Raw genomic sequence first — 55,747 nt, 5'->3', positions numbered from 1 at the left:
TTTCTCATCAAAAGCGACTAATTTCATATTATGCATTGGAGAAAAAAAAAATGAAGGAGATCTGGAGTAACTATGTCCCTATGGAGAAGTTCAGTGAAAAGCAGTAAAAAATTCCAAAACAAGTCACTGTTTGAAACCTCTAGTTGCACACATACAAAAGGCAACAAAATAATGAAGAATAAAATTGTACTTGATGCCAGAAAGAGAAAGAAATAAAACTAGGTAATAAAATACTTGGAGAACATAAAAATCAATAAACTGAGAAAACTAGTGCATGAAAAGATTGGGGAGGAAAAAGAGGAAAGAAGGTACTTGCTTAAAGAAGCATCATTAAGAGCACAAGTACAAACTACAGCAGGACTGAGAAGTGATAGGAAATGTAGAAAAAATCCCACTTGGTTAATTCCTGAGCTCTTCACTGCCTCCAGCACATGACAGGTGTATACAGACTGTGGACACAAAATCAAGGAGCTGACAAGTTATCATTAACAGCAAAGACTTCACAAAGTCAGAAAGAGCAGTTCACAAAGGCATCACAGGTGTCACAGGTACGAGAGGAGAACCAAGGAAAGCATTGTTTTCTCATCAGAGAGGAAAAATTGTGGCAAATTGATGCCAGGAAGGTTAGGCAAAACTTATAGCTGCAACTTCAAACTTAGTAAAATCTAGCTCTTCACTGAACTGGCAAATGCCCTTTGGACATCTGCTCCATTTCCAGAGTCTGTAGGAAAATTGTTCACCTTCATTTCAACCCTGGTGTTGAAATTTGTGATTTTAAACAAATATTGTTCATAATCTAAAGTCATATTCAAATTTATGAAGCTCTAAACATAATGCTTTGTCACCATTTTTTCCATATTCAGTGAAGAGAAAGAGGCATCACAACACCTGCTATTTCCAGAAGACAAATTGTTCATAGATTAATCAGAAAGCAGACATCATCATGATTACAAAGAGTGTCCTATGAACAATGTGAGTGAAAATCCACACAATAAACAGGAGCATTTTCATCTATAATCACATCTGGTGCTAAAAAGCTCAAGTGACATTCGGTCAACTGTGCATTTGACTAAATAGTCAATCTGAAACAGCAGTGTCACGCTCCCAGGCTTTTTTAAAAATGTTTTTCTTGTGACAATGTGCAAATAGTTGATGCCAATTCCCATCACTTTTTAGTAGCCCTCTCAGAATGATTATTCAACAAACAGTCAGCATTTTCCTACACGTTTTGGCAGTCTAAAATACCTGCCTTGATTAAATTTTCTTTCAGTGCAAATAAAAAGAGTATGGTCACCAAAAATGTACTCATAATTAACAGGGAGGTGAGAGAAATCATGATAAATATAAAAACATTTCAAGTTGCTTCTTTTTAAGACCAAATTGTTACAAGACACCAAACACACATTTTGAGTTGTTCCTTGGGTTACAGCAAGCTGCCTATCCCACACAAAAGCAGCATGACAGAAAATATTTAAGTGATTTATTTCTGATTTTCAAATACTCAACAGACCAACTCATGAGCCCAAGAAGCATGGCACACATGGCTCTGGTCATGGCAGGCAGAGAGGAAGCCACCAAAGCCCACACCAGGAGCTTCACATATGACAAAACCCTGCCATTTACCAGTCATAACCAACAGTGAAAGTACCTGTAAAAGCTTTATTGATGTCCCAGCCTTTCTTACAACCAGCCCCATAGCCACATTATTCTCTCTGGCCTGATAACTTCTATTAATCATACACAACAAGCCTAAAAAGCATAAGGGCAGTTTTATTCCAGGATAGCCCATGTCATTGCCAGAGCACCTCATTTCAGATCTAAGTCTGCTCAGAATTTCTACATTGACAAAAGGGCTGACACATTGCAGGTGAGTGGGCCAATTCCACCAAATACAAATTAAAGGTGAAAATAAAGATATGAGTGTGAAAACCATAGTTTTCAGCCAGGACAAATTATCACAGCTTCAGAGAGCTTTCTCCCCACACACCATCATCTCCCCGTCTAGCTCTATCTTTTCTGTCTCTATTAGATCTCACCCTTCAACATCTCACTTGGGGCAAAGGAATTGAGGAAAAATTACATTACATCCTAATGATCACAGCACACATGCACTGTGATTCCCAGAACCAGGCTGCTCCACAGCCTAACTCTCTTAATTTTAACAGCCTTGTCATCCTTGGATATGGCTGCAGTGATCCAGCTTCTGAAAAAGGCACAGATTGCTGTAGCTGTCCACAAAGCCAATCCATGCTCATTTACCACACTGAGAAAACACCAGGTTTTAAGGACTGGGCAGTTCCTTAAGCAACAAGAGACCTTCCCTCTATTTCAGAAGCTTCAGGTCACAAATGATCCCTCGACATCACCTTGGACTGAGGCACTGCTGCGGATTTCACTAGAGCTACAAAACACTTTTCCTCCCTAGCATCATTTCAAACCTATTTGCACTATTTCCAAGCTGTCACTTACTTCTCCCAGAGGTTTTACACATGAAAAAGGCCTCTCCCTTCCTACAGAAGGCATGATGATGCTGCACACAGCTCTGAGACCAACCCATCACTGACATCCAACACCACAGGAAAGGCTTCGCTTGTCCACCAAGCCTGGAAACCAGCATGGCCTCTGTAGGTCCTTTTCCTTAAGGCAGAGAGCCATTCTTCATGCCTTTCTGACTAAAATGAAAGGCTGGAGTGATGTCAGCAGACATCCACGTCTATTTAGAAGTGATAAAGTGCAATTAAAAGGCACTGGGAGATGCTCATGCCTAAGAATGCTTATGGAGCAGAGATAACCCTGCAGAAAGAAGCAGGAAAAGGCTCCTCAAAACACACATTTCAGTTCAGTTACTTCTGCATTAGTGTTTGGAAGCTCTGACAGACCTGACCAATGAAAACTGAAATTAACAGCCACTCTGTGGAGGTTTTTTTAGCTTAGGGACAGAAGATGAAAAGAAACAAATGGTGTGATTAGGGTTGTCTTTTTTTCCTTTGTTTTAAACAAGCATACCACCTGCACCTTATACAACTTAACATTTCTGTTCTCAGTAAAACCATGATGTGATCTCAGCTTCTCAGAAACTGGTCAAAAAACATTTTCCCAAATAACCACAAAAATCCTTCTGGTAAATATTTGCATGTTTACATTAAAGAGTGTCCAAAAATTGTCCATTGCTGTTTCTTATTTCCATATCCAGTATAATGTAAAATTGGTTTTATTTTCCATCAATTAGTAATGCAAACAGAAAGATTAATTGAAAAAGAAATATGTTAAAAATACGAAGATGTCAAATATGACGTCATCATCTGTCACTGCAACCAGAAAACAAAACAAGCAAAACCCCTAAAACTCTCTCAATTTGGGCATTTCTGTTAGATGTATTGCTTTGACCTTCTGTGCTTTGAGGTCTCCCATGCCACTTTCAAGTTTCCAACACAGAACTTTACAGTGAATCCAGTTGTAAAAATTGAAAGCAAAGTGCTACATTTTCACCAGCAGTCTTTTACTCTGGCATAGAAATATGTCCATCATTGTTTTGAGGAAAGTCAGCACATACATCAGAGTCCATTTTCTAACAAAATTAAGGTATTTCCCTAATTCAATCTTTAAAATTTCCAACTTTCTCTAGAGCTGTACTGATATTTAGAGAAAGAGAAAAGAACTTACTAAAGTAAGTAAGTTGTCCACCATCATCAGGTCACTAAAGACAAAGTTTTTTGGGGGTAAGGTCTGAGGCTTAAGGGTTGAAGTACAAGTTTGAGTACCTGGGTATCATTAGTAGCTGAGCTGGCTACTTGTGCCTACACTCTCCTAATCTTACATAAATAGATCTTGGGTTGTAATTCACATAGATGCTCTCTGGAAAGTCAGGAGGATTGACTGCTGCTCTTCTTGCATGTGGAGGTGGGAACTTCGAGGCTCTAGCCTGCAACAGGAAGAAAAACATGTGCCATTGTATTACATTGTAGAATTTTGTGGGACTGTCATTCCTATAGATCCCAAACTAAAAGCAAAGAGCAGAAGAGACCTGGTAGGTAACATTACTGTTGCAAAAGAAATGTGAAGTGATTTCTCTGAGCAAAAGGGTAGAGCACAGAGGGTGAAACATGAACTGGCAGACAGATGCAAGAGCAGCCTTCACAAAGCCTCAACAGGACAGCCTCTGAAATTTTTTTCTTAATATTGTTTTTTTCTTAATATTGTCTTTTCAAAAACAAATTTTGAAAGTTGGTATCTACAGCAAAATAGATGAAAATGAACAATGATAGCTTCTCCAAAGACAAAACAGACAGACCACAAACAATCCAATTTAGGCACCGAAAATCACTGGAAGCCTTTGATCTCTGCAACTCCCCCTCTCATCAATTAAATTGTCCTGAATGCCACACAAGAGCATATCAGGAAATGAATCATTTTAACTTCAGAGCACTCTGGTTTGCAACCAACAGGGCATACGACCATTAATTAAATCATGAGCAGAAAACAAAATAGGAAATAATTGGTCTTTCCACGTGCATTAAGTGAGGCAGAAGCCCTGTGGAAAAGCAGCACATTTTCATTTTTGTTATATATATATATCACAACACACTGGAATTAGAGAGTGAGTAAAAGTTGTGGTGGCAGATTTATCCCTGGTGTTTCCTGGCTTACAAGTATATGAACTGCCACACAAAAATAAAAGTTTCATAAAGGCATGTCTAGTTCTATCCAATCTTTAATCAGGCAAGCTTCTTCCATTAAGAATACACATTCTTAAACATCTGAGTAAAGACTACTCTGTGAAGCAGAAATATGAAAATATTACATTTTGGGAGAAATAAAACTCAGCATTGTAAATGTAACTTATAGACAGGAAATGCACCACACCCCTCTCAATCCAGTGCTCAAACAATTGCTCAGATACTCTGATTGTAAATGAAGATAGGGCCATCCAAACAACAGACATTCTCACAGATGACGTGTTCCCCGTCCCCCCCCTCCAAGTGCTCACAGAGGGGTATGGGGGGTTTGTCAGAGCAGACACATTGCAAAGAAATTCCAAGTTTTAGTGAAGAAAACACCAAAACCTGCAAAGCACACACACACAAAAAGCCCACTTACTGTAGAGTGTTCTGCTGGGCCCTGTGCCCATTTTCGTAAGCAGTAAGCTGAAAGGAGGATGTCAGGAAGTTAGAGTGGTTTGATGGTGCAGCTATTATAGCTGGGGTTCTTCTCTAGCTGCCCCCAGCTCTTGAAAGACTTTCTTCAAAATACAGTTACTTTCATATGTTAATTTTTTTTTTTACACCCTGCTCTTTAACGCACTCTTATTTTATTTTCCCCTTCATTGAAACTTTTGGTCATGCTGGGTGCCCTGGTTTCTACTGGGGTAGAGTTGATTTTCTTCTTAGTAGCTGTGTTTTGCATTTAGTATGAGAAATTAAACAAATCAGCTATCTAATATGCCCAATACAAAATTATCTGAAAGATATCAAACTATTTGGCCTATTCTTACACTTGCTCAAGGGAAAAATTATCACTGCTCATGGAAACAAACATAGTTTGTGTTTAGTCATTAGTTTATGAACTGTCATTATTAAATACAGAATTCTGTGCCAGTAAATGCAGAACAAACAAAATTATTCTAAAAACTCAAAGTCTGCCCTATTATCAGAGAGAACCCTTTTCATCCTGAATGAATCTCTGACTGGTCTGTAATGCATTAATACTACAATACCTATGGCTGTTTCAAAACTCCAGACTTATTTTAAATTGCTACCCCTTATTTTATTACGACTCCTCCAAAAGGACAGTGCATATATGAACATTTTCCTCAACCCTTGCCTCCCACCTCAGTCTCAGCAATAAAGTGCATGTCCTTGTACCTGCACATGGTCAGCAATGGGATTGCAATATATTTCAGATTCAAAAGACTCACCTCTGCACTTGAAAATCAAGCATAAAGTCAGACCAGTGACAGCAATGGCACCTGCAGCTGCTCCTGCCATCAGGGTGTAGAGAAGCATATGGGAGGTGTCTGAGCAATGAGAAAAGAGAGCAGGTTACAGAGCTAGGTGTCAGTACCTATGAGTTTGTGACATAACTGCCTACCTTATCTGGAAGGAAAAGCTAATCCTCTGCTTCCACACAAAGCAGAGAGAAACAGATGAGATGTCTGGATGCCAACCAGCAATAAGAAGCTGCCTCACACTCCCAGTCATTTGTGTGCACAAACACATTTTCATTTTCAACTCATCTGCCTCTACATTCTCATTTTCTTCAAGTACTCCTAGCCCTGAACAACTGAGCAGCCATCCCTGCAAAATGCTCTTATTAATGAATGGTTTATGCTGATTTCTGTTCTTCATGCCTCTACTAGCAGAGATACTTTGCTGATATGAGCACATCTTTAGCTGCTCTTATAAATCCTTACTGCAGTAGCCTTCCAACAGGTTCAGCACAGCCAGAGAAGCTGAATTTTGGCCTTTACTACCTTTGGAACACTTGCAAGTCACAGACAGACACGCTCCAAGGAAATTTTCTCCACGCTATCACTACAGTGGAAAAGGTGGACAAAATGTTGCGAGGAAGTTGCTTTTAAATTCTTTCTTGTTTCTTGCTATCCTCCTCTGATTTAAGTGGCAAGAAATTACTTTCTCTCAAGTCTCTTTTGCCTGTAACAGTAATTGGTGAATGATCTCTCCCTGTCTTCACCTTGACCCACGAGCTGGCCATTGTATTTTTCTCCCTGTCATGTTGAAGAGGAGGGAGCAATAGAGCAGCTTGGAGAGCACCTGGCAGCCAGCCAAGGTGAACCCACTGAAAGCAGAATAAGGAATTCTTGTAAAACAGAACAGGAATTGAAAGAAAAACACACTGAGAGCTTCTCCATAGAGTGCCACAAAGCATTTGGTGTCAAAATCATTAATTTGTCTCTCAGCATGCACTAGGACTTCACCTTTAACCATGCTACCCTAGCTCCAGAGCCCTGGCATTTAGTGAGAACAGCTGCACAAAACAGCAGAGAGGAGCCCAAGTCATGATGAAAAGCAATCACAAAACAGCATTATTTACATCTCAGGTCCATGACCAGAGTCTGGTTCATGGCTGCGTGGGTGACCAGGCAGGTGGCAGAGGGAAATGAGCTGTTGGCCCAGCCAAAGTAGCTCACTCTGGTCACTGTTCCATTGGGGTGATGGAATTCCTCCTCAGAGCTGTGGTTGCTTGCAGGGATCCAGGAGATGTCAGCAGCTGGCTTTCCTGCAGATGCCTGGCACACAGCCACCCTGCTCTTGTCATGGGTCAGAGTCACTGTAGGAGGCACTGCAAAAGAAATTTTTAAGAGCCACAACCATTATTTCTATTCATATGTTTTATTTCTATTCCATTTTTTAGTATAAAGTCACCAGCTAAGAAACTGAAAAACAGGTGGTATTTTTTACATTGTATGACCAATTTGTAAGAGTTTAAAATAATTTGAAATATTAGCACATCTTAAAGGAAAAACAATACATCAAAAAGTCCAAGGTGGACACCTCAAAAACTAGCTGGCAGCATCCAAAGTGCTACTTCTTCCTGTTTGCCAAAAGGTGATGACAGATTAACAGGAGATGGGATGACAGAGAGGGGTGGATTCAACAAAGATTTACAACCTCACTGATGAAAAGGCAAATTGCTGAAGCTTCAGGTAGAATATTTAGGAGTTTCAATATGTAGAATCAAAAATCTGATAGCAGGGAAATAAAAGAGGAATTGGGCAAAACTGTTCTGCTTGAAGTCCAACAACTCATATTCTGCATTTGGCAAAACAGAGAAAGGCTCACACAACACCTAAACATTTATCAGAAAGGTAGGATTCTGCAGGGAAGAACCAAAAGTACTCCAAAACCCAAATCCAAAACAAATCAATGACCAAAAAATAGCAATTACAGAGTTGAAAAATTAATTTTTTATGATTTTTAGTTATATTGAGATGGCTTAAGTAATATAGCCAGAACAAAAAAAAAATCTTCCCTTTTTGTTTTATGGAAACCTAGATATAATTTACCTGACTATATAAAAAAAAGATCATTTGATGTATTCATTATGCTTCCTAATATTCTTTTGTTCCTGCCTATGTTGCAAATAGACTAATTTAATTTTTATTTTAGTGATGCAGTCTTACCTATCACAGTCAGAGAAGAGACAAAATGAAAATTCCCTTCAGCGTTGGCAAACTCACAGGTGTAAATTCCCTCATCCTCGAGGTCCACAGGGTAAATACGAAGTGCAGGGTCACTGCCAGGTGAATATTTCCATGTGATCCTCTCACTGCAGTTCAGGCTGCTTGTCTTATTGTGATCCCTTCTATAGGACAAGCACCTTGTGCAATTCCTCTTCCAAATCACCAGCAAAGGCGCCTCGGAGATGTTGGGGCAACTCAGCACAGCTTCACGGCCAATCTCCACACTCACCCAGTTTTGAGCTGTGTAAGATGAAAAAAAAAACATTAAAAAGGTGCTTCAGCCATTGTAAAAGCACAGGAAACCCTTGCCTTCATCACCCTTAAAAATATACTTCCTGACTGTACTGGCAGCTTTGGGGCACTTATTAGTATTCAACTTGCAGATCCACCTTCCTGAAGTCTGGAAGTGCAGCAGAGATGGTGCCTTTTTGCTGTGGACACTGATGCTGACAAGCTGCAAGTCCTCCACCTTTATTTTAGGCAATACATTTCTATCACTTTAATATAGGGTTTGAAAAATTGATGGGGAGGGCAAAATTCATTCTTAAGGGAAAGGAAACTACTTTCAAAAATGTATTGTGCTCAAGTGCCAGTAAAACTCAGTATAGCTGTGGAACACACACCTGTGGCACCAACATCACTTGGACCAGAAGTTTAGTAGGAAACATGTGGATCCCTTTTATTCCAGAAATCATAGCTCTCCTGCCATTGTCCCAGCTGAACAGGTGTGTCTTTAGATGACCAGTTTTGGATTCCTATCACATTTATCATTCTGTGCCACTCTGCAAGGCACTCAATTATTTTGCCAGCCAAGGTGACATTACTCTTTCCATTCCCACAAAACAATAGGCAAAATTTGCTCTGCTGTACTATGAACTTTCAATGTCCTGGAAATACAGAGTACCAAACAGTGCTACATGCAGTTTTGGATCTTTCTCACTTACCTTCAACCAGATTGATTGGCAAGAAAAGGAGCACAGCCAGAACTGCCCATTTCTGAGCCATCTTTAGCAGAAGGAATCAGCACTGCAGAAAACGAAGGCAAAGAAAATGGCATGTAGTCACAAATAGTTGTGCTCATCCCTTCAAAGAGAGCATGTAGTAAAACCCATTTCCTTTGAAAGCAGGAGTTCTAAACAAGACCCCATGTCAATTGTCATTCTTGTACTGAAGAAAGTAAGGAAAAACAAGGTTGAAAATTAAAAAAAAATAAAATTAAAACAAAGGCAAAAAAAAAAAAATAAAACAACCAAAACAACAAAAAAATAACAAAAAAAAAATCTCAAGCAGATTTTTAAAATCCTGGATCTCTGGTACCACTCAGGATCTAGACTTCATCAACTGTTTGGCAAAGAAATTATTCCTAGTCTTTGGATGCTATTAATTTCTTGAAGAGTAACTCCTCTTTTGGAGCAGAACAAAAAGAGCAACCCTCCTACTGTAAGGGATCAAAACCATAGGAGTTTGTTTCTTGCTTTCATAGGCAGGGTGAAAACTGAAGAGGCATCTAGTAACTCCTGCTGCTCTACAACTATCTAAAGCTTTTAACAAACCATGCCTTATAAATGCTGCCATTTCTATCTCTTTAATAATTTACTTTCTGAATCAGGTACCCACAGCTAGAGACGATTGGAAAATTGTGCTCCCACCCCATGGGAAATATTGACACGATGATGTTTTCATTCCCAAGTCAAAGATTTCACTTCAAATGTGAAACAAACCACGAGAGGATGCCTGGTGCAGAGGAGAGAAGCCACAAGGCTGCCACATGTGTGGCATAGAAAGAACAAAAGCTGCCACAGGCACGAGCCAGATGCAAGAGGTGGTGTTTTCCTTCACACAGGGTGATGCAAGTGCATGTTCAAGTCTCCGAATCACAGAATGGTTTGGGCTGGGAGGCACCTGAAGGATCTTCCAGTTCCTGCCATGGGCACTTCCACCAGACCAGGTTGCTCAGAGCCCCATCCAACCTGGCCCTGAACACTTCCAGGGATGGGGCATCCACAGCTTCTCTGGGCAACCTGTTCCAGCGCCTGACCACCCTCAACAGAATTGTTTTCCTCACAGAATTGTTTTGCTCACAACTCTACCAAAGAATTGTCACGCATCTGGATGAAAATCTAACGCTACCAAGTGGTAAAAAACACCAACACAACCACATTGATCTATATTCTGTTTCTAATGTGTAACAAGCAATGTAATTCTTACATTAAAAACATCTCAAATTTCACTTTCATTCACATAAAATCTTTGCCATAAAGGAAATATTTTGTTTTGTTTCATTTTATTCAGCACTGTCACAAGTTTAGGGATTTTTTTTCTTTGCAATTTGGATGCATTATGCATGCAGAAGTTTCTTTCAATCAAAACTGTTTCAATCTTTAAAAACTGATTTTTTTTAACCAAAAAATATTAAAATATACATTTTGACCAGACTTATGTACTGAACTTGACCCAATTTGCAAAGAATTTCTCGGTCTCTTTCAAAAGGAAAGTAAAAGAAAAAATAACAAACCTTCCACAATTTCTATCAGCAAATTCAGTCTTCACCAATTTTGATGAGTCCATAAATATTCATAACAGAATATTTTCATATTGGAACTTGTCCCAGAGAAGTATCTTTTTTTTTAAATGCATTGAAATCTCATATATGCGGTTTATTTGCTCAAAAGAACAGGCATTAATGATTAAAAATGGGACCTTACAGAAAGGAGAGAGTATATGACTCTCTTTAAATATTCATGGGTGAAACACAGAATTTAATCTCCAATTTTTAAAATTCACAGCCCTTGAACAGTTGTGCCTCTGAGCGAGAAGGAACTCTCAAAATCCATAAAGGCACAACCAAGCAGAGATGAATCAAACCCATTTAAAAGTAGCAAACGAACACTTGGTGGCTCGCCTTGTGTTATTGCCTTTGATGGAATTAAAATGCCTCAACAGCTGCATTAAAATAAATTAAATTTTTTACCTTAAAAATAAATTAAATTTTTTACTCAGCCTCGGTGGCGGCGGCTGGCACAAGACCGTGCGATACGTGTGCCACTCTTCCTGCTCGGATTCATCCCAAGGAGAGCTGAGGCTGGGGGAGATCCGCTCCCTGCAGGGGCTCCAGAGGAGCCCTCCTCACCCCAGGGCCTGGGAGGGGAGCAGCAGCAGCTCCAGCGTGCCCTGGTCTTCCAATTCTCCTCCTGAAGGGAGACTTCGGCCCTGGCAGCTGCTCCCACGGGGACCCCAGTCCTGAGGGCTGACTCCAAGGCAGCTCCTGCACACAGGGAACTGCAGGGATGTACCTGGAGCTCCCCTCCCTCTCTGTCCCTTCCAAGAGCCCAAATATAAGTGCAAAGTGGGAACTATCTCAGTTTAGGAGAGTCCATCCCTGCGTTCAGCTGTACGGTTCATTAGTTTCTTTTTGTTGTTGCTTCTGAGACCTTCACATGCAGCTGATTTTTCTTTCAGACAGATAAAGCTTCCAGCCCCCTCCCCCCTTGAAAGAGATGAGTCAAAAAAACCCTCTGCCCTGAAGAGGATGTGGCGGAGTTAAATTGAGAGAAACAAACTGCTTTGTGACACGGCAAACAAGTCACAACCTTAGCTGTCTGTTGTTACACATCACACACCAGCCACGAGCCTTGAGCTATGAAAGCATCAACCTAAAATCAGGCAAGTACATGCGATGTCCAACATGATTTAAATATTTGCTAACACAGCCTGAAAAGGGAAAAGGTCAGGTATCCATCAGTGCATCAGTTGTCACCACAAGTTTTTAAAGGATAATCATTCTGTCACAGAGCCATTCTCGTTTTTACCTCAGCAAAGTATGGTTTTGTTTTGAAGTGAAAGCACATTTTAAAGGGTATAAAAGACTCTGCCTTAGAAGGCACTCTGTTCTGTGTAAGACGTGTGTCTTTGGGAAAGGAAGGGCTGGAAGGGATGGCAAGAAGAGAAAACAGTGGCACACATCTGCATCAATTCTCTTATAAGGGTAAAGTAACTGCTCTGCAAATAAAGGCTGTGTTATTTAAAATCCAAATCCACAATTTTGGCAGTGAGAGCAGCATCAGCATCTTCTTTGCAGTATTTGATGTTTCTACCTCATCACCAAGACCACACAGCACCCAACTCAAAAGCCTGCAGCTTTTCTGAAGTGAGAGAAGCTGGTAATGCTGTATTTTCAACATCCCCAGGTCAGCCTCTTCTGCTCCCGTTTCTCCCTACCAACGGTTCCTCTGCTGGGAATTCCTCAAGTCCCTCCACTGAAAATGAAACAACAAAATATAGCAAGACTTTGAATGCCCTGGGTGGAAGACAAAACATATCAAAAGGGGCAGCAGGTAGACACTCCCAAAGCTGAAATGGAAAGCTCTGGGGGGAGAGGAGAGGCTCTGCTCTTTCTCTGTTCTCAGCCATCTGTGGCTGGCCCCTGACAGTGCTGCTGGGTAATGGACCTCTGCCTTGACCTCAGAGCCTCCTGGTATTTTTATTATCTTAGATATCCTGACCCTGAAAACTGCCCTCTGTATTCCTGTACTAGCAGAGCAGAACACTCTTAGCTCTGTCAGAACCTCCATGGATCAGAACCTCCATGGTGCATTTTCTTCTCACACTCTCTGTCTCACAGCTGCTGGCATCAGTTGAAACCAGAGATTATTTGAAATTTAGTCCCTCCAGTTTGTGAGCTAGTTTCATTCAGTTCCAAACTACAAAGTTTTCTCTGCAAAATGGGAAATAGAGGGTGGATGGCTTTCTGAAAGAGAAAATTAGGCTAATAGAATCAGCTCTCAAAATAATCACAAGCAAGTTTCCAAACAACTGTAAAATTACAGTGTTGAGGTAAATATATCTAAAGGTAAATAGTTTTGAAATTTCCTCCACAGCAAGACAGAGATTTGTGCCATCCATTGAATTCATCAAGATAGCAGTATTTAGAGTAATACCAGCATTACAAATTGAGGATTTTTCCCCAGGGGAAAAAAAATTGTCATACATAGTAGCTGTAATTCCAGAAAGCAGTTGGGCATCTCCCTTCTTCTAGGATATATTTACCTTTTTATCACTAGTTCATCTGGAAAATAGTTTAGTCCCATGAAGTTATAGCACAAGCCAAGGCATATTCCTCACACCTGCAGCTGCCTTGCAGGCAGTCCCTCAGGGAGTAATCCAGGGTTGGGAAGGGGCAATAGGAACAAAGGATGAATGTGAACAACATTCTGGTAGCTTATCCTCTTCCTTCCAGAAAGAGAGAAGACATTTGCTTTACATTTTCCATTTTATGCAGGAAAATAAAAAAACAGTTCTTGTACCTAACACCTTGACTTTCCCAGGTACAAACCATCTGTGGCTCTCACCAATGTCAGCAAACAGATGGGGAAAAGCCCTGCTGGTAATGCAGCCTGTAAAACCTGACACTTCCTTGTTAAAATATCCAGAGGCAATTATATCACAATTTGCAGAGATCAGGGAAATGTATATCTTTTTTAACTGTACCTGACTGCACTGGGCCAGCAGGGCCATGCTCAGCAACTTCTACTCCTGGCCCTAGAGAATCCCCTTATCACTTGTAGGTCTTCAACCTCAGGAGCTTCTCTCTCAATCCCAGCACTGCAGCAGACAAATCTGCCTGCCACACATATGTTCATCATCTCAACTGCTTTAACTCCTGCCCCTTGTGGGCCTGCTGCTTTTTGCTGCTGATTTCCCAGGAAAAAAAACCTGGGAATTAGCAACCCACAAGTGTAATTACTGCTTTCATGGCTGTGGATATCCAGAGGAAAACTTCTATACAAGTATTCAGAGATGAACAGAGAGGAGATGGTTTATAGGTTGATGTTTACCTCCTTTAGCAAGCATCAGGATGTATCTCAGACTCCATATAGGAAGGTTCCTCCCCATCTTTCAGTCAGAGGTACTGGCCTCTCACAAATTCCGTAATTCCAAACATGGAGTTTGGAATGATGGAATTTGCATGATGGAATTTCACCACACATCCGAACTGCACATAAAGAAGATACAAACCCCAAGTAATTCCTGCTTTAAAAAATCCAGAAATAGCAGAAGACCTGGTGTCCAGCAGAAATTAAATTCCAGGTAGTCCTTCCTCACCTGTCAGTCTGTCCTATCTGTGTCATCACTAACCATGGTTTAGGCAGTGCTTAGCAGGGACTTACCCAGCCTCTCTCCTTCAGCTCTTCACTGCTCCTTCCCCTTCACACTTCAGGGAACATCATTTTCTCTGAAATGTACAGCTTCCCCATTCCATGGACAGCTGGGAAGATCCTGCAAGAATCCCCAGGAACCCTCATCAGCTGGGAGACAGCCGCTCCAGCCTCAAGGAGCTGCATTCTCCTCCCTCACTGGAGTCATTGCTCAGAAGAAGATATGTATTTTACTTATTTATATATTTAAGGAAGGGAAAAAAATTGTCCCCTGTGTTTATAGAGCAGCTAGATCAACACTTACAAATATGAAATACATACTGCTCTTATATGGCAAAGGAGGAATAGTTTTCTTTCATTTTCCTTTCTGTGGGTTTTTTTTTTTTTTTAAGTGAAATAAACTGGTTGTGTAACAAAACATACCTAAAATAGAAACCCACATCTATATTTGAAATAAATACACATCCCACCTCTCAAATACCAAGTAAAGTCATGACACCAGGATCAGGATGCCATTTATCACTGCCTACACTCTTTTGGTGTGGCAAAATATCCCCACAGGGGATGCTTGTCCTTTTTCCTTCCCCACCATATAGGTTTCTTTGCTGTCACAGACTCCCTTTCTCAGAAGCCAGGTAGCTCTGTGTCACTGGTACAGAAAAATTCTCCCTGGTGGTTTCCAGTGAAACTTCTCACCTCATTTCTCTTCTGGTTTCCAGCACTGCTGGCAGATTTTAAGCTCAGTTTGAGGCAGGATGATGCAGGAGAGTGGAGTAGCTGGGAGGAGTCCTACAACATGTCCTTATCCAGGTTTCTGCTAAGCAAACTTCCCCCCATATTTTGTAGTCCAGTGGACTGCAGGTGAAAAACACAGAATAATTTCGGGTCATGTCCCACAGATTTTAATGCTGTCATGGGACTGTGGGTGGTGCTGATAAAAGATCTTCATTTTCCCATCTTCCCAGAGTGGTTTAAAGTACAGCCCAGAGGGGAAGCTCCTGATGACAGGGTGGCAGAGCTCCTCCAGGCTGGGAGAACATGCACATCATTGTCTCCTGATCCAGTGGCCAAAGGCTCTGTATGAAAGGTTGAGGCGCAGCACTACGGCACAAATGAGAGAAAGGGACGTAAGATACGAAAACACAACCAAACAAAAAAATCAACTAGCAAACAGAATGCAGAAGTGTCAGACAGAGACTCAGAAAGCCTCTAGCTCCCCACCACAAGGACTCTGCTGAACGTAATTCATGCCAGAGACCACAACCTTTTGGCCACCCCTGCCCTCAGGTCTGTACAGGCTATGTACATAGATAGGCTACAGCCATATGGCTGTGTCTGTGCACAGCTAAGGGCTCACTTAAAATACATGAAAAAACATGTCTTAATCTGCTAAAAGTGTCTGTGCTGTGGCTATGTCTATATGCATTTCTACACACATTAATATTTTTAAAAATCCTTATATAGAGGTACTTTATGCACACACTTGGAGCTGCTGCACTCACAGCCCTCTGACACAGCAGGAAAAGTTAATTGGCTTTTTTGCAAAGTCTCCTCCACTAGAAACCTGAGTTTTGCGCATTGCTTCCACGTGGTTTGTTGTCAGAGCTAGTTTATGGCTTTTGTAATGAAAGTGTCTCTGGAAAAATGTGATTTTAAAAATGCATCCAAAGGGACAAACTAGAGGCAACTTGGAACTACACAGGCTTCCAACAAACTTCTTTGTAGAGGATGATCTTCCCCAAATAAAGTAATTCCTCATGTAAAGAAGAGGACCTGTGGACAACTGGTGGCATTTTACATGGGGGATACCTGCAGCTGAACAATGAAGGGAACAACCTCACTCAAAGTCCAGATTCAGTGAGTCCAGCACCTCTGCTCCATCAGGGTTATGTACCTGTGCTGCAAAACTCCTCCAAAGTAGTTTTAATGTAGTTAACAAGGGCATAAGGAACATATGGGGTGAGGGATCCTGGCTGAATGCATGCCTGGACAGCTGTCTTGAAAGTGCATTTTCACCAAAAAGAAATTTTGATCTGGAAGCTTTGGACTAACAGCCTGTATTTCTTTACAGGCTCTAGAAACATGTACTGCACAATCTACTCAAAGTTGTCTTTTCCTTGTTTACACAGGGCGTTTCTGAGATGGGTAAAGAACTGTCATTCTTTCCTGTGAAACAGGGAGATGGCATTGCCCTGGCATGGGACAAGAAACAGGCACTAGAGATTTCTGAGAAAAGAATTCTGATTTTCCTGAAAGAAAACCCATCTCTGGCTCCACCCTTGTCAAGGACAAGGAGCGGTCATACTGACTTGTGCAAGAGATTTCTATTTGGGAAAATTAATGTTTTCTTACTACTGAAGGACATTGACAGAACACCTTCCCCACTCTCCTCGGGCTGAATTATGATTTAATTATGTTCATTAAGCCTTGGCCTTGATGAGCTGCATCTAGGCTGAGCTTATCAGAAACACTGTCTGTTCCCAGGAACCAGTTCTTTTGGTTTTTAACAAACAGCTTTGAAAACTCATTTTTCTTGCCCAGATAACAATCTGAGTTTAGGCCTAAGCCATTGGCCAAGTCCAGGCCTAAGTTTGGCCAGGCAGACCTCTCTGAACATTGGGAGGGCTTTCCTTATTCCTTTCTATCCTTATCTTTCTCCATCTTTACCCTTTTGCCTCCCCAGCCTCAGTGTAGATCATTTGTGGTTGATTTTAGTTTGAGATTGATTGATTTTACATTTGAGCATTTTTGTCTGTGCTTTGCCCATCTAGTAAGCAGTAGAGTGAGCCAACGCATTTTCTCATACTTTCACTTGAATATTAAACCTGCTTTTGCCAATTCCTTTGATTCTTTGAGCCACCTAAAACACCCATTTTTGACCAAAAAATTAGCATTTCCTTGTTACTCACATCACAGAATTCCTAGTCTTGATTATGAGTCTTCCATGACAGAATGTGCCTGTATAACAGCTGATGTTCCTAATAGACAGCATGCACAGGTATTTGGAGCTGGGATTTCACTGGGTGTGTTTGTGTCTCCAGTTACCATGGATATACACTGATGCTCCCTCCCTCAGTGTAAAGTGCCTCTCTCTGGTGTGTTATTACTCACAGACCTGCTGCAAGCACCTTGTTTTTATGACCTCTCAGCTCAAGGACTCATATTCACAGTTGTTGCAAAGCAGGAAATTTGGAAGCAGCTTCTATGCCTATACACAGCACGGAATACTGAATGCCAAGGAGTTAAAAATCCCCCTGAGCTCGAGAGAACTGCCTCTTTAAAATTCCTACTTCATCTTCCAGTGCCTTGCAAAAACGAGAAAAACCCTCCTTATTCTCTCCACAGCTATTCCTCGTAGCTGCCAGGAGGTGGAAACATAGCTTCACCAACCTAGGGAGAAGCTGATGTGCAGTTGTGCAGCGCGCTGCCTGCTGAAGAATGGTGCTAAAAATATCTGCAGTCCAAACTGGCTCCCTGGAGCCCAAAACACAGCATCATGCAGTGCTCCCTGAGCCCCTCCACATCCCCTTTCCATCCTAACAAAATATCTCTATTGCGTGCTATGCGTGCTCCTAAAGTCAGATGTGGCTTACACATTTACTTCAATATGAATCCAAAATCAGGCTGCCTGTGATGGAAAGGCTCTCACAGCAGCAGCCATTGCAGCCCTTCAGAACTGATAAACAATCAGACCTCTTGCAAAGTGACAAGGAGATAAATTTTCACTTGGTTTGTGTGTCTGCTTTGACACGCAAAAACATTACACCCATGTCCAAGTATGAAAAACACGGCAGAGATCAGCAGTGCTCACCAGACAAGCCTTAGTCACCACAGGAACAGACACAGGTGTAACCTGTGTAACCTGTAACCATCTTTTCCTTGTCATTTGGTACCAAATTTTAAGGCCTGAGAGAGAAATCCTTTCACAAAATGCAAATACTTGGCAAAGGGGAGAGGGACACAGCAGTGTTAAAAGGCTGTACACAAAATAAGCTTTCAAAGTATCACAGAGTGGGGTAAAACATCACAACTTATTTTGGTTTCTGTTTGTACAAGAGGGAGTTTGACACTAACTTCACTTCTGCTTCCTGTGCATTCCCCACCTTGAGCTCATCCCACTGAGAGTGTTCTCAGCTTTCTCAGAGAAGCTGAAGAGCACAGAGGATGGGCTAGAAATGAGCCAGAAGATATTTCAGAGCAGAGAAAAACACAGGAAATCCTTCTTTGTGCAGAGAGCAGTAAAAGAAAGGAGAAAACCTCCCTGCATGGGAAGCAGGTCCCAGAAAGTACAGCTGGAGAAAAAAAAATGGGGAAGGGGTGTCAATAAATATATAGACGATTCCAGAAATCCACCCAAGAAACTTGTGATTTTATAAAATCAATCATATGCCTTATTTAAAGAAAAAAATATTAAAATATATGTATCTATCTTCTTACCTTTGACACAGACAGTTATCCAGTATATCATGACCACAGCCCACAATCCACTCTCACAACTTTGGTCCATTCCAGGTAAACCTCTGTACTCTCTGTGGACTTGGCACTGTCACACCTGATATTACAATGACAAACATGCAAATAAAAGCCTGCAGAATTGCATGTTTCCTTACCTAAAAATTGGTGTCAAAAAGATGACTGAAGGCATAATTCTCGTTTTATTTTTAGTCAAAACATTTTGGAGAAAACTTTAAGAAGGAGAAAGAAAGGTGAATATAAATCCCGACATTTTCACAAAGCTGGGGAACAGCTTGGAAGGAATGTGAGCTGGTTTCTCAGCCCAACACACATCAGAATCAACGCAAAAAGCTCTGGGAGCTCACCACCTTGGCTGCTTAGGCCAAATGGATATTTCCTTCTGCTGGGGATGTGGAGCTGAAGTCACTGGGCACAAGTAGAGGACAGCACACCATGTAAGGTGTGATGACCAGGTAAGACACTTAAAGAAATGATTGCACAGGGGCACTGCCACTGTGTGTTTCAGCCTCCCCAGCCTTTCTGCACATTATTTTTTTTCTCTTCTAACCAATGAAGCAGGAGAATTAAAAAGGCACCTCAAAAAGAACAAGTAACTCCCAGCAGTGGCTGCCATACCTCAGGTCCCACTCCCCCTATGCACCAATCCTCCCTGAGTTCTGCTCACACAAAAATGAATTCCAGGGGTGATAAGGCACACACAAAGCTCTCAATTTAAGAAAACTCATAGATCTCAATTTTAGGTAACATCACTTTGCTGCCAGTGAATGCAGCTGTGGCTATGAACCCAGAACAGATGCTAGGTGAGCTGGGGTAGAGCTGCATCTAACCCAAGACTAACACACATTTTTCCCACCCTGCTTTTTTCACCCAAATTCTTTCAGCTCTGGTAACAGTGCTCAGAGTAGAAATCCCACGGGAAGCTTTTCAATCAGCTCAGAGAAATGCACAGCCGAGCTAAAACAAATCCCTGACATTTTTCACGTGCCAGCCTTGCATTTAGCATGCACAGATGAAGAGACAGAGGAATCTGAAGCTTACTGCACATGTCACAGTGTGGCAGCAATCAATTCCAGTTTCACACCCTAGGAGGAGAGGATACATCTTCATAAACATGGCTTTTATCAGCCAGGAATTTCTGCTTGTCACCTCCCAGCTCCCTGGACAAGCAAGCCCCTTACCTGCTACACTCACCATACCAAAGTGGCCCACAGCACTTAGGAAAATACTCTTTACTTTGGCTCTGCACTGATAGCAGACACTGTCTTACTGCTTGACTGCCCATATTTGGAGAAGTTTTCAACGAGGACATAACTTTTGCCATAGGTTCTGAGTTTTGTGAGAGGTGCAAGCTTTCTATCTCCTTTCCAAACCCAGTCTCTCTGTCCTTATTGGCTCTTTTTTACCCACGAGCCTCAATTTGTGACTCTGCTGGTGCAGCTCCAATCCAGGTCCTTTCCTTCTTCCAGGTATTTCGTGGCAGATGCATAAATGATTTCCAGGATGGTAAAAGGAGGGGCTGTCTTGTGCTTCAGATGTGCACACAGCACCCAGGATAACAGGCAACACAATGAAACTCTACTTTTCCCTTCACATAAAAGGACAGAAAATCTATTTCCTAACAAAATCTTGCCGCCAACAGAATATTCTCTATATGCTTTGCTGTTTTCATAAAAATGGAAAATGAGGAAAGCATCCTCTCTTCAAAAAATAAGCAAGTGAAAGCATCAGGGGAGAGGGATATTTGGGAGGGCTCTTTGTTCATATTTCTTCAATTTGAAGGTCTTTTCCTTTTATCAAATGTTGAGTTGTTCCATTGAAAGATAATCTAAAAATACTGATTGGCTCAAAATAGGGTTTTTTTGGGATCAGGCTACACCTCCCAGCTCTCTGGGCAAAATTGAGCACAGAGAAAAAAAAAGGCTGAAATACATCATGCCTCAACAGAAGCTTATTGCAATAGATGTTCATTCTTTCTCAGAACCCAGGCATCACCTCCTGGCCACACCAAGTAACTCCCAAACTGGACTGGAAAAAAAGCCAAAAGCCAGCAAAACTACTTTTTAATTATTTCGCCTCCTCAAGAGAGCACCTGTATCAAATTATCTGGCTAGCAGAGGTAAGAGTCAGACTCCCACCAATATAAATATATAGAATATGCTACTGTAATCTCTTTTTCAATGATGAAAAAAAGTTCTTATTACTGTAATTTAAAAAATTCTTAATTACTGTACTTGAAGTAGGAGAATTCTTATGTGAGCATCAGGAAAAAAAAAAAAAAAAACCAGAGAAATCCAGAAAGAAAAAAAGAGCAATGCTTACCACAATAGCCTCCTGTTTCAGACCAGTGTTAAGAGGCAGGAGAGCTTCTTGCTTTATTTCAAAATATAGATTTTTCTTTTTCCTGGAAAAACAAAGCTGTCTTTTAGAAACATCTTTAAGTGCCAGACCAGCAAGTGGAACTTGGTTACACTGCTGGAAAGGAGAAAACATGAGTGGTTTGCTTGGCCTCCATTTTCCAGATGGGTAGATGGCTTGAGAGGTTCTGTGATTCAATAGAAAACTTAAAATCAAAAGAAAGTGTTTGTTTGCTTTGGGATTGATTTTTTTTCCCCCTCTCACCTTAGCCATGGAAAGATTTCTGGTTGTTCCACATTGCCTGGTCCTTTTGAGCTGTGTGCTTGTGCCCTGTGTGCTGGTGTGAATTCAAACAGTTATTTTGGATATGCCCTGATCTTGTTGGCAGGGGAGGACAGCAAGTGGGATTAAAAATTACAAACAAGCATTTATCAGCACTTTTCTATACTGCTATATCCTATAGCAGTATAGAAAATGCAGATAAATATATAACTATACCAACTAGAAATTCCTGTGTAGGCTGTACTTGCAAAAATTTAAACGTCTGGTTGGTTTCTTGTTACTTTAACTATTCTGTGCATTTTTCACTTACCTTTCAGCTCTCTGTTGGTGCTCTGAAAGGGTCCACATTGCACTCTCTGGTGTGAAACTTTCACTTATGGGTCAGCTACCCAGGACCAGGAGATTCTGTTGGCTTTTATTAATTAAGGCCAGCTTGGCTTAGACTTCCCTGACAGCCCAGTGGTTTTCAGACTCTTAAAAGACTCGGAAGATGTTTCAATTTCAGACTGCAGGAAACAAGCACGAGCTCAGCTGCTCTTTGAACAGCTCCAGATGTGCCCAGAGCCCAGTGGCTCATGGAAGGGGAATAATGGGAGCTGCCAGCCATTGAAGCAATCAAACCCTTCCTACAGGAGAAAAGCAGTTCAGTGTCCCAGACCTGCTCACTGAAAATGTAAATACTCTGCGCAGGAAAACATTCACTTCCAGAGCTGCTTCCAAACTTCCTTAGGAAGATACAGAAGGTTGAGACCTCAGACACAAGCAGCAGCCACTCACAGAGCATGCACAGCTCTGAGAGCAAAGCAAGGTGGTTTTTTCCCTTCTCCTTGCACTTTCTGACATCTCATGGCAATGCCAAGCAATCCCTTCTCCTGCAGAGCCAGCAGGGTACTCTGCAATCCATTCAGCACTGGGTCTCTCAGTGCAGTGTAATCCCAGTTACTCAGCTCCTCAGAGAAGCCTCTGGATTCACATTTACCAGCAAACAGCCCTGGGCACGTCTCTGAGGTTTTTCCCTCAAAAACTGAGTAGTGAACAACCTTTTCATCTGAGAAAAGCCTTGGGAGGCTCGAAGCCAGCGCTGTGAGCTGCACACACATTCTCAACACCACTGGAGCTGAGTAGCACAGCTAGACAATGTGCTGAGGCCTTGAAAGAGGGAAAAATCTACTATTTCAACCACAGAAAAAAAAGTAAATATCAAAATAGCAAAGTTTCTCTTGGGTAAACCTAAATATGTGCCCATTTGCTTTCAGGCAAATGAGACCTCCTCAGGCAGCCCAGCTTTGGTAAATCCATCAGATTCAATACAACAGTCAACAAATTTTATTAAAGAATTGCAAGGCAGTCAGGACTAGGAAAAACACAGATTACAGGATCAGACAGTGTGTTCTCCACTGTCCTCCTGTATCCTACATGTGTCCTGCTTTAGAAACCCACCTCCTCTTTCAAGAGGTTGTTTGAGTTCTTCTCTGTGTTTATATTAAATCAAAAGATTAAAGAGTGATAAAATTTAGCTATTGAAATCCTAATATTTTTATCCTATTTTGTTTAAAAAAAAGTGAATCATCATGAGAAAAATACATATCCAAACAACTCAATGATGAAAAAATGCACTTTCTTACCCTCCTGCTTTACCTCAGTTTCAGACATAATTCTCTAGGTTTGCTTTTCTAGAGTACCACTTCATTATTACACATCTTATACATTGGCTTCTAGAAATGACAAATGGGCTGTCAGTTTTACTTTCTGATATAAAGATAGAAAAATAAAATTTAAAAATTAAAAAATTAACATCAATACCCAAGAGTTCTCTATTGAATTAAAACAGGATACCATCTAGTGAAAAGATACACCACTTTTTTAACCAATATAATAAAATTAATTATGTCAATCAAATAAAAAGTATGCAAACCTTGAGAAATTAAGACTGCAGTGTTAACTAAACTAATTAAATATAGAATTTCACAGTGTTATAGTGGAACAACAGGGTAACACAGTCAAGTGATCAAGCCCTCAAACTAAAATAACAGATTATTGCCACTCACTAAAGAAACCCTAGGAGAGTTTAAAACAATGACAACATCCTTTATTTTCAATTACCTTACTTAATATAAATGCACTTTGAGTGTGCACTAGGTACTTTTTCCTTTTTTTGCAGGAGGGTTCATACTCTATCATTCTTTTTTTCAAAAGGACACAGTGAGCTTTAAAAAAAATGCCTAATGGTTAAGTTGTGCAACAGCTTAAAATGCAACCATTGTTATGAGAAAATCTGACTCAGTGAGAAGTTGAGGTTTAAGTTTAGGAAATCATTAAAGAACTCTGCTGGGAATCTCTCATGTGCACAGGCAAATGAAAACCAAGGGATAACAGTGTAACTGCCCCCTGCAAAGCAAAAGAAAAAATTAAATTAAAAAATATTTTATTTTTTTTTTAAAAATTCAAAAAAAAAAAAAAAAAGACAGAAGGATAAATTATTTACTGCTTACCTTCTTGGGATCTTGTCACTTGCTGTAGGGACTCAAATCCTGAATTTACTGCCACACACAGGAGTTTCATTCAGGCTTACGCTGGCTTCCCCAGTGACCCAGATATGTGTAAATTCTTCCTCTGCAGCATGACATGCCAAGGAACCAACTTCAGTTGTGTCTGTGGATAACAGGATCTTTTGTTTTTTCTTCTTTGGTCTTTACTTCTTGAAAGGGCATGTGCCACTCACTGCAGCTCTCAATCCAGTTCAGCATTTCAGGATCATTTTTTAGGCCCAGATATCGTCATGTCAGGATGATCAGGGTGATTTTCAAGACTGGCAGAAGGCTGAGATGTAGGTGGGTATTTTCTAGAAAGTTGGTGTCATCTTCCAGTTAAATCAAGGGCACAAATCCTGCTGTAACCAAAACCAGTTTTACAATCAAACCAACCTTATTTCCAGGTATGCATTTTGCTGAGATTATCCATCCTTATATTTAGGCATGGCTTCCTGGTAGGATCTCTTGCTTATTTGGAGGCAATTTTAAAAGAATAAATATAAGCTCATACAAATTCTACTGCCTTTTAGACTATATTAAAATAATTTAATCTTATACTACTTTTTAAATTTATTAATCTTGGGTTCAACTAGGGTCTAGATTTATATCCCTCCCAAAGCTTATAATAATGGTTTTCAATAGTTACACAGGAAAAAGGGCTGCATTCTGCATTTCTGCAGTGCCAAACATAGCAGTAGCCATTTCCTTTTTGTGATAACAGATAACAAGCCTTTCAAAGCCACAAAGTGACAAGAACTAATAAAGACCAGGCATTATCCACCCTCACGTTTCTATTAAAAGTTCTATAAGCATCACAAAAGCCTCATCAGAGCAGAACACAATAGTTCTCCCAACACAAAAGCCAATATACAGCAACCAAGAAGATGGAAACCTGCAGGAAGTTTGTATTTCTCATTGCCTTCAAGGCTACATTCAGATTTTTTTCCCCATTATGGTCACTGATCTCAGATAGAAAGGTAAATGAATGCTAGTCCAATTTAAATCCTCTTTGCTGCAAGAGTGAGTGCACCCAATGAGAAATTTGATGCAGAAGTTGGGTCCTAATTAGCTGAGGCTGAAGCACCCAAGCACTCCAAATATCAGCTCAGCCTCATCTTAGGGTAATGAAATTCCAGAACAGAGCCTTTACTGGCAAAGGGAAACTAAACACTGACTGCTACAGACAGGTTAATGCAGAAATCAGGAGCATTTCCTTGAAGGATTACAGACTTGGGGGTGGAATGGGACAAGACACAGGGAGCAGGAAGAGAAATGGAAGAAGGGAAGAGAAAGAGAAATCGATGCCTTAGGCCTGGATGCTCCCTGTCTCACTGAGCTGTATTTCTGGAGCAAGGGTAGATGCTTTCTCTGGTAATTGTATAAGCACCTTTTCATTGTGCTCCTTGAGGAAAATAGGGAATTAGACATGGTTATTATCTCTACATTTCAAAAGCTTAAAAGAAAAGGAGCACAGTCTGCTGTCAAATTCGGAAATCTGCCCTCCAAAGGGCAAGAAATGCACATGCAACAGAGAAGGTAAGTAACTTACACTTTTCTTTCATAGGTCAAGAGAAAAAAAAAAAAAAAAACATTTCATAAGGGTACATACTGTAGTAAAAAGAAAAATCCATGAGCTGGATGGGGAGAGCCAGACTTGTAAATCTATGACATTATTCTTTATGTCTCAGCATCCTGCATGTCCAAAGAGCACCAAATGATACAGCAAATGAAAGGCAAAACTGAAGAAACACACATCCAGAAAATGTCCAATGGGATGAGCTGGAATGAAAAGTCTTCTCAAGGTACCAGGGCCTGAAGGAAGAGGAGAATTCCAAAGGCATTTCCATTCAGGCAGCATTAATCTCACCAACATCAGCTCCAGTTAGCCAAGCAGCGCTGCACACAGCCTGATTGCTGCCTGTGAATATATCCATGTGTGTACTGCCATTTACTACAACAAATCCACCAAAAAAGTCCACTTAGCTTGCATAACTCCTCCTTTTTAAGACCTTTGAATTTTTGCTGCAACAGAAATTTCTGCGTTTTTAACACTGATTTCAGTCTGAGAGGAGGAAAAGGAGGAACTCATAGTTTACTCAGTAGTAAATTCTGCACCTAAAAGCCGAAATTCATGATCAGTACAGAACATTCTAAAAAGAAAGCATTGTTCAGAGTTTGTATTCTCCAGCAAAAAGGGCACCAGGGAAGACAGTTCAATGTTTAAAGCACAAAGAGCAAAGCCTGGGGCGAGAGGACTGCCAATGTCCAAGTTCCTTGCTGACAGGTCCAGAGGACAGAAAACCTCTCTTTGCTGCAAACACAGGGACAGCAAATTAATTTTTTTCCTCTTCTACTTTTTAGGAATATGTTAAGCCCAAAATGCTCAAAGGAGTGGTATTCTGTCCTTCCTCTAGGATCCTGCAAACCAGTAGGATTGCAACATTTGCTTCCCCTCCTTTTTTCCCCTCTCTTTACCATGTCAGAAGCATGTGGTCACCAGAGGAGAGAGAATTAATTACACTTGGCTTTGTACAGGATGAGTGATGAGTGTTCATTTGGTAGCTCAAATGGACTTTGCATCATGATCACAGAGGACTTCAGTGAACCAAATATTTCTATTACCAAATCACATGGTGCTTTATACAACAATTGCCCAACTAAAGTGGAAAAACCATCACAGGCAAAAGAAGGGGCAAAGGGAAAGGGCTGCAGTGAAAGGCTTTAAAAGGCTTAAATACAGCAGAAAATAAAGAATGCTTCCAAACATTTGACCCTGAATTTTCATTAAATGCTTTGTTCTGAATGCAAGAAAATGAATTGGCTCTTCAAGGAGAGAAATGAGCCTGTGGTCAGCATGTCTAGAGTAAGCAAAAGGTGAACAAGCACTATCCAGAAAGCCTCATCACATCAATTTTTAAGGGAGGTACACATGCTCCCAGGCAAGAAAGTGAGTGACCATAACAAAAAAGGAACATTTTTACACCAAAATAGCCACATCAACCTTTTGTCAACAGAACCATGCTGGCAGTGTTACAGATCATTTCAGCACAATTTTATTTTCAGGACCAAACATATGAAGTACAGTCATTCAAGTTTAGGGCTAGACACCTTGTAAAATGGTGTTAATAACAAAAGGCACCTTTTAGTCAACTGAACTTCATAAATTTACACTCATATTAAAGACATTAAAGAAATACTTCACCTGTGAATTTACTAATGTCAGAGACCCCAGCAAGTACCAAAATTGAGAACAAAGGTGCTTCCCTCCATTCCCCCAACACACTGAGGAAACAATGTGGACACTTACAACTACCAGAAAACACTTATTTCTGACCATTTTTACTAACACAGGTGAGTTTCACAGAAATTTTTCTAACCAAACATCAGGAAAGATCTGGCAAAAAGAAATTACAGAAAATATTTTGTAAATGTTATCCCACAGGATAATACCATGACACTAGAAAAAAAGGTTCATGTATTACCAAACCAGGATACAGTTGGAAAGAGACATAATTTGGAGAAAGCAGACCCCTAAATCTCGTCCCTGTGCTAGTAGAACCACACCACCTAAGTCAATGTTGCCAACTCCTGCAATATAGGAATATTGTAAATTAAGAGAGTTTTTTTCATATTTTACCACTTTTCACAGTGTTAAAAAGTAAGATATCTTCTCCTTTTTTTGTTTATTTATTTCTTTTTCCTGAAACTGCTTCTTACCAACACTTACAACTTATATTGTGTACCTAAACCATCTTTACATCCAGCAGTCAGATTTACACATCCTCTATGATCACTATACCTTGTCCCTTGGCATATACACAGATATTATTCCCCCATTCCATGCCCTCCCTCCCCCAAATTTCCATAAGAACAGTCAATTACTTTGGTCCTACCTGTCAAGGGGATCACTCAGGACAGCACCACGTTGGATTGTTGAGCAACAAGACCACTTGGGATGGGTCAGCATTGCACTCACATGGCTCCTGGTGAGGCTCATTCCTTGTTGGTTCAGATGATTCCTGCTCTACTCCTTCCTGTCCCATACAAGTCAAATAATGGATTCTTTTCTGCCAGGGATAAATCTCCCTGAGGTACACATTTCCACTTTCTCCTGCACCTGGATCTCTGAGCAAAGACAATCCCACAAATGCACTTTGCTTTTCCCAAGGCAGAGCAGCCCACAGTGCCCTTCCCATGCACCTACAGCGTGGCCAGCTTGCCATGCCTCACCATATGGATATCACAGACACCTCCCTCCACCTGCTCCAGGGAGATTTTACCCACATGGTCACTTGATTGCAGTGCATGTTTCACATGTGTGTTATGGCCTCAACAGTCAGGGCTCACCCCTCAATCACAAACCCATTTTTTTCAATGCATCTGTCCCAGTTATCACCCTTATCCTGAATTCTTCAATCTTTTACATCCTATTTTCTCCCCATGTCCTGTAGGGGAAGGGGCTGAAAGTGGCTCAGTCAAGGTTAACTTGACACAGTCCTTTTTTCTTTTTTCATCCAACAATGGGTATACAGATTTTAACCAGTAACTTCCTAACCTGCAAGCAAATGCTGCTGGCCCTGGTCAGTCCAGCAGCACCCAAACCTGCTCCCTTTGAGGCATTTCTCAGAGCAAAGGTCAGGCTTGCCTCAGATGACCTCCCTGAGTGAGTTTTTGAGTATAATCTCAGTAGGACAAAATGCAAAGCTAATGAGAAATGCATGTGACTAGCACTTTTGCCCACAAGGACAAGACAGCCTATCAAAGTATCACACATTCAGTGAAACTTGACTAAATAAATCATCTTTTAAATCAACCTTTGCCCAATCAAAGTCCAGCCTTACTTATACGTACAGCCACAGGAGGAGCAGCAAGAGACCTCAAGTGAAGGCTGCTCTACATTGATATACAGGTAAGAAATTCCTTTTTTCCTAATCCCTTTTCCCTTTGAAAACTCCTTTTTGCAAAACAAATAATTTTGCACAGATCAAAAGGTGTCGTATGAAGCGCTTTGTAATCTTCTCTCCACTTCTAAATATGAAGAAATTATTTTTCACATAGGAGCCTACTGTTTCTCCAGCTCTGTGTAGTACTGGTTTTGCATCCACTGATTTCCCAGTGTTTGTCAGGAAAAGCTGCTTTGAATTGTACTTGCAATTGATACAGTCTGATGTGTTCTAAACCATGCTCAAATAACAGGAAAGTTCATCCCTTTATTAGTTAATGTCTGTGCAATACACAGAGACCCAAAAATGCTCAAGGCACCTGACCATGGAGCACAAGTGAATCAGGAACTGCAGGCTGCACATTCTTGCAAGCTGAAATTCCTGTATTCCCCAGCTCCAGTGGCATCTGTGCCAAAGTCACCCCACACATCCATGGGGTGCTGGGTGCTGCCCAAGTAACACCAACAGGGCAGCATCAGCTCCCACAGCAGAGAGCCTGCACCATGGGCAGCCACAGCGTGGCTCTGCACTGAGCTGCTCTCTCAGAAGGATTTGACTGAAAAGTCTTTCCAGTAAAATAATAACCAAGGTTGCTAATTACCTGGATTTTCCAACTGGAGGAATTTGTCTTCATTTGTGTCATTCCTCTGTCTTCATGGAGCTCTGGCAGGACAATGTCTTGGGAGATGTTCCCTGGTCCCACCTGTTATTTGCCATCCATCTGTGCTATTCCTGCATGACAAGCTTCTCCCAAACCAGAGTTTCTTTACATCCCAGAGCATTTTAGGCAGGAAAGGACTTTTAGAAGTTGCCTGGTGCAATGCCCCATAGAAAACAGGGCCAACTTACACCAGGCTGTTCAGGGCCCAATCCAGGTATCTCCAGGGACAAAGATTTCACAGCCTCTAGGACTTCTAGTCCTTTCTGACTGCCCTCAAGAGGAGAAGCTGTCCTTATGGATGTGTGGCTGGAATTTCCCTTGCTGTGCTGCAGCCTGTGTCTGTTCCCTCTCATCCTCCCAATGCTAATTTCCAAGAAGAGTCTGGCTTTGCTCTCCACACAATCCAGTTGGGCAGTGGGAAAACATCAGTAAGATTTTCCCTTTACTTTCTCTTCCCAACACTGAACAAACCCAGCTCTCTCAGCGTGCTTAAATAAGTGGTTTAGAACCAAAATTCCCTCTGAAAACTAGCTCAAATATGGCAATTGCTTGGGGAGATCAAAAATGGGGACAGTTACCACATAAGGTCCCCCAAGTGTCAAAGGCAGGGGAACAATTCCTTCACTCCACTTATAATCCCTTTTCCCAATTTTTTTTTCCTCTGTAAGGCTTAATCCTGGTATTACACCCTTTCCACAATCCTTACTATGTTTTCACAGGCAGACTTTTCTTATTTAAATTCTGCATTTGGCTTAACTTCATTTGAGATAAAGGGACAAAAAAAAAAAGCAAGGAGGGTCAGGGAAACAGGTTTGGTTTCTTCTTGATAGCCTTGTTAACCAAATTCAGCTTTGCACAGCTGGCTTTCCTGGGACCAAAAAACCAAACCAAAACAAACCAAAAAAAAACCCCCACAACCAAACAAAACCACAAACAAACAAAAAACAACCTCCACACCAAAAAAATCCACCCCAAGAATTTTGAAGCGAACCCTCTCGACATGAAATTAGAGGGAATATACCCCAGGTAAGCTTCGTCTTCATACTCACAGGTGTTCTCTCCATCCTGTCTGGCAGAGATGGCTTCTGCTCTGCAGCCCAGGGAGTGCGCCGTGAGCAAGCAGCCCCAGCAGAAGTACGGGTTCTTCCTGCGGGTTGAGCAGGACACGGCAGGACACATCATCCGCAACGTGGAGCGCGGCAGCCCGGCCGACAGCGCTGGCCTGCAGGATGGAGACAGGGTGCTCCGGGTTAACGGCGCCTTCGTGGACAAGGAGGAGCATGCACAGGTACAAACCTGCTCACTCTGGGATCCACACCGTGCCCCAGGCCCACAGCTGCTGTGGGAAGCTTCTTCTGCCAGTTGTTGTCCCCCTGCATCATTCATTACCCGCCACGGGCATGGGGTGTCTTTGGGATGCCTCCCTGGGGTGTTTGTGAGGGTCCCCAGGATGAGGAGAGAGGTGAGAATCTGACTCCACGTTCTCAGAAGGCTGATATATTAAATTATCATATCATATTAAAGAATGCTATACTAAAACTATACTAAAGAAAGAGAAAGGATACATCAGCAGGCTTAACAAGATAATAATGAAAGCTCCTGCCTGACTCCTCAGAGTCCCACACAGCTAGCTGCGATTGGCCATGAAGGAAAAACAATTCACATGGAACCAATCAAACATTCACCTGTTGGTCAACAATATCCAAGCCACATTCCAAAGCAGCAAACACAGGAGCAGCAATCAGATCATTATTGTTTTCATTCCTCTCTGAAGCTTCTCAGCTTCCCAGGAGAAAATCCTGGGCAAAGAGGGTTTTTCAGAAAATATCATGGTGACATCTCCCCAGTGCATGAGCAGGGGGTGAGACAACAAAGGCAGTGACAGTGCAGCTTTTACTGGGGAAAGCTTTTAGCTCCATCACTCCAGTGCCTGCTTCCATTTCCCCTTGTCCATCACAGGTGGTGGAGATGGTCAGGAATAGCGGGAATTCCGTGGTGCTCCTCGTCCTGGATGATGCATCCTATGAAAAGGCACAAAAGGAGGGAGTGAACTTGGAAGGGCTGGGTCAAAAGGCATCCACAGGCCCACAGCAGGAGCAGCAGTGCCTACCATCCACAGCCACTGCAGCTCCACAGCCCCGGCTCTGCTACCTGGTGAAGGAGGAGACAGGCTACGGCTTCTCCCTGAAAAGCACAGAAGGTGAGAGCCTGCAGAGAACCAACTAGAGATCCATATAAATATAAATATTATAAAAATAAATCTAGTTTATATCTATAAACATAAATATAGTTTATATTTTTATATCTATAACTATAAGTATGTGTATATTTGGCTGCAGGGACAGAGGCAGCCACAGTTAACACATGGGGGCTGATGGGGAGACACAAACTGCTCTTGCTAACAGAAAGAAGTAGCAGGATGAGCTCAGATCCATCTCCAGAACATTTCTATACAGCATATACAGTGCGAGGTTTTCTGAGGACCATGCTTCTCATGGAGTGGAAAACAGATGGAAAAGAAAAAAAAAGAGAGAAAAATAATAAGCTATTTTCTGCTTGTTACTTAAGCCCACTTAACAAAACCAAATTTACAGTCCCTGCTCTAACACTAGATACACACTCAATGTGCTATGTTAAGTCCTGTTCCATTCCTCAAAATCACCTCAGGAATTAGAACATGAGGTTCTAGACAGCTGTAATAAACACTTTCCCTGATTTCTCAGTTAATTCATTTAGAAAGAAAAGGATTTGAACCTTTTCCATATATGCCTTTTTTCCAAGGCCAGTCAACGGAAGAGGGAGGTCTTCTGGAAAGCACCACCTCTCAAGAGCCCTCTAAAGGGTATTTTGGAACACAATATAATTGAAGGACCAAACATAGAAGGCTTCCAAACACAGGAAATTATTAAATGTATAAAATAACATAAAAGCAGCTTCTCTCTTCAAAATGATGGGGGGAGAGGAGGGTGGGGGGGAATAGGAATCAAATCCCTTTCAGCTATGTTAATCAGCCACTTTGCAATCCTGGTAGAGAAATTAACACCATTTTGAGCTGCAGATAGTGAACAAACATCTCCCTCCACCGCCAAAGGGATTTTCCAGGCCAGAGTAAGAGACAGAGGAGAGTCTGTGCGGAAGGTTTGTGGTGCTCCTGTATTCTCCATGCAAGCAGGGGCCAAGAATCTCTGAGGACATCAGTGCTGAGTTTCCTTAACTGCTACTCAGGCCTGTTGCAGTGACTTACCCTGTGTAATGAGTTTTCATTTATTTTAGGACAGAAGGGGCTGTTCATAGTAGAGCTTTCATCACAAGGAGCAGCTGCAAAGGCTGGTGTCCAAAATAACGATCGCCTGATTGAAATCAATGGGAAAAATGTGGAAAATGACACCCACGAGGAAGTGGTGGAAAAGGTATTGATTTATCCTCTGTTCTGGCCTACTTTCACAGCAACCTATCAGGGTTACTGAGGAGGCCAGGCTGGCTGATTTAAGCACTTGACAGTAAATCTTGGGAGCTGCTGTTCATATGGCACCAGCATGTCAGCGTAGCCCTCTGTGCTGGCTCTGGTATCCAGCAGCCTCTTGAGCTGCCTCTCAATGAGCACTGCCATCAAGACAGGCCAAAGGATTCTCAATAACACAAGTACACCGCTGCCAGGAACCCTATTCAATAAATCCATTCCCTAGAAGTCCTGGAAATGCTGCTAATGGCAGGAGAGCAAGTCACCAAATGTGGTTTACAGGGCAGGAAGAAGGAAGCCTCTGATGATACAGGGAAGATCCCATGATTTTACACAGTAGTCCCCTTTCTCCTGTGAAGAAGTCCAAAACTCATGAAATTTACTGTGCAAGTAATTTCACTAATTGGCTGCACAGAACAATGCTAATGAGGCTTCCAGCTTTCCGCTGCTGGCACTGCTGAAACGCAGCTGGAGCTGAAGAGATTTCAGAGAGCCACGAGACTCCAGCATTCCAGCAGCATTCAGGGCACACTGCTAACTGTGGAATCGTGCAACACCTGGGCTTCTCTGAGCTAAAGAACCAGCAGCACAGGGACACTGGTTAGGAGGAGTAAAAAGAGCACCCATTAGAGTAGAAAGGACTAAGAGAAAGACAGGCTTGGAGAGGTTGGACAGGAAAAAAACTCACCTCAGAATCAGTAATATCAGTAATACAGGGAGACAGGAGAGGATTAAGAGTGACAGAAACTTGACTTGTGTCACTGTAATCTAAAATAGTGGTATAGATGGCACAGTAAGTCAATATTAGAGAGTTCCATACCTAGAATAGCCAAACAATATCTACTCAGGCTCCCTGGATTCTACAGCACTGTATGCCACCCCCATGGCCCTCCACAGATAATTCCCTACAGGTCAGGAACACAGCATGAAATATGGAAAATTTCCCCATTCATTACATGCCCTTGATTTTGTCATGGTCCAGATTTCTGACTGTAAGGGGGGAAAAGAAAAATCAGTGTATAGCCTGGACTAACAGCACCCAGACTCTGCTGTGTATCAGTGCACCAGTTACCAAATATCCCCAATTTCCACTTGCTGTTGAAGGGGTGACATCTGAGACTGTGCATGTGCTGTCACAGGTAAAGAAGTCTGAAAATCATGTTATGTTTCTACTTTCAAATGAAGAAACAGACCGCTATTTCACAAGCCAGAGGATGGCACTGAGCAAAGAGAGCGCCAGCCTAAGGTTGCTTCCCCTCAAACCACGACTTATTGAGATCCAGAAGGGAAAAAGCGGTTATGGATTTTATCTACGGCTGGAACAAAACACTGGTGGTAAGATCCAAGATAACACACAGGCCATGGCATTTGCTGTACCATTTCTTCCTATATGATGTTTGTAGCCCTCATTCTCTTTGGCTTTTGCTGGCCATCTAAGAGAAATCCTCAGGGAAAACATCCTCAACCCAAAGTGCAATTCATTTACATTTGCCACGCTTTTTTATGTCTTTAAAACTCACCCAGCTCTGCCTTCACAGCAATCTTTCTCCCCTTCTTATCTCAGACCACGTAATCAAAGATGTTAGTTCTGAAAGCCCAGCAGCCATGGCAGGTCTGAAGGACAATGACATCCTAGTGGCTGTCAATGGCGAGCGAGTGGACGGGCTGGATCACGAAAGCGTGGTGGGAAAAATAAAGCAGTCTGAGGAAAGAACCTCCCTGCTGGTGGTGGATAAGGAAACTGACAGCATGTACAAACTGGTAAGGAAACACAAACCACTGCTAGGAATTGGTAATTTATCACAATGAAACAGCCAAAACCTGCTCTGACATTTTTTCAACTTGCAGGAAATGTCTAAGAAAAACCTGTATGCCAGCAACTCCACTTACACTGGTACAGCAAGTCACTTAACACCCAAATCTTTGGCCTCTTCCTGATTTTTATAGATGCTATTGCAAAAATTCTACATTCAAACACATCACAAGAAAAGGTTTGCTGTTAAGACATCCAATTCAGAGCTACATGACTGTGTAACTATTTATAAATAACAGATTTCCCTTCTCACATAGATCAACACTGTAGTTATCCAATCAGAATAGGGAAGAATTCTTCACTGCAGCTAAAGTCTGAGTCATTCACAAAATTTCAAGCAAAATATGTTGAGCATGAGAGTCTGAAACAGATTTCACAACAGAAATTCTTATTTTAATGTAATTTTGTCACTTTTTTCAGGCTCAGATTTCCCCTTTCTCATACTACTACAAAGCACAGGCTTCAACCCTGGCTAAAATGGAGGAAAGAGTGGAGTTGCACACTGAGCAGAAAGTGAACCACAAGCCAAGAATCTGCAAGATGGTGAAAGGACCTAATGGATTTGGCTTCAGTTTAAATATGATCAAGAACAAACCTGGATTGTTCATCACTGAGGTACTAATGAAGAAGGAGCAAGGAGAAGCTCAAGCAGTGTGTTGGGCAGCTTCCTCCCCTCCATCCTGCAAACAAATGCAAGAAAAGCCACAGAAGTCTCTTTCCCAATGTCCTCTGATCAGAGTTAGAATTGTTTAAGTCAGACTAACATTGTTGGCCTAAGATAAAAAATGAGCACCAGGAAACATTCCTTCTTATTGTTACACATCTACAGGGAAGGAGAATTCTGCTTTTGCATAATTTCTGCTTTCATTCATGAGTCTGGCACACTAAAATTAGTATTTTAGACAGAATTGGTTTTCACTGTAGAACAGCTTCATTACAGAAGAGATGCCTTTGCCCTAATTCTACCCACCTTCCCTGAAATCCACAGCTGGTAAAAATCAAACTCCTTCTGTCCCAAATTACACCTGTAATTTAAGCTTTCTTGAGAGGAGGGGTTCCACTCATTACTAAGGGACTTGTGAATGTTTGAAGTCATTGAACAGAGACCTCCAAATAGTTAGAAAACAGTTTTTTATGGTTCTACCATGCCACATTCCTATAATGTAAGTTGATCAAGAAACATCTTATAAATCTCAAACTGATGGGCTCCAGGTTTATTATGTCTGGGCCCATCGCCCATCCCAAATCTCTCCATCCCCATGCCCATTTCAGCATGCTCTGTGGAAAGCAGTAACTCACCTGTTCATGCACCTTTCCAAGCTTCCTGCCAGACCCTGCTTTGCACTCCCCTCTGCAGGTACAAAGCCAGGGAGCAGCTGGCAGAGCAGGTGTGGAAAACAACGATTTCCTGGTGGAAGTGAACGGAGTGAATGTGACCAAGGAATCCTATGACAAGGTGGTGGCAAGGATCCAGAGCACTGGGGACAGACTGACACTGCTGGTGTGCAGCAGAGATGCTTACAGGTACTTCCAAGGCCAAAACATTCCCATCACAGCCTCCATGGCAGAGTCAGACACTCCTGAGCCTCCTGCTCACACAGAAAACCATCCAGCAGAGCCAGAGAGGAACTCACCTGAGCCAAGGCAAAGGGTGAGTAATCCTGCATTAGGCAGATGCTGAGGGATCACACAGGGGATAGAAAAAACACTTTTTTTTTTCAGGTAGTAAGTTTTCCAGACCTAGAATTGTTAACTTGAGCCTGAATTTTTGCAAGTTATTAAAAGGAACGCTGTTAATTATCACAACAAGTCTTCTTTTCCCACAAGTAATACAGGTGAGTATCTTTAATGCAAATTAAATCACACAAACAGCACACATGCAAGAGATTTTATGGAACAAGATAATCCAAATACAGAAAACCCAATGATGGGGAACAGGAAATACAATTGTGGAAGTGGAGGGGAAAGTGCTTAAATAAAACAGAAACAGGGCTTAAACAGAAAACATAAACAACGTTTGTGAAAACCACATGAAATATTTCAAAATGGATCCCTTTGGAGAAGCAGCAGCAAGTGACAGGTTATGGCATTTTCTAGGCAATGTCCTGATTTGAAGTTATTTTACACTAGAAAGAATCCAAAGCATGACTAAAGTCAGAGAAGTGAGGTGTGACTTCTTGAAACAGTTTAAACCCTCTCTGGTCAGCCTTAAATATTAAAATGTTTATTATCTGATCATGCAAGAGAGATAGACCAGGTAAGACCAATAGTGCTTCCTATTTATTTTTCATGAGCCTTGCCTGCAAGTTTTTTCAAGAATGTCTTAGTACCCAAGCTGCATTTTGCAGAAGTCAGCACTACTTTTGTGTTCAAATTGTGCAGATATGGGAATTCAACAATAAAAACCCTCTATTGAACAAAATTATCTGAAAATGCACTTAAACAAAAAAACCCTTCAACAATAAAAATGCTATTTGTTGGTTCATTCTGTCATCTAAATAAGTGTGTGATTAGTGCAGATGAAAACAGGAGTCTGCAACAGTGCAGACTATCAAACATGTTTACAAACTGAAAATAATCACAACATCTTTGTTACTCCTCTGCAGGCAGACTCATCCTCCTCCTCCTCCCAATCAGCAGCCTCCACAAGAGCTGACAGCGACAACAGTGATGACACAAAGTTGTGAAGAGACAAAACTATGCCAAGAACAACAAAAAAGAAACCTGCCAAATCTTTTCTTCAGTTCTTCTTTGCTATTCCACCTCTCAGAACTTGGCTGTTCCAAGGAGTACCAGAACCATGAAAGACTGCAAAGCCTGGCTGCAATCAACACTTCAGTGTAACCTGCATCCATTTAACACCCTGCAGTTGTGCTCCACTGGCACAATTTCTGCCTTGTGGAATGGGCACTCACTCACTTCTGAAAAGGCCTAAAGAACTGCAACTTTATAATTAATGTCCTGCAGCAGGAGCTGTAAAGGTTTTATAGATTTGTAAGCATCTTAGGCTGTTATGGATAAGCTCTTAATAAAGAGCAATTGATTTCTGCCCATTTCCCAGGAAAAGGAACTCTCCAAGGCCATCACCTCAATCTCTGTGGCATCTCTGCTTACAGCAGTACAGCTGCTCTGAAATGGCATTATGATCCTTTTTCCTGCTAACATTGCAGAAACTTCCTACAAACATTAAGCTAACTTTGTAATTCACAACTCAAGATGTTTAATCACTATTTAGTCTCCTCTGCATACAGTTGTGGATGTAATTCAGTCATGCACATTTGTCTAACCCCAAGTCACCACCATGTTGTCCTGAATGTGACACAAATGGTTCTGTAATGCTGCTGCTGTGCACTTTGCTTCCTTGCTGTACACCAAAGACAATACAAAAATAAATTGTTTAGAGTGGTTATTTCCCCCCCTCCAAATCTTACTCTTATCACCTACAATTTATGTTCCAGAACAATTATAAAACAAAGCCTGAGAAAGTGGCAATGAGAACCTAAAAGTTTAAGTCACAAGAATAAAACTCCTAACATACAATGTAAACAAGGCATGGCAGTGGTCTTCAACTCAACACTGAACTCTACCAAAGAGGAACCCAAAACCTCAGTTCCACTTCTGCAGAGAGAGAAAAGAAAGCTGACACTCAGTAAGACAAAGCAAATCTCCAGTTCCTAAGGACAGTAGGTAATAGTGATACACACAGTATCATTTCTGCATACAGAAATGGAGTTCACTCCACTCCTGCTGGAACTGCAAATCCCAACCACCTTCTGGCTCAAATCCAGCCAAATCTTTGGGACTGACAAAAAACAACTGTGATACTCACATATTACAAAAGCTTATTTAATTCCACAGACTCAAACATTCAATTCCAGAACTGCTGTCCTCCAAATCCCAATTATAAGTTGATTTTCAAAACAAAAATCACATTTCTTGGTGCCTTCTGTGAAGATCATGTTCCAACAGCAGGAGGAGTTCCCTCAGCCAGCCCACCACACAAGCTCTGATGCCCCTGGACAGTGGTGTATCCAGCATTGCTTTTATTGCCTGGCAATTACCTGTTTCAAGTTTAACACACACACCCCCATCCCTTCCAGCTGTGGCACTGAACAAAACGAGCCACAGAGCCTGATGATGACATGTGTGGAGGTTCAAGGAGCCAGAACACACAGAGCAGTCCTGTCTCTCCAAGTTGTGCAACCCACAGGAGCTGCAGCAGCGCAGCTGACGGGACAGAGAGCAGTGCATGGCTGCAGTTGTGCCTCAGAGGGCCATATGCTTTTCTGGGGCTTGTTTGTGTGCTAAATAGAGGAAGAGGATGCTGGAGAGGGCACTGACTAGGAATATCACATCGAACCAGCGGTGGTAGAAGTTGAACTGGAGCTCTCCCAGGACCTCGGTGATGATGGTGCGGTATTCCGGCGGCATGCTCATGCGGATCAGCAGCACTGAGGACACAAAGTACATTCCCTGCAAGCCAAAGCAGGCAAGCAGTCACTGCCTTGGCCTCTGGGGCTGACAGGGCAGCACACAGAGATGCTGCCATGTGTTTAAGCACACACGAGGTGTGCATGCACAAGCGCACGTGGGTGTGCCCACCGTTCTCCATACTCACCATTATCTGCGCCAACAGCAGAACAATAACGTTGGAGGACTTGCTGCTGGAAATGGCATAGAAGAACTAGAGAAAAAACCCAAAAACATTGGAAATAAGCAGTCAGGTAAGTCTGATGTGCCTTAGGACAGAGTGAAAGGTACACATTGTTCAATACCTTTTCATCTCAAAATACCTCATCAAAACCATACATTCTAGAGGGCTACCTGTAAACTACTCTCATAAACCTCAAATTTTCATAAACCCTAGTCTGCATCAATCTTCCCCAGCCAGCAGCACCTTGTGTTAAAAATCACAGAACAATACAGAGAAGTCTAAGCATGGGTACCAAAGGCCAGGTCAAGTCCTTTCAGTCTACCTTTCAGAGCCTTTCAGTCCTACCAGCAGCCTCAATTAAGTAATGCAAATGCTTTTAATCACCATCTCATCAACCTTACTAATAAGCCTTGGCTACAGCAGCATTTTGAGCCCTTGCTTACATTTAACATCTTATTTAACATCTAGATCCCTTCCTGACAGAGACTGGGGAAGTATCCTGCAAAAGGTATTCTTCCTACCTTCCTCTCTGTGTAAGAATTTATATTCAGATATTTAAACACAAATACATACTGAAATATGTATTTATACAGTACTTGTTCCATCAAAAGGTAAAGATCTGATAATGAATTTCTCTGTGTAAAACCACTTAAGAGTTCTGGTTCTTACCTTTGTAAGTGTGATTAACAACCCTCTAATAGAGGTAACAATGATTATTCCAACAAGAATAAAGGAAATGTGCTGAGACCAGAATTTTACCTGTATCAATGAAAAGAACACAGTCAAAACTTTAACACTAACTTCATTTACACCACCTAGTATAGCTGCCAATTTTTCAGAATCTTTGTCTCTAATTGTACAGATATCTATTGTAGACAAGGTTTATATAACAGACATTTTCACAAATGTATTAGCAACTGTTTACTCCAAACACAAGAGAAGGAGATTTAGTTTATACCAATCAGAAAGAACCGCATTTTCATAGATTGTGTAAATGACAGAACAACTATTTGCATAAAAAAATCAAAATTACTCTGGAGCTGAATGTATTAATCTAAGCAGATGGTCTAAAGTGCTTCTATTTCTCCAAAACAAAAAAACCCACTGCCTCCCTGACAAGACCACAGCCCCATCTCAGCATAAAATCAGTGTGAAAGCAACATCCATGGTGCATTTTCCTTTCCTCCTCAATAAGTCAAAAGGAAAGCCACATTCTCAGGGTCTATCACTTTCTCCCTAGCAGCAGGATGATTTCATTTAGATAAGATATGAATTGCTGAAAAGGCTGCAAGAATTAATAAAGACTCACATCAAACTGGATTCCCAGGTAATTTACAGTGATCTCAATTCCTCTTGTGACTGGATCAGTCTTCCCCACACGGTCAAATACAATATTGATGGTTGCCTGCAAGATAAATGGATTTACATTCAAAGCAAAAAGGCAAAAGCATTTCTCACTCTCACAGGTGAGGCTCATTGTAGCACCAAGAAAAGGCAGGGGGCGGTCAGATTGCCAAAAGCAACACAAAACTTGTAAGAATTACTGGTGCAATGCTGTATAGAAAAAGCCAGATCCAGAGCTTTATTTCAATCAAGGGCCAGTTTCTTTCAGAATTTCTGGATTTTAAAGAAACTAGAGCATTACTTAAAGACCTGCATGCATAGCATAAACTATGCAGGGTATATTTGCATGCAGCCATGAAAAAAATGAAATAAAACATTTACATACCATGAAGATTTTCCAGACACAATAGATGGAGAAAAAATAACCCAAAAAGTTAAAGTATTTTCCCTGGAAAGTTTTGGAATACTCTATTCTCTCCTGGAAATACAAAATAAGGGAGAAGGAGCAGAACATTAAAAAATATGTCATTTTCACAATCACCCACAACATAAAATTGTAGTGCAACACCAACAGTAGCAAACACAGCCCTATCTCTCTACATATTTCAATTCAAATTTTCTGAACTCCTAAATGTTAATTCATAAGCTTGTAAATAGTTGTAGGGCCATGGGGCAGACTCAAGGATGGATCTGAACTGTCATCTAGCCCCAAAATTAAAGGAAAAGATCCTCACTCCAGTGCATTACAACATTTCACCATTTGGGCCACAGTTATAACACCAAATAACACCACAGTTATTTGCTGTGTACCTTTGTTGCATGCAAGTCAGCAGTTTCCAGGAAAAGCTGCCGACTCAATTCTTCCAAGGCATCCACTTCTTGCTGGATAAGGGACAGATCTGGCAAACCAACATAGTCAAGGCTAGAACACATCACCAATTCTTAATTGAGAAAACATCCCCACCTTCAGCTCAAGGGCCACATCTAATGGTTTGGTCTCTTCTTACACCCAGATCAGCTTTGTAATTCAGACTTCATGGTCCTCATTAAAACAGCAAGAAAGAAATCTCAAGGATGAACCTGATGCACACTAGTGCAGTTTAAGGAGGTAGGCAGGTCACAGTATTTAGGCAGTTGTGCAATAAACTCTCTTTCTTTGCCTGGGAAACTCATCACAGATTAGAACCAGAGCTCTCAAAAACTCTGGTTCTGCTGCTCCACTTTGACCAGTGTCCCTTGGCACTGAAGTGCATCCCACAATATGTCATTTCACATCATCTTCATAAACAAAACTGCTGAGTAACTGCTGCAAGAGATTAGTGATTACTATGAATAGTCTGTCAAATAGCCAAATTCTGATTTTAGCAGCTAGTGTGAAAGGAGAGCAAGAAAGAGTCCTCAGCCTCAAATATGCAAAAATGCACTTCAAGTGGTTTGACAGAAACCATTGGTAAGCAACTCTGTTAGACAAGTACAGCCCCTTGTCATTCCCAAGAGATTCCTTCTACAGGGAACTGGATGATCTTAGGGTCCCTTCTAACCCAAACCATTCTATGAATCTCTGGTAAGTGTGCACATCTTACTTAGACAATCTGCTGTACACCTCACCCATGGTGATGCAACAGAACATTTATAGAGCAGGGCAGAAACATAAAACTTCTGCCTGTGTCACAGTAAAACTGTGCCCCAGGCCTGGGCAAAAGGTCACAGTGCTAAAGAACAAACTTCCCAGGAGACATCAGGCTTGAAATGTGTTGAAACACAAATGCTTTGTGACTGTCCCAGCTAACATCCTACCTCTCAAAACAAAGAAAGCTGGATGCACCACCCAAGGCAGGTGCCAGCATGCAGATGAAGGATACTTTCACTGCCAGGAACAGATGTTGTAACACTTTTTATCATTCCCCAGAAGCCAGTGGGTCTGTTATGCACTTCTCCTCTCTGGAACATTGTCCTGTGAGCCACTGCTATCCTGAAAGAGTAGAAAATACAAGTCCTTAGGAATATAATATTTTCATGAAAAATCAAAACAAGAAAAAAAGAAAAAAAAATCCACCAGTTTCTTAGAAGATGCTGTTAAACTAAATTCACCAAAAAATAGATGACCCTTTTTTCTTCCCTTAAACACCAATCCTGCTACATAAAATTACCCTGATTAGCTCTGGAGTAGAGCCCAGATCTAATCAAGTGAGATTCAATGAGCCACTTCCCAAGGCTTCCATTCAGGATCCTGTTTCAGCCCTAAAGGATTTAAACCCAGTTAAACATTCAGAATTCAAATGGATCTCTCAGTCATATGATTAGCTGCTTTCCTTTCCTCAAACACATGACTGTGTTATCTCAAGCTCAGGAATCAGAAGACTTCCCATGCTCCTGCCTCCCCTTGGACACCTTTATCAGGACACATCACCTTTTCCATGGAGCCATGAGCTGTGGATGGTGTGCAGAGCCATCTCTGCATGCTGTCACTCACTGCTGGGCTGCATGACAAGCTGCTGTGAAGCACAAACACACCAATCCATTCTTGGACTGAAGCACTGGATGCTGCAGGCCATCTGAGCGTGACTCCTGAAGTTAAATCCAACACTCCAGCAGCAGCTGCTGTGTATCATCCCTCACACTTCCATGTGCACCACAGCATAATCCCCACCAGCACTGCTGCCTTCTGCTCTCCTTCCCTCACATTTCTCCCCACTGAAATTTGTGAGCAAGCTATCCATTCCTAAGCTAAAACTATTCTCTCAGGATGATCCATGATTCTGTGGTGTTTAGTTCCTTTCTTCTCCTTCTTCCTTCCAGCATTGCTACATTTGGCACTGAGCCCTCTTCAAGGATGTTGATAAGCAGTGTAATAAAAAAAAAATTAAAAATCATTCCATCATTCCTTTGACATCAGCAAAAGAAACACCCTTAGGGCATCCTACATACAGATAAAAGCACATATGGCCACAGACTACAAATAACAGAGATATTAGAATCCTGATAGCTGCCAAATGTAAGAAATGCATTTTTAATCCTTGCTTTCTTCACAGTACACAGATTCACATGGTCCGTCCCAAATGATCCACAGCATTGCAGCAAAAATGCAGCAATACCCAGGTGAAACATAAAGACAAATCCTTTCTTTTATGAGGTGGCAGGGATCTCTGTATCCACACAGGAGTTCTGGAGACCTCACAGAAAGGATGCACAGGCAAACCCCACACACTCTGTGTGTGTAGATTGGTAACGACAGTGTGTGGTATTTGTGTGTCACATCAGCTGATCTGGCTCTGACACAAATGAAGCAATGCCATCAGAATGCTGGCATTTCAAACCTGAGGATTAGTTATGTCACACCTGCAAGAACAAGTATAAAGAATCTGACAGCCTTAGAGGTGAGTTTCCATAAGGCTTTACTTGATGGTGCTCAGGAAGGACAGAAAAGTGATTCCTGTGCAAAAACCATCAGGACAAACAACTTTCACAGCTATCTCCTCCTGACTAGAAAGCTAGCATGAATAAGGGTTGGATGACAAGAAATGTCAGCATCAGCAAAGAAACTAAAATCTTTATGTTCTATTGCCTTACAACTCTTGGTGCTCACTGATAAGTTCTGAACTATCAGTAGTACTGAGAAGGTGGCCAGCACACCACTGACAATTTATGGAACTGCAGCATTACCCCGAGCTGGAAAATGTTGCTATTCCCACTTGTTCTGCCAATTACTTGGTTGCATTTGGACTGATACGTATCTAACCTTTTAAATTTGGCTTTTACATGAGCAAATAGTCCAATCATGCAAGCCCACAGCTCTCTGCCAAAGCAAAAAAGAGAACAAGAATCTACAGAACTCAAGCTTCTGCTATTTCTTGCACAGTTCTGAGACCACTTAATTTTGCACATTGTTTTGTGGTTTTTGTTGAGTTTTTTTTTAAACATATACATGAGTTTTATTATAATTCCTGAGTGATTAATACATGGCTCTTCATAATGGTTGGGAAGTTGCCATATTCAGATTTCCTGGCCATAGAGGCATGAATGTGCTAGTTAGTTACAAGCCTCTAGCATCCTGACTTTTACCCCAACACCACTCTCCCTGGACCAAAGATCCAAAAACACTGCACAAAACAAAAGAGCAGAGTCAGAAACAGCACTACACAGTATGTTTTAACTGTGGCATTCTTTGAGAGTGCTTCCAGTCAATTAAATCAATTAAACCTCAGTAATTAAATTCTCTCACTACTTACCATCTCACACATGACCACCAATACAGAGGGGGTTATGCTTTAACTACACTTCCATGAGCTAATACTCATCAGCAGATCTATACATGGTGATAAATTTGGCAAGGTTAGGCTACCTAAAAGCTGCCCTGCACATGTTAAAAGGTTCCATTGAAACATTAAGGCACCAAAAGTAAAATTGGGAGACTGTTGTGTCAGATAGTCAAACTTTTGAAGTAACTCCAGTAACTGGATTTATTCTGCACTACTAGCAAGACATGAAACATGTAATACTGATGTGAAATATGCAGACAAAAATCTTTCTAGTGTAAATGAAATTATATTGTTTCTGAAAGTAGGTTCTTTTTTAGCTTGGGGGACATGGAATAAGCTAAACCAGTGCCAGCAGAGTTCTGATGTACTACAGGATATCCACATTAGCAATGTTTTAAAATTCTGCAAAACTTAACCAGCATGAACTTTGCTGTTTGCAAGAACATAGCTGTGTCCACACCAGCTCACTACCCTGCTGCAGCTTTGACCAGGATCCACCACATGTACAAACCACTTTCTGCCCTGAAACCACGAGTAAGAGGAGCTGCAGAGGCCTAAGGGTCCCTGACTCAGCAGGAGAGAAAGGTGCCCATCCTACCGCTCAGTTATGCTGCCAGCAGAGTTACAAATGGTCTTGGAAGCCTAACCTGTGCCACTGCAGCCACAAAGGGCACTACTTGGTGTTAAAAACAGTCATCTATCAGGCCAGAACAAAACAGCACACAGCTCAACACAATGCAGATTTCGAGAACCATCTTATACCACAATGATTGCAAATCCTTGAGATAAATAATTTCATGCTACCGTTGTCCTCTCACCGTTTTTTCTTGCTAACAATCATGTCCATGGTCTGAAGGAGTCGTCGCTCCAGAGCCAGAATATCTGCATCTGTCACATTCCTGCAAAATAAAGACCCCAGTTAGGCCAGCCACCCCATTTCAGAGATGTGTACATACCTATGAGGCAAAGAAAAGACTGTGTAAGGGGAATGTGCAGCAGCAGTGGAAATGGTTCTAGCATGCAGACATGACAACAGCTAGATTCAGAAAAAAAAAAATCAAAAAAACCTTGAAACAATGTCACAGGAAAAGCAAAAAATAATCTCAAAAAGCTAGACAAGTATTTCACAGGGCTGAAGTTACCTGAGAAAGTAGGACATGTAAGTGTATGGACAGTTGACAGCCCCAAATCCTGACAGCAAAGCCATGAGTGTCACCCCAATCACACCAACACGGCTGATGAGCTGTTCTATAGACAGGATTCCTGAGGGAGGGAAAAACATGGCATCAGCAACCTTGCTCTCTTCACTCTGCTCCACACTTGGTGCCTTCCTAACATAACATAGAGCTGCTTAATTAATCTGACTGCCTTCCCACTGCAATGACCCCAGGTAACAGGAAGGACAGACAGGGACTAGGAGAAAGGGGTAGGAAGTCTCCCTCAGAAATCACATTACCAAGCTTAGAAACAGGGATGGGGAACTCCAGCTATGAAGAAACTTAAGACAGCTATATGGATATGTGGAGAGGACTAAATATCAATATTTTGGTTCCAAACTAATAAAATATGTTTGCCATTTGCTGAGGTGGGAACCCAAATCTTCCACCAGGCACTTAAAAAGGAGTGGCTTCCAGAAAGGCACTTCTGCAATTATCACCAAACCAGCTGGTCCTGGCAAAATGGCCTAAAAGCATCTGAACCCCCAATCCCATTAGAAGCACCCCTCCAGATCAGACACAAGCTGTGCTGGTAGGACAGTGGGCTTGGGAAGCTTAAGCTGCTCCTGGCTGTTCAGTGTTCATCTGGCTGACACAAACACGTTGTTGAGGTGACCACCACCAAGATCTTCTACCTGAGCACCAAGTGGACTCTAAAACATGTAGTTCAACATGAACCTCAAGCCTGTGCTGTAACCATCACCAAGCACTGCATTTATTCTTAACCACAGACCTCAACCTGCCTTCCCAGGACACAGTGCCATGTGTAGTAAACACCACTCACTTTTTAGGGAGCTGGTTATAGAGCAGCTGCCACACACAGCACATTTAGAGCTTACACGACTGCAAAGCTGAGATGGCTGAGCGCCAAACCACATTTCATGCTTCAGAGAAGTGAAATGAATGATGAAAACAAGGCAAAAAGACTTCACAAAGGGAAACTGAGACACCAGTCATGTGCAGCTGCACAGAGATTTACAGGAGCTACAGAATGTGCTACAATACACTGGCCTTTTGCCCCACACACTGTCAGACTGCAGCACTTAGAACAGAGGTGCCTTCAGAATGACATGACATCCCACTGGTTGGAGCAATGCTTCCCCATGAAGCTCACACATAAAGTGAATGAATGTTCCATCAACTCAGACAGAGGCAGGAGCTTTATTAGAATATTGGTGTGTCATTAGGCATAACCTTCCTTCTACTACAAGCTCCCAAACTCAGGTTTGTTAGATAAGTTACAGTGAAATGGAGCCCTTGCTCAATGGTGCACCTCTAGGCTGCAGGACACTGCCATCCCCATCCCCACCTGCCTGAACTGGGTCACCACTCCCTGATGAAACCCACAGCAGCACCCCAACAACACAGCAGGGAACAAACACGAGGTATCCTTTGCTCTAACCTCATGTCCACACCTGGTACAATAAGGCACTGTAGAACTCTTAAGTGGAGGCATCACACCCTGTAAAGTACAATTAAAAACAGAAAGCACCCCACTACCCATTCTGGCAATCTGCAGGTGTTACACAGCCTCCCAGAACCTTGTGGTGACCTAAAGAGGATTACCCAAACCCCATGGCTAAGTTTCCACTGGATTGTTACATTCTGCCAACTCAAGCACCTTCTGCAGCTCACAATGGATACAAGCTTTTCTTGGCAATTGGACACTGGGCAGAGGCATCTGTGCTGTACATCACCTGCTGGATTTCAGAGGCAAATGACAATTACAAAACACAGACACACTTTCTCTTAGGAAACTTTTAGGATCACAGATCAAAGGGTAAAGAGACCCTACACCAGTTGGTATCCTCCAACTTCTCATGTGAGTACAGAGTCAAGCAGCTTCCCACAGAACAGAAAGACTAAGCTGAGAATTTTGTATGCAGACAGACACATTCACCAATTTCCATGAAATGGACTGACTTTCACCTGTTGGGAACAATATCCAAACAATTTTCCAGTGCAGGGGAAATAGAAGGGCAGTGTAGTTACACAGGTAACACCAGTGACAAGCAGTCTGGTTCTAACAGTGTTACAAGCCTCCAGCACAGCCAGGCACATGCCAGCTCTGCTGAACCCAAACTAGCCCAAGAGCACACAGCATCTCACACTGAAAATACTCATGGCCACAACAGAGACACCCAAGCTAATTCTGTACACAACAGCTCTGGATCCAGCAGGACTTACCAAGCCACACTCCAGTGCCATGCAACTGCACAGCCTCTGGGCCCAGGCACAGCAGGAACCTGTACCGAAGGCAGCACAACTGCCAGGCCCCTTGCTGGCCACAGTCTGGAGTTTAGGCACACTGCTGTGTTCTGGACACAACTGGACAGCCACTCATGCTAAACTCATCTGATTTCAGCCACAAGAAAGAAAAACCTGACTCAAAAAATGTCAGATTAAGGATTAGTTGATGATCTACTCTTTAAATAAGCTAGCTTTAGTCTTTACAATAGAAAGAAGTAGGTGAATAAAAATTGTGATCAATTTTTTGTGGAGATAAAGTTTCCGTGTCTGCAACAGTACACCACATCCTTACATAGTCTAGGTTCAGTTAGAACTTAATTCCTGCAAGTTTTCCTGTGGTACTGAAGGAAAACTAATGAAAATAATCCAGATGTATCCACCCATTTCTATCACAACCTTCACATTGCAGATTTCAAAGCAGAGCAGACCCTCAGTTCCAGGAACTACCTTCTACAACTTTCTTTCTAGTCCCAACTGCAGAGCTGAGATAATAACAACTCCAAAATAAAAGTGAAATAACAAAGCCTATTTGCAAGAGGGAAGAAATCAGCAATAAAATGAAACTCACCATGTTTTGGGCTGAGGATAGGAAATGGATCTCCCAGCTTCCAGAAGAAATACATGAATGTCAACCACACAACACAGGCAAAAAGCAGTTTCTGTCTGTGCACTAATGGAGAGGAGAATGGGAGTGTTTAAAATAGGCTCTTCCTTTGGGGCTTTTTATAGCTTGCAACATTTCTACATTGATCTAAATGCTACTTTGAGAACTGGTGGCCAAAGCAGGTGTCACCTGGCAGAGCTACAGCTTGCAGTGTGCACCTCACACAAGGCTCTGCTGTCCACATGAGACCATTTCACTGCTCCTTCCTTGTGTGATCTGAAAAATTAATCTTAAATATTCCATCTTCATGGCAAAACTACATATTTAATATTCCCAACCTATGTGCCTAAGCTTCACACAAAACAGTGATGCGTATCAACTCAAGGGTTAAGTGTCCATTAGCCCATGGAAGAGGCCTCATCCAGACAGCAGAAAAAAAACCAGCAAAAGTAATTTACTGAGCTTTTCTGCTTCAGAAGTGATTTATTGAGCTTCTCTGCCTCATTTCTTTTGCCCCCTAGCAGAAAAACACAGCCCTGCCAAGGGTTGCAGAGTTTGGCTGCAAGCTTAAAACTGCAAAGGAACAAAAATCCCAGTAATATCACTCCTAAGTGCTCAGTTTTCTGTTGAAACCCATGAAGAAAAGCAGCATTTTCTGGGGTCATGTGAAGCATTTCCTGGCTGTTCAATGAGTGGTTCATGATAAAGCATGAAGGTCCAAAGAGAAGGTATTTAGCCAGAATAAAATCAGGGCAAGGAGGGAAGTTCAAGGACAGCAACCAAAACTATTTCTCATTTGTATTTCTGGTCTCAAATCAGCAGCTCCCCTGCCACAAACCAAGTACTCACATAATCTGATATTGCTCACAACAAAGTAACCAATGTAGAAGGGCACCATGAAGATTAGGATGAGCAAAATGACACACAGGTTCAGCTTCCAATGAAAATATCGGGAGCTGAAATAAAGCCAAAACACCAATTAGCACAAAATCATAATACAACAAATTTCTCAAAGAAAATTGCATGTCAGTGAAATATTTTCAACTACATCAAGCAATGAATAATTTTGGCTTAGAATATAGAATAATCTGGGTTTTTATTTTTATTAGGGTAGAAGAGAGGGAGTTGTTTGGTTTGGGGTTTTGTATGGTTTTATTTTTAAATAAAAGAGGTCAAGGATGTGTATTTAAAACTAAATAACTATCCAGAAAACCACACTGGGTCTTTTATCAAATACTGTATTTTCTATGGTGACTAATACCAGTTGCAGCATGATTCATGTGACTGACTGCTCATCTAGTTCAACAGTAAATCAAAACTAAGTATAAGCAGTAATTAATTTTCTAATGAACAGCTGAGTCAAAAAAAAAACCTAATTCATATTGAAAAGACTAAAATATTTAATGTTGATAAGTCAGCATGTTTCATTTCAGAGTGAATTGTCTCATCTGCAAGACTTTGCAAAGTAAGGTTTTATAAATATATATATATAGACCAACATGATGAATACTCCTCTGACCAAATTAGAGTACTCAAATGCAGGTGAGATTCATCTAGGCTGAACTGAACTTTCACTTTACTTGAACAGAAAAATACATGTCCCCATTCCCAACATTAATTCTTATCCTCAGGGAAGAAGAAATGACAAGGACCCTTGTCACTTTTTCCTAACTAATTGAGAAGCAAACATTTTCATCTACACTGAAGTCTAGCCCTTTATTGAAGCTCACAAAAGCATTTTCCTCAGTGATCTCTCTGGCTACCAGCCCCATGTATTAATAATATACAGAAGTAACATTACCTTTCATCAGTCCTGTACTTCTTGCCTTTCAACCCCTTTGACTGCTCTCTTATATTTGTATGATGAGACAGAATAAGAAGAAACCCAACTTAGTCTCTACATGTTATTGTTCTATCTTCTCTTTCCTACTGACTTCCAAAGATGACAGTTGTTAACATCCCCTTTATGTAAAGCTCCTCATCCTATTGCCAAGGGAGGATTCACCTTTGATTCACAAATCCTGTATTGTTAGACTAGCTTTCACTCCACAATCAGCTTCACATCTTATTCACACCCCTGACCACCAAAGAAAAAACAGTGCTTAAACATTCCGTAGTCTTTAGCATTTGAAAAGTGCTCCTAGCATGATCTGAAGAGTTACAATACTTCCATAAAAGAAATCAGTTCTTTTAACTTCACAAATGGAGAACATCAAAGGCAAAAGCCCTGCCCTAAGGACCCAGACCAATTGTTAATAGCAATTGCATGGAAAACTGGAAGTTTATGACTACTATTTATTTGACATGTTCTGTCAAATAAATAAATATTGCTGCACATTTTGAGCTGCTGACAGTTTTCTCCATGATTTCCCCAATCCAAGACTAATCCATTAATTTAGAAGTTACACTGAAGATGCTGCAGAGCACAAGGTCAGTCCCCAGTGGGCTCCCAGACTCACCTGCTGTTCAGCACTCCCAAAATCTCAAAGATGATGAGCTCAAACATGGTACAAGAGAAGGCAAAAGTCACAGAGAAGATCACCTGGACCACATACTGTCGCACCTGCAAAGCAGAGAACAACCCAGAGACATGAGGCACTTGCACTCCTGGAATGGCATCCTGATATCCTGAGATAACAAAACAAATCACAAAGTATGATGGCCCACAGCTGGGTCTCTTGCTTAAAGGCCCCAAGCCCTTTATCTGCCAAAAGCCTCTTGGAAAACAGAGGGCAAACTCATACACTAAGAGAGTTCTTTGATACTAACCTTAAGATTTTAAAATAAAATCCACAACAGAAAAACTGTCAGGGTCTGAATTTGGCTTGCATTTAAACCATGTCTGACCTAGACTACAATCTGATACTCCACTATGGATAAGAGAATGGCATTTTTATCCCATCCAGTCCTCACAACCAATTCAGCTGCAATTAACACATCTCACTGAGTTTAAAGTTAATCACTGGATTTGATTTTGTCTCAAAAATTTCACCTTACATAAGGTGGGTTTACCCACCTTTAAAAGGCAAAACAGTTCCCTCTGTTTCCTTTTACCCCTGCATCTCCTGCAAATTTCTTTTTATTTAACAGTAGCCAGTATGGAAAGTTTCAGTGGCCACAGAAGAACTGATTTTCTCAGATATCCAGTCTTTCCAACAGAAGCACAAGAGGAAATTAAAAAGAAAGTAACTGCAGATGAAATTAAAGGGATTAAAGAGAGGAATAAGGCTAAATGCAGTTTTTAAAAATTTCTATAAAAAGGAGTATTTAAGATACTCTTTTTGTAAGATACAGACTTGTAACAAAAGGCTCCTTCTCACCTCATAATCCTTGAAGAGCTTTCTCATGAAGAAGAGCCACCCAAATCCAAAGAACAGCACCTGCAGAAGAGACAAAGCATCAACATTGGCATCCTGCAACTTGCCAAATTCAATCCCACTGCACTGCTGACTGCAAATTAAACAAATGGAAGGAAAACAGCTCACCCAAAGCACCCAAGATCCACAAAAGATTAAAACTTGCCATGGGACCATGGAAAAAATAATGTTTTAAGTATCTAAGTGTAGCAGATACAAAATGGTATGGCCTTAAGGAAGATCTAATCAAGACAACAGATTTTGGTGTTCCTAAATTCTCAGAATTGCTCAGTTCCTGGCCTGCCAGAATCCTTTGCACCCTTGATTCCTGTTACCTACAGAATTAAAGCCTATGGGTTTTTTTACAGGAAATACAGAAATGGAGGCAAAGCAAACACTTGAATACACATCTTCTAGGGATGAGTAAATTTGATAAAAACATCTGCTGTTTCTTGTAGACCACAAGTGCATGTGAATTTTTGTAGAGGTCTTTACAGTACATCTGGTTAGACACTAACACACTGTCAGTTTCTGACAGGGGAGAAAGATGCTACAAGGATCTCTGAGGTGGGCAAAAGGCAGTGCTGAATGCCTCAAACCACAACCTGGAGCTGCAGGAAGCCACATGGACAAGGCAGGAGAAGCAGAAAAAGCCAATTACACTTTGCATTTCAGTGGTCATTAAAGCACATTACAAAATTAAAGTTTCTTTACACTCCACAAGGGACCAACTTAATGTCAGCTATTTTGCAGGTGACTTAAATGAAGTAAATACAAACTGAACAAGGTGGCCAAAATTGCAATTACCTGTCTTCAGAGAGTAAAAGGGGACTGTGTTGTCAGGCCTCCCTGGGTAGTCCCATCTATTCCTCATCAGACTGAAAGGAGTGTAATGATTTAAAAGAACCCAGGCAAAAAAAGAACTCAGGAAATACTCAGTATTTTTTACAGAAGTAGCTTTGTCCAAGGCAAAGACAAAATTCAGTATATGTCAGATATCATGGAATAAAGTCAGTGTATCTCCTCAGAGCACAAGGGGAAGGCGAGAGCTTTCTGCCCACCCTGCCATGATGATGAGAAACATTCCAAGGCAAAAACAAAGGAATTGTTGTGCATTACCTCCCTGCACATCAGGAGTAGCCACAGTGGCAAAGGTAACACACCAACATGATCTACAGACAAGGAACACCTGGAATGCTGGGCAAGAAGATCACACAGAGCTGCCTTGAAAGAACAGCTGAAATAGGAATGAGGTCGAATGAGTGATTTGTAACAGCTGGCAAAACTTGTTTGAGGAGGACTTCAGACTTTAGAGCAGCTGCTAGCAAAAAGGAAAGATATTCCATAAGCCTCCTATCTAGGGGTCATAAGCTAAATAAGTATGATAAGCAAATGAGATCTGCATCAAGTAATTCCACATTTAACAGTGGGAAGAAGGAAAAAGATAGAGACAAACTTTTAAAAATAAGTAAAACATAAAGAGATAAGTAGGTACAATAATAACCAAGAACTAAACAAGATTAGACTCTCCTTTGTTAGGGACTGTACAAAAGCAAAGAAAGACATTTTGGTAAAAGTTCACACTCTAAGACACTGCAGGTGAATGTGACATGCAAACTCAGCAAAATTTGGAGCACTTAACAATTACATGTAGCAACTTGAACATCTAACTTTTGGTACTGTTGAAGGTAATGAGAGATTTTAAAGCTGCCATCAGAAATGAAAGAAAAGCTGTCAGATAAGTTAGAGCTCAGAACTCAAAGCAAAAAAAAAGTGGATGTTTTTGTTCTGGATGAACTGTTAACAATACCAAAGCTATCCTCTAATGCTAACCCAAACCCTTCAAGACACCAAGAGTGAAAAAGCACGTTGTAAGCAAAAAATCAAAGTATTATCAAATGAGAGGGCATTATTATTCTAAGAAACAGCCAAAAGCTGTCCTGAAAATTGTCAGGAATGAGGGTTGTGCACTGAAGTCTGTCTAAGACAACCACCTGCTGCTGAGAGGGGGAAGGTTCCTTTTCCTCAGCTCATCCCTCATCACCACAGAACCAAACTTTCACACCAGCTCAGCAGCTTCCACCAGATCCCTCTGCGATCCCTTAAACGCATTTTCATCTGGTCCAACTGCCCGGGATCAGCCCTGGTGAAAAGCACCAGAAACAAACCGAGCACTCGGCACAGACCAGCAAGGTGAACTTCCCTGTCTGCCCTAACTGGAGAAATTTAAATTTAAACTTAAGCGGAGCTCGGGTCTCCCGCTAAAGTTTAAATATTTAAATTTAACTTTTAGCAGGGCTAAAGTTTAAATTTAACTGGACTGGGTCGGGCCCGGCCGCCCCTGAGGGTCCGCGCGCCCCCCGCGCGGGGCGCTGCGCACGCGCGCCCCCAGGCGCCGCCCCCGCGCCTCTCCAGGCACGGACCGGGCGCAGGGAGAGGGAAGCCCGGTGACGGCGGCACCTCCCCGCTCCCTCGCCCTTCTGCCGGCCGGAGGCGCCGCGCCGCAGCAGCGGCGGGCAAGGGGTGGCTACCTGCGAGGTGAACATGATGCTGGAGTCGATGAGGAAGCTCATGGCGGCGCCCAACGCTGCCCGCTCCGCCCCGCTCCGCCCGCCCCGCTTCCGGCTCCGGTGGCGGCCGTGCGCAGGCGCCCCGCCCTCCTCGCGGCGGGGGCGGGGCAATGGGGCGGGGCCACGGCGGGGAGGCTCCGCCCCTGGCGGGCCCGGGGAGCGGGGGGAAGGTGGCGGTGTCGCCGTGAGGGCAGGGAGCGGGCACCTGAGTCCTTCTGCTGCCCCTGCGAAACTCAGCTGCCCTCAAAGCCGCGGGAAGGGCACCCGCTGCTGGGCTGGGGGCAGAAGGAGGCGTGCGAGGCACAGAAATAAGGGCAGGGTGAACACCGAGCTCTGAGGGGGACAGGGACCTGTTGGAGCGCGTCCAGAGGGAGCCACCGAGCTAATTGTCACTCCTGTGACAGAAGGCTGAGGGAATTGGGATTGTTCAGCCTGCAAAGAGATGGCTTAGGGGTGACCTAACTGCAGCCTTGAAGGGAGCCTGCAAGAAGGATGAAAAGGGGTTTTGTACAGGAGCGTGGAGTGACAGGACAAGGGGGAATGGATTCAGACTGTTAAACATTACAAAGATATTCTTTACGGTGAGGATGATGAGGCACTGGAACAGGTTTCCCTAG

At 41.9% G+C, this 55,747-nt stretch overlaps 3 protein-coding genes and 1 long non-coding RNA gene across 7 annotated transcripts; 1 reads left to right on the top strand and 3 right to left on the bottom strand.

Annotated features, from left to right (window-relative positions):
• Window positions 1-3,730: 3,730 nt before the first annotated feature.
• On the bottom strand, window positions 3,731-9,205 carry LOC132070273 (cell surface glycoprotein CD200 receptor 1-B-like). The gene is made up of 6 exons (XM_059466942.1): window positions 9,145-9,205; window positions 8,141-8,440; window positions 7,051-7,299; window positions 5,915-6,013; window positions 5,098-5,144; window positions 3,731-3,922 (listed from the first exon to the last, which is right to left on the bottom strand). The coding sequence occupies exons 1-6, from the start codon at window positions 9,203-9,205 to the stop codon at window positions 3,788-3,790; spliced, it is 891 nt and encodes a 296-aa protein (XP_059322925.1). The 3' UTR covers window positions 3,731-3,787.
• A 13,685-nt stretch (window positions 9,206-22,890) lies between these two features.
• LOC132070260 (uncharacterized) lies at window positions 22,891-28,187 on the bottom strand. The gene is made up of 3 exons (XR_009417928.1): window positions 27,893-28,187; window positions 23,961-24,358; window positions 22,891-23,856 (listed from the first exon to the last, which is right to left on the bottom strand). It is a non-coding gene; the product is annotated as an uncharacterized LOC132070260 (long non-coding RNA).
• A 673-nt stretch (window positions 28,188-28,860) lies between these two features.
• PDZK1 (PDZ domain containing 1) lies at window positions 28,861-38,285 on the top strand. Of its 2 annotated transcripts, XM_059466259.1 has the most exons (9): window positions 28,861-28,908; window positions 30,680-30,891; window positions 31,563-31,803; window positions 32,877-33,013; window positions 34,203-34,398; window positions 34,628-34,824; window positions 35,297-35,491; window positions 36,234-36,400; window positions 37,483-38,285. In XM_059466259.1, the coding sequence occupies exons 2-9, from the start codon at window positions 30,682-30,684 to the stop codon at window positions 37,718-37,720; spliced, it is 1,581 nt and encodes a 526-aa protein (XP_059322242.1). In that variant the 5' UTR covers window positions 28,861-28,908; window positions 30,680-30,681; the 3' UTR covers window positions 37,721-38,285. The 2 variants fall into 2 exon arrangements, with proteins under 2 accessions (XP_059322242.1, XP_059322243.1); XM_059466260.1 differs by lacking the exon at window positions 28,861-28,908 and having other exon boundaries at window positions 30,659-30,891; window positions 36,234-36,527.
• A 421-nt stretch (window positions 38,286-38,706) lies between these two features.
• Window positions 38,707-55,155, bottom strand: GPR89B (G protein-coupled receptor 89B). 3 transcript variants are annotated; one of them, XM_059466261.1, is made up of 14 exons: window positions 55,092-55,155; window positions 52,525-52,584; window positions 51,664-51,767; window positions 50,054-50,160; window positions 49,169-49,270; window positions 46,276-46,396; window positions 45,952-46,032; window positions 42,737-42,846; window positions 41,685-41,773; window positions 41,260-41,352; window positions 40,840-40,935; window positions 40,200-40,289; window positions 39,495-39,560; window positions 38,707-39,349 (listed from the first exon to the last, which is right to left on the bottom strand). In XM_059466261.1, exons 1-14 carry the CDS (start codon window positions 55,131-55,133, stop codon window positions 39,143-39,145), a joined length of 1,368 nt encoding a protein of 455 aa, XP_059322244.1. In that variant the 5' UTR covers window positions 55,134-55,155; the 3' UTR covers window positions 38,707-39,142. The 3 variants fall into 3 exon arrangements, with proteins under 3 accessions (XP_059322244.1, XP_059322245.1, XP_059322246.1); XM_059466262.1 differs by lacking the exon at window positions 55,092-55,155 and adding an exon at window positions 53,680-53,713; XM_059466263.1 differs by having other exon boundaries at window positions 39,251-39,327.
• Between the last annotated feature and the right edge of the window lie 592 nt (window positions 55,156-55,747).

Source organism: Ammospiza nelsoni, chromosome 2, assembly GCF_027579445.1.
Source record: "Ammospiza nelsoni isolate bAmmNel1 chromosome 2, bAmmNel1.pri, whole genome shotgun sequence".
Lineage (NCBI taxonomy): Eukaryota > Metazoa > Chordata > Aves > Passeriformes > Passerellidae > Ammospiza > Ammospiza nelsoni.
The sequence above is the reverse complement of the archived record's forward strand: the minus strand, read 5'-3'. Positions and strand labels throughout refer to the sequence as shown.

Excerpts from the sequence above, each read along its gene's own strand:
- GPR89B (XM_059466261.1), bottom strand. The coding sequence starts at position 55,133 with ATGAGCTTCCTCATCGACTCCAGCATCATGTTCACCTCGCAG. Across the intron at positions 52,585-55,091 it reads GCATCATGTTCACCTCGCAG|GTGCTGTTCTTTGGATTTGG; the intron begins GTAGCCACCCCT and ends TCTCTTCTGCAG. Across the intron at positions 41,353-41,684 it reads CTGACTTGCATGCAACAAAG|GAGAGAATAGAGTATTCCAA; the intron begins GTACACAGCAAA and ends TTGTATTTCCAG.
- LOC132070273 (XM_059466942.1), bottom strand. The coding sequence starts at position 9,205 with ATGGCTCAGAAATGGGCAGTTCTGGCTGTGCTCCTTTTCTTGCCAATC. Across the intron at positions 8,441-9,144 it reads GCCAATCAATCTGGTTGAAG|CTCAAAACTGGGTGAGTGTG; the intron begins GTAAGTGAGAAA and ends CATCTTACACAG. Across the intron at positions 7,300-8,140 it reads CTCTTCTCTGACTGTGATAG|TGCCTCCTACAGTGACTCTG; the intron begins GTAAGACTGCAT and ends TTTCTTTTGCAG.
- PDZK1 (XM_059466259.1), top strand. The coding sequence starts at position 30,682 with ATGGCTTCTGCTCTGCAGCCCAGGGAGTGCGCCGTGAGCAAGCAGCCC. Across the intron at positions 34,399-34,627 it reads GCTGGAACAAAACACTGGTG|ACCACGTAATCAAAGATGTT; the intron begins GTAAGATCCAAG and ends TTCTTATCTCAG. Across the intron at positions 36,401-37,482 it reads TGCAGCAGAGATGCTTACAG|GCAGACTCATCCTCCTCCTC; the intron begins GTACTTCCAAGG and ends ACTCCTCTGCAG.